Source organism: Herpailurus yagouaroundi, unplaced genomic scaffold (genome assembly GCF_014898765.1).
Source record: "Herpailurus yagouaroundi ecotype Mexico unplaced genomic scaffold, PumYag 140, whole genome shotgun sequence".
Lineage (NCBI taxonomy): Eukaryota > Metazoa > Chordata > Mammalia > Carnivora > Felidae > Herpailurus > Herpailurus yagouaroundi.
In genome coordinates, this window is record NW_024412395.1 from 73,117,884 (window position 1) to 73,177,114 (window position 59,231).

General features: G+C 37.3%; 1 protein-coding gene and 1 long non-coding RNA gene across 2 annotated transcripts; one reads left to right on the plus strand and one right to left on the minus strand.

Annotated features, from left to right (window-relative positions):
• Positions 1 to 17,830: 17,830 nt before the first annotated feature.
• On the minus strand, positions 17,831 to 26,581 carry LOC121030850 (uncharacterized). The gene is made up of 3 exons (XR_005790443.1): positions 26,475 to 26,581; positions 25,532 to 25,534; positions 17,831 to 17,842 (listed from the first exon to the last, which is right to left on the minus strand). It is a non-coding gene; the product is annotated as an uncharacterized LOC121030850 (long non-coding RNA).
• Positions 26,582 to 26,766: 185 nt separating this feature from the next.
• On the plus strand, positions 26,767 to 30,585 carry LOC121030849 (uncharacterized). The gene is given in 3 exon segments (XM_040475705.1): positions 26,767 to 26,943; positions 27,466 to 28,372; positions 28,375 to 30,585. Coding segments are annotated over 2 exon segments (2,103 nt in total). The 5' UTR covers positions 26,767 to 26,943; positions 27,466 to 27,540; the 3' UTR covers positions 29,646 to 30,585.
• The last annotated feature ends 28,646 nt before the right edge of the window (positions 30,586 to 59,231 follow it).

Below are 59,231 nucleotides of genomic sequence, written 5' to 3' on the forward strand. Positions count from 1 at the left end.
GGAAGGAAGGAAGGAAGGAAGGAAGGAAGGAAGGAAGGAAGGAAGGAGAAGGAAAGGAAAAAAAAAGAATAAAATGTTGGCAAGAATGTGGAGAAATGGGAACCCTTGTACAGTGCTATTGCTGTAGAAAATATTGGAGCTTCTCAAAAAATTAAAAATAGAATTACCATAGATCCTTCAACCCAACATCTTACCTTTGAACGATGCAACGGTTAGTGGTGCCAAGTCCCCGTGCAGTGAAAAATCTGAATATAACTTTGACTTACCCCAAACTTAACTACTAAAAGCCTACATTTGACCAGAAGCCTTGCCTATATTATAAACAGCTGAGTAACATATATTTTGTATATTTTATGTTTTATATGCTTTTTTCTTAAAACATAGCAAATTAGAGAAAAGAAAATGAGACTGAGAAAATCAAAAAAAGAAACAATACATTTACAATATTGAACTGTATTTATAAAAACAAACAGAAAAACAAACCCATGTATAAGTTGACCCATGCAGTTGATATTTATATTGTTCAGTGATCCACTGTATCTCCAAAAGAACTGAAAACATGATCTCAAAAAGATATTGCATATTCATTAGAATATTATTCACAATAGCCATTGGGTGGAAGTCAACTACATATCCATCAATAGGTTAATTGATAAAGAGAATATTATAATATGTACAATGAAATATTATTCACCCCTTGAAAAGATGGAAATGCTATTCTTCCCTACAACATGGATGAAATTTGAGGAGATTATGTTAAGTGAATTAATTCAGGTGCAAAAAGAGAAATACTGCATTATTCCATTCATAAGAGTAACCTAAAGTAGTAGAATTCTTAGAAACAAAAAGTGGAATGGTGGTTGCCAGGGGCTAGCAGGGTGAAAAGGGGAATTGTCCAGGAATATAGAGTTTTAGTTTTACAAATGAAAATGTTTGGCTATCTGTTGCACAAAGTGTGTATATAGTTAATAATACTATACTATACTGTTAAAATAGTTAAGATGGTAAATATTATTTTTTACCACAATAAAAAAATTACCTCAAAATTACCTTAAGATCAAAGAGCCAAGTGTAAGGGATAAAACTATAAAACTTTTAGAAGAAAACATAGGGGGAAATCTCCATGACCTTGGATTTGGTAGTGATTTCTTAGAAATGACACTAAAAGCACAGCCTACAAAAGGAAAAACTTGTATGTAAATTAGACTTAAAAATTAAAAGATCTATACATCAAAAGGCACTATCAACAGAGCAAAGGCAACTCACAGAATGGGAGAAAGTATTTGCAAATCATACATCTGATAAGGGATTCATATTCAGTGTGTATAAGTTACTCCTACAACTCAACATCAACATCAAAAACAACCTGGGGGTACCTGGGTGGCTCAGTCAGTTAAGCATCTGAATCTTGATTTGGGCTCAGGTCATGATCTCACATAGTTCCTGAGATCAAGCCCCACATCTGGCTCCACACTGCTCTGTCTCCCTCTCTCTGCCCCTCCCCAGGATGTGCAAGCACGCACTTGCACACACACTCTCTCACTCTCTCTTTCTCAAATAATAAATAAATAAACTGTAAAAAAAAATACAGTTTAAAACTGTAAAAATTCAGTTTTAAAGTGATTAAAAAGGGAGGGGGACCAAGAATACGGACACCTATTTCTTCGAAGATATGCAAATGGCCAATAAACATATGAAAACATGTCCAACATTGGTAATCATTAGGGAACTGCAAATCAAAAGCACCAAGAGATACCACTTCATGTCCATGAGACTGGCTATCATTAAAACACACGCAGACGCACACACTCACACACACACACACACACACACACACACACACACACACAGACACACACAGACACACACACACAAGAAACAAAAAACAGAAAAGTCAAAGAGTTGGCAGGAATGCATAGAAATTGGACCCCTTGTGTGTTATTGCTGGTGAATAAGTAGATAGTGTGGTGTGTGCTACTTCGAAAAACTGTATGGTAGAGTCTCAAAAAAAGTAAACATACAATACCGTACAATCCAGCATTTCTACTGTGGAGACAAAGCAAAATAACTGAAAGCAAGGTATTGATCACAGAAGACATTTGTCTACTTATACATTCATAACAACATTATGCATGATATTTGGAATATGCAAACAGCTACGTGTTCTTTTGTGGATGAATGTAAAAACAAAATGTGGTATATACAGAGAATGGAATCTTAGCCTTAAAAAAAAATATTCTGAGACCTGCTGCACCATGGATGAACCCTGAAGACATTATAGTCAGTGAAATAAACCAGTCACAAGAGACAAGTGTTCTGTATGTTTACTTTTATGAGCTATCCAGAATAGTCAAGTTCATACACCAAGTAGAATGGTGGTTTCCAGGAGTTAACGAAAGGAGAAAATGGGGAATTATTGTTCAATGGGTAAGGAATTTCAGTTGGGGAAGATGAAAAAAATTCTGGAGTGGACAGTGGTGATAGTTGTACAAAAGTATGAAAGTACTTAATGCCACCCAACTATGCACTTAAAAGTGATTGAAATCACAAATTTTATATTACAAATATCAGACCACAATTAAAAACAAAACTCAGTTGGGTGGCAAGAAGGTTTGTAACATATTCATATCAGAAACTAAGTTACCACGTGGGAGAGGCAGCATATGCAACCCAGACTTAACTTCAACTACCAAAAAAGTACAATCATCTGAAGGAAACTAAAGATAAAATACACTTTATTCCAGAGGATAAAATAATTAAGTGTATTAAAAAATAGTATAAACTACCATGGAAAAACAAAATGATGAGAAGAAAAGAAGAATCCGAAATGACAAAAGGAGAAAATCAATTTTTAAAGAAAAAATATGATAATTAAAATCAAACTTCAATGGATTAATTAGTATATGAGACATACAATTTCACAAGTAACAAGGAAATGGGAATATGTAAAAACACATAGTGAAAATGGATAATAGAAAAAAAGTTACAACTTAATTCAAACTTTGCAATAAAACTTAAAAAGAAAAAACATTTTTAAACTATACTTATAAACATTTCAAGAGAAATTTGCTAATGCATTTTCAGAATTTAAGCATGGTATGATTCCCCATATTAATAACTGTATGGATCCCTAGGGACCCAGTGATTTCTGAGAATTATTAATGGAAATCAATTCAAAACCATATGATGAAACATCAACAGTAAGGACAACCAAAATATGACAGTCAAAGTGAGAGGTGACTTTTCAGCAGCAAATTCATAGGTGGAGTAAAAAAGAAAAAAATTCAGCTTTATTTTATATACAGTGCATTCCTAAACATGACATAACATAGTTGAAAATAAAGAAATAGAAATATATGCCATGATAATAACAAAATATATGAGTATCAATCTAAAAATTAGAAAAAAAAAATGTCTCTAACAAACCAAAACAAAAATATTGGGATGAGCTGGTAAGACTGATGGAGAGAACCTAAAGCTGAAGCCCTATCTCTCAAAAATTATATCTTCAAAATACATGAATCCAAAATTTATCATACTTTTCAGGAGAAATTTGAACAGAACTCTCTCAGAAACAAATTGAACCAAACATAAAACCACACACACAAAAAAATGAAACAAAAAAACCTAGTTCAAGATTGGTGTTAAATTTTAGTCATTAAAAAAAATATCTTCACTATTCTCAGAATTTACCAAATAATTCAGGACAGTTATGTAATTGATGCATCCTTATAATCAAAAATCATTTTAACTTTCCTTCTATTAAAAAAATATTGAGTTTCTTAAAATATTAAGGTTGTCAAAGTATGCATCTAAAGCACAGAGAGAAAAGCAACACATCAAAACAAAAGAACGTTCATATTTTTTTTCCAGTAAGGAAAAATATGGCAAAGAGTTTTGGCAGATTAAAGATGATTTTAAATATAAAAATCATTTTATGCTTTACTCTTTGAAAACCCAATTTATTATGAAATCAACAACTTCATAAACACATTCTTTTCTGAGGTTGATCTGCCCTAGAATGAGACACTGATACTCAACTTTAACGCAAGTAATTTCTTTGAGAGGTGATACTGGGATCTGCCTTGGGAGGAGTGAGCGAGACCAAGATTTATTGGAAAGAAGTATTAGTGCTCTGGGCTATTGGAGTTCAATCCCAGTGGGGACCCCTGGGACAAAGTGGAAATCCTACCTCGGAGATGTCTTCTGAAAAGCATGACAACCCTTTCATTTTTGGTCAAGTGTTGTTACTGGACTGGCAAATTCTAGCATTTAGGACCAGCTTGGGGTAAAGATAAAGCATGTTTTGGCCAGAGAAAACATTAAGCAAAGAGTTTTAGGTGCTCATAATCAGAAGCTGTGGTGTATGAAAGACCTATGAGTGCTGGCAGAAGAAGCCAGGGAGCTGACAGTATCTTCAACAGTTGTATCTTTTCCCAAAACTCGCATTTTTTAAATATTTAGATGAATAATATTACATGCCACAAAGCATCCACAATTTGTTCAAAGAGTCAATACAATGACTTCAAAATAGTTAAACACTGGCATTTTCTAATTCACTTGGAATTGACTAGCTTGTTACTACCGTCATTTATGTGTATATGCATTATTATTCATTCTTGTGTAAGACAATAAATGTTAAAATATAGAAACAAAATTTTCCAGTATGGTATAACCTTGGATTGCGAGTAACTTGTTCCGTGAGTGTTCTGCAAGACTAGCAAGCATTTCTTGTAAATTTTAACTTCATAAACAAGTGATGTCTTGCAGTACGAATGGTACGTGACACTAAATGTCACATCATCACAACCCAGCTGATGGTTCTTGAAATTCACTTTGATATACAAGCGCTTTGGATTACAAGCTTCTCTCCAGAACGAATTATGCCCACAAGCCAAGGTTTTATTATAATTATTTACACTCGTGATTTTCGGCATAAATGGGCAAAGAAGTAATAAAAGTGCATTTGGTATTTGTTGCTTTAGATATATTATCTGGCATGAACAGTTTGTTTCCCTATATTCCAAGGCTTTGGTCATTATCCCCACCTCAACTACTTTCCTCTCCATGTAATTTTGAAAAGGCTTTATTTCTTCATTAAAAAAAAAAAAATTCTGTAGTTACAGATATGGAAGCATAAAAGGTAAAATAACATTTAAATATTATCTATAATATATTCTATCTCATGACAGTTATTGGGCTTTTGTAAATGTTTACTTGAACAAAATAAACAAGTTTCAGTGAACACGTTTATTTCAGGTTGATTTTATGCTCTAAAAAGATATGTGTATTGGTTCAATAAATTAAAATCAATATAATCACATTTTAGTTTTAAAAAGCTACTTATTGGTTATGAGTATGTATTGCTTTTATTTATTTGGGCATGTGTTGCTTTTATATGTGTAACTATAAAAGATATTATATAAATATTTAGGATAAGCAAAGAAAAAGCTTGAAGAAAGCAAATCCAATATATATTGCTTATATAGCAGTTTTAAACTGATATGCCATCATAAAACGTGCCAGAACCACACATTTCTAAATTTCATGAAACATCCTTGTGAATTCCTTATAATTATAAACGTTTATTTTGATGATTTCTTTCTGGATTAATGTTTCAACCTCCCGGCAGGGGGAAAAAATCTAAGTTTGTCTTTTGACTCTTTGTAATAGTCTGCTAAATGTAGTGAGGAAAAAATAATTTAAATTTCAAATTCATTTTAATTTCATTACTAAATACCCTTTGGGGAAAACATTTTTTCCTCTGTCAAGATAATTAATAATTTTAAAGGGTGTTTTCAATATGCATTTGCCTGTAAGAAAATATATAATACCAAGGCTTGGGAAAACAAAAATTATATATTTCTAGATATGCTATGCTCCACGTATCTACTGGGAGTGTGACTACATTAATATACAAAATTAAACATAAAAGAGGGGCGCCTGGGTGGCACAGTCGGTTAAGCGTCCGACTTCAGCCAGGTCACGATCTCGCGGTCCGTGGGTTCGAGCCCCGCGTCGGGCTCTGGGCTGATGGCCCGAGCCTGGAGCCTGTTTCCGATTCTGTGTCTCCCTCTCTCTCTGCCCCTCCCCCGTTCATGCTCTGTCTCTCTCTGTCCCAAAAATAAATAAACGTTCAAAATTAAACATAAAAGAAACATACTCTTTCTGCAAAGTCAGTCTCTGAGATAATAGCCTATTAATATCAAAACTAAATAAAATATTTTGCTTCTATTTGCTTACCCAGGTTCTCATTTGTTTCTCAGAACTGTAGCAAGATAATTTCTGACACAAATGTTTTGCTTTGTGAGCCCTTTCTCTCATATCTCTTCTCATATCAAAATTCCGAAAATATATATTAAGTGACTGTTTTCTGGCATGAATTACTTTTTACCTCTGTTGGAAAACATTAAGTTTTTGTGGGAAGAAGGGAATAAACCAGTGCTAAATAAAATGCATGTTGAGTAAACTCAAGCACTGAGCATGTTATTATTATTTTTTTTTACAACCAAGAGCACAAGGTGAGTGGCAATTTTTTTTATTGTTTGTTTTTACTTAATTGTGAAAGGTTTTTCTCGAGTGATTAAAAGATTCATAGTTGTTACAAGGTGGTTGAATATATGATGGATGATGGGTAGAATGTGGCCAGCAGAGGCTTTGGTCCCAAACCAGCCAACAGGACTAATCCATCTGATAAAACAGAATGATTTAATCATGAAATATGATTTAGTGTTAGGTAGAAAATAACCTTTTAATGAAAATATAAGGCCAATATCAGAATAAGACTGAGTTACCATGTGTAAAACTTTATAGATTATATTTAAAAAATGTGTTGAGAATCAATGTGGCATAATGAAGGGGGGGGAAGGTTATCATGTTAGATCTAACTGGATTTGAACCTTGATTTTGCCATTGAAGAGGTGATTGAATTTACCTGAAATATTTAAATACCCTGCAATTCCTCTTCCTATATAAAATGTGTATACTAAACAATCTTCAATTATGTTCTAACAATTAAGATAAAAAATGCAAAGTTCAAATAAGTGAGCTCATCCATAGAAAGTGTTCCTTACCATTATTGCCTTCCTAATGTATATTTTAATAATAGTATATTTTAAATATAGTATTTCCCTTTTGCCTGTAAGAATACTTTGCAGGACCCCCAGTGGATGCCTGAAGTCACAGATAGTACTGAACCCTGTATATACTATGTCTTTCTTATGCATATATACCTATGATAAAGTTTAATTTATAAGTCAGGCACAGTAAAAGATTAACAATAAGTCATAATAAAATAGGACAATTAAAAGAATATACTGTGATAAATGATATGAATGTGGTCTCTCCCCCTCTCAGGATAATCTTCTTGCACTGTACTCACTGTTCTTATGTAAAATGAAAGGAAAATGCCTATGTGATCAGATGAAATGAAGTGAATGTCGTAGGTGTTGAAGCTATTGTTGGACTTCTGATGATATGTCAGAAGGATCATATACTTCTAGACTGCAGCTGGCTGTGGCTAAAAGAAACCTGAGAAAGTGAAATCATGGAAAGGAGGGGGACCTCAGTTACCTTGTTATACTAGGAAACTCTCCTTCGATATGTAGATACCAATGTGTGTCTACTGATAACCTTTAGGCTTTAGGCATGTAGTCCGTGACTAAAAGGTAGATGTAAGAAAAAATAACATGAGCATTATGGATGTACTTATAAAATTAAAGTTCTCTGAAGCCAAACTTTATAGTCCATTTGTTTTGATGCCTGTCAAAAGCCAATTGCAAAATGTCTGCAAGTTCAAGGTCCAACTACATATTTAGGTTCGATGCCCTTTGTACGTAAATGTTATGCTTTAATAACTGATAAGTTTTCTAAGTTTCTATTAGTTACACTAATACTGGGCACTGTTATATTGGCTTGGTTAAAGTGGCTCAGAAATTCTTGCCACCAAGTGAAACCTCCTGTTGGTTTGTTTTTAGAAAACTATTTAGGAAAGTAGATTGCTACAATGACATAAAGCAGCAGAAATGGTTTTATGCTTTGTGGTAGTTTCATTGAATTCTATAACCTCGGGCAGGGCTTTAGTGGGAATACTACAGCAGATCCTGAAGTTGGAGCCTGTTGTCTGAGGCTCTCAGCTAACTGTACTTGTCACAGCTGAAAGTCAAATGAAATCTGAACAGTGTATCTCCACTGTTGGCACAGGATTATCCCAAGCAGTGAGTTATGAGAGTGGTGGATAATTGTCGGATAAAACACTTCAAATAATTAGTAATCTTCGTACCTTAAGATAGGAATAAACAAAGCCACCTCTTTGAGCATAATTATATTGCATTAACACACACTAATTAAATCTTATAATGATATTTGAATAGTCCCCAAATTTAAATGTATATCCCCCATAGCCCATTAGTTAATATGAACTCCCTTTTTGGAAAGTATTTTACCACATTCCCTCCTGACACTAACATCAAGGGTCATTAAGCAGTTGATAAAAATGTAAAGAATGAGTTCATGACAGAAAAATATGGCCAAAAGTCTTGTTTAAATCATATTCTAAATAGGCTGTACTATTTAAAAGACAAATACTGTTTATGAAAACATTTTCCCTTTCATATTTAGGTTTCCCAGTGCCAGGAGATTATTTGCTACTTTGGAGAAAATTAGTGAATGTTTGTTGAAATACTGATTTACTAATTTGTTTTTGTAAGTCAGTATCAAAAGTCATTAATTTATAGACTATTCCAGATGTAAAGGACATATATGAGTAAAACCAGTTTTCCCATAGAGCACAGGATCACTGGAATAAACGGCATTTGGGTTTGCCAGTGCATGGGTCAACATTTTATTAAAATATGTGACACATTATTTTGCAATTTATCTGTCCACCTCCTAGTTGTTCCATCTCCTCTTATGGTTACTGTTATTGGGAACATCTTTTAGTGTTTACACATGGCAATTAATACTTGTTGAACAGAGAAACGCTGATGGGTAGAGTAAAACACAAGAATGTGCAAAGGGAAGGCTTACTCTTCTTTGGGCAAAGAGCTCACATGGATTACTGCAACATTTCTTCATCTGAAAGGAACACGTACCAAATGGTTTTCACTCTGTATTTGTTGAATACTCAGAATTGAAACATAGCGTTGGAGAAAATATCAGAGTAAAAATTCAGAATGAAATGTTACGGATTCAATAATTTTCAAGAATAATTTTGAAGGCTTTTCTAATCAGGGCATTAAAGTTCTGAGTATTTCATGAGTACTAATTTTAATATCTGTTTTCTGCAACAGCGAGTTTTTTCAGGAAGACCTCTGCTATTTTATTTTCCTAGAAAAGAACTGGAAACAGTTAAGAGAAACATAAATCCCCAATACTTGATGCAGTGTTTTGAGACTCCTTATTTACTATCCTAGTGACCTCTGGCTAAACAGCATATTCCACCAGTGAGTTGAATAAATGGCATATTTCTTGCTTTCAGGATTTTATAATCTGTGTAATAATTTACATTATTGTACTCACTAATTATCTCAGGCATAAACTCAGGCAGTAAGCTTGTGCCTCAGGTATATTCTCTACCAGAAACTCTGTTGTACAGAAGAAGTATTTTCCTCCATCTATAAAGCCCCTTTAAGTAATCGCTACTGCAGAAGCAACCAGTCTGATTTGCACTGATTTTCAGTAATATTTCCGGCAGGCATGAAAGATCCTAAATGCAGTTTCTCGCATCTAAAAGTGTGAGTTTATAGACACTAGTTTATTGATAATTTCTGCTACTGGGGAGATATTATTGACTCATATTGGACATTCTTTTGTAACCCTGTCCCATTGAGGAAATCTGGACTAAGTAAAAATACACAATGGGACTTCCTTGATACACAATTTCCATTTTAAAGATGTTGAAACTGAAGCATACCTGGATGTTAAGTGTGGTAGATAAAATTAGATGTAGAATAAATATTACAAATTACAATTGAGCTCCACAAGAGTTTAAAAATCAAACAGCAATAAAACACGTATAGCTAGTTAAGTGAACTGCTTAAGTTCATACATGAGAAAAGAATTTATACAATGGGGAAAAGATGTCTTCAACAAATGGTTCTGGGAACACTGGACAGCTACATGCAAAAGAATGAACCCAGACCACTTTTTACACCATAACAAAAATAAACTCAAAATTAATTAAATACCTACATGTGAAACCTAAAACAGTAAAACTCCTGAAATAAAACATAGGCATTTCCTTGACATCGGCAATGAAAATATTTTTTAAATACATCTTCTCAGGCAAGAGAAATAAAAGAAAAATTAAAGTACTGGGACTACACCAAAGCAAAAAACTTTTGCACAGGAAAGAAGACCATCAAGAAAACAAAAAAGCAACTGATTGAATGGGAGAATATATTTGCAAATGATATAACTAATAATTTAATATCCAAAATATATAAAGAAGTTATGCAAGTCAACACCAAAACCAAATAATCTGATTAAAAAAGGGCAGAGGACCCAAATAGATTTTTTTTTCCTGAGAAGACATACAGATGGCCGACATAACACCTGAAAACATGCTCAATATCACTAGTCATCAGGGAAATACAAATCAAAACCACAATGAGATATCACCACACCTGTCAGAATGGCTAAAATCAAAAGTAAAAGAAATAACATATGTTGGTAAAGATGTGGAGAAGTAAATTTCATGTATTCTTGGTGGAGATTCCTCAAAAAATTAAAAATATAATTGCCATAGAATCCAGTAATCTCACTACTGGCTATTAACCAGTGTCATGCACGCACGCGCGCGCGCGCACACACACACACACACACACACACACACTAATTCAAAAAGATATATGCAGCCCTATGTTTATTGAAGCATTATGGAAAAAACCTAAGTGTCCATGGCTGGATTAATGGATAAAGATATATCCACACACGATGAAATAATACTCAGTCATACACAAGGGAAATCTCGCCATTTGTGGCAATGTGGTTAGATCATGAGAGTATCACCTAAGTGAAATAATTAGGACAGAGAAATATAAATATCTGTGATTTCACTTATGTGTGGAATATAAAAAAGACAAACAAACGAAACAAAACTTATAGATCTAGAGAACAGGTCAGTGGTTATCAGAAGGGAAGGGTTTTGAGGGCTGTGAAAAAGGTAAAGGGGTCAATTATATGGTGCCAAATGGTAATGACTTATTGTGGTGACACTTTGTATATAATGTATGCAAATATCAAGTTATTGTGTTGTGCCCTTGAAACTAATATAAAGTTATATGTTAATTTTGCCTTGAAAAGGAAATAAATAAAAGAGTTTAAAAGTTCTTTGTTTTCTTTTGCTGCTATTAGAAATTACCATGCAACTCAGGGGTGCCTGGGTGGCTCAGTCGGTTGAGCGACCGACTCCAGCTCAGGTCATGATCTCACAGTTCATGCGTTCAAGTCCCACGTCGGGCTCTGTGCTATCAGCACAGAGCCTGGAGCCTGCTTCAGTTTCTGTGTCTCCTTCCCTCTCTGCCCCTCCCCTGCTCATGCTCTGTCTCTCTTTGTCTCAAAAATAAATAAAAACATTAAAAAAATAAATTAGAAATTACCATGCAACGCAAATGTGCTCTCTTACACTTCTGGAGTTCAGAAATCTTAAAGCAGTTTCACGGGGCTAACGCAAAGCTGTACTTGGATGTGAAAAATTTATATGGTGTAGGTCTAAAAGTATATTCAATTATTTTCTGCCACCTTGATTCTGGCTCTTCCTGTTATACTTCAAACTGTACTATTACTGGCAAAAAGTGTCAATAATGCAATGTCTGTTGCTTTCTCTAAGGACTATTTCTGAGACAGTCCTCAATGGAAATATTTTATCTTCATCTTTTTCAGTTGCTTCTAATTAAATCTTAGTGCTCATCCTTTTTCAGTTGAACATTTAACAACGATCTGAAATATTTACAAAGTCTGCCCTTTGGGGGGCACATAGATTGGTGTGTTTTATAGATAATATTCTAATTATTGCATGTTTGTGAGAGTTCCTTTGGTGTTAAAAGCAAATAAATATATAAAGGGGCATGTATGGATTACTTTTTTTTTTAATTTTGTTAATGTTTATTTTTGAGAGAGAGAGAGACAGAGCACAAGTGGGGGAGGGGCAGAGATAGAAGGAGACACAGAATCCGAAGCAGGCTCCAGGTTCTGTGCTGATAGCACAGAGCCCGACATGGGACTTGAACGCATGAACTGTGAGATCATGACCTGAGCCAAAGTCAGACGCTTAACCCACTGAGCCACCCAGGCGCCCCTGGACTACTTCTATTAGCATGTTAAAAAACGAAGATTAAGATCAATTTAGATTTGTCTACCAAGGTCCATAAGACATGACAAGGCTTATACTTTCCTTTTTACCTATTTTCCATGATATTGAGAATAGTAGCTAGAGTTGCAGCTAAAATCATTAATATTGAAGCTGCAGGATCCTTGCTTAAGCTGCACTGTTTTATTTATGAAACAGATGATTGTTTCAAAAATCCTGTTTCAGAAGAGTAGTCTAACCGTGTTTACAGTGACTACCACTCTGACTAGATAATTATAATTTATATTATAATTAAAATGTTCGGATTGGTTTTATTCTCTGCTAGATTGTAATGAAGCTTTACGGGTAGCTATAATTAACCTCCACTGATATTAATTATGCACATTTAGGGATCCTGAATTTGCTGATCATGCAGTTCTCTTAAAGATGCCTGGGGCAGCATGGAGTAAAGAGTATACACAGCAGGTTTGCAGCCATGGTATATGCGGTGAGCGAACGTGGATGGTTGCTGGAAGTGGTATGCGGAGGTTATTCAGTTCATGTTCATTTTAAATTATTTCATTTTCCCCGTTAGGTACATGAAAGCCATATGTGGTGTCACACAATTTTCTCCAAACGCGCTCAGGCTGCCAGTGGTTCAGGCTATCCAGCCACCTGTAAAAGGTGGACGACACTGTTCAATTTTCTATCAGCGATACTTACATCTTCTCCAAGGTTAGCCAAAGGGATCCTGCAAAATTCTGTTCCAGAACATAATGGGGATTAAATCTTTATACAGTGTCGTTACGTTTAAAATATCAGGGCAAATGACATCCACTGCTCATATCTCGTCCATTGCTCCCTCTGTTACATCCACTCCTCAAGTGCTTTCTCTCTATGGTTCTAATAGAGTATCTAATTTTGTGTTTACTAACGTCAAGAACAGAACCACAATAGGAAGCATGGATGTACCATTCAGCAGAACTACCACTTAAAATACAGGAGTATTATGTTTTAGAATTGGCATAAGAACGTAGATTACCCACTTTCTTTGGAACAAGGACACTTAAAAGTCTTTGGCTTGCCCTCTGCCCTCCCTCTTCTAACATTTATTTCACTCCGCTCATTTAGTCACCATAAATGGGGTATAAACCACCACCTTCAGAAGTGGCACAGAGACCAGAAAACAGCTATGGGAGGTATGAGTATACAAACATAACTGTGAAAAATTCAATTTCTTTTAAAGCACTCTCAACCTTAATCCCAACCATCTCAGCACAATTTGAAATCTCATGGTTTTCAAAATTAGCAACTCCAATAGCCAGAGGGCATTAATTGGTGCCAGATAATGGGTATTTTCCTATTGTTATGGGTCAAAAACTCACATTTATTTCCCTGCTTCTTCCAGTTGGCAATATGGTATTCTTTCTACATTTCAGGGCCTGCGTTTGTTTTCTTTCCTCAGGCTTTCTCAGTAGCTTAAAATCATTAATACTGAAGCCACATCATCCTTACTTAAGCTGCATCGTTTTATTTATGAAATAGATCATTGCTTCAAAAATCCTATTTCAGAATCCTAGTCCAACCTTCTTTACAGTGACAACTAATCTGACTAGATTATTGGCTAGATTAGATTACTGACTAGATTACCTACTAACAGGCAGGTGTGAAACTATACAGGATTTTAGGTATTACACTGTTAATATGATAGCCCGCTGCAGTTTCACACACACACACACAATGCGCGCACACACACACACACACACACACACACACTCATGCAGGTATACCCCACTTTTCAAAAGTGCACATTAGAACACATGTTTTTATGAAAGACCTACATTCATATGTGTTTTTGCTAACTAAAAAAAAAAAAAAAAAGCAAAAAGGTTTTTTTTCACTTTTACAGGAAAGGGGTAAAAAGCAAAAATAGCATTCAGCATTTGTTTTGCCACAAACCATTATAGAGTCAGTACTCACCGCTAGCAGTGACAGTGCCCCTGCCCCCTCTCCCCCGCCTCCCCCCAGCCAAGCTCCTTTTGCAGGAATGACACGCAGCATCTCAGTATCCCAAGCCACCATAACGTTTCAACTGTGTGTGTGAACATCAACTTTATCTCATTTATTTTGTGCATCCTTAGCAAGATGTGCCCTACGTTTTCAGAAAAGCCTAAAAGAAGTTGTTTTGGGGGTCTGGAAATGTTTGAAAAAAACATTTATATGAATGAATGATAATTGTTTCTTCACTTAACCTATTTCAGCTTCCAGAAGTTTTCATAGGCAAGCTCTACTCTCAGAAAGGACAATCCTGTATATACATATGTATACACACATATATATGCATCTACGCAATATACATATATATGTATACATATATGTGCATATAAACATATATGTATTAATATATGATATGTATTTATATATGTACACAAATACAGAGTACATGTATGTCTATCTCTATAATAATCTGTGTATTATCATTCATACCAACATCTATCTATGTATATGAACAGAAACGCTGTATTTCTGGATCAGAAAACAGACTTTTTATTTATTCACAGAGCAATCTGAGCAGCTCTGATTCCCCGTACCCCAACCCCCCACAGGGCAATGCAATGAGAGCAGACTGTCACTACATGCAGTGGTTGCACCAGAGCAGATGGAATTATGAAACCTGGAGCTTGTGTAGGGCAGCTGGTACATCTGACCACTCTCCCTCTGCAGATAGAATAAAAAAGACCTTTGTTCTGGAATACAGACAAATCTTCTCTGCGGATTGATGGGGGCAGTAGAGAGAGGATCTCTAGATCTCTTTCTCTAGTCTGAAATGTAAAGAAATGATTCAGAATTTATTGTACTTAGAAGCTAAGCAAATGGATCCAGCAGAAAGGCTATTTTACATTCCCTTGGAGCAGTACAACGTCTAACTTCAAAGTCATGTTTACCATCTAATCCTCTTTAAATCCAATACCAGTGTTATTTGTTCTGAAAGCTCTGACCGGGTGGACATATAAAATTATTCATGGAGCATTGTTTCCAAACACCAACATAGAGTGCTTCCATAGATATTTAGTAATCATGGGATCTAAAGTCCAAGAGATCACTCCCTTCTTCCTAACTAGTGCTCCTAAATTTATAGCATTCTCTTTCCTCCTGTCATCCTGGATACCTAGGATAATTTTTTTTCAGTAATGTTAAATATTTTTAACCCATGGTTTTTATTACTAAAGAACAATATTTGTGCATTACACAGCCTGCACAAGTTCTGATATGGAGATCCTTAAATGCTGGTCAAGGTGTTTAAAACCTATTCTCTCATTAAGGGAGACCATCAATATTTTTCAGCAGGAGTCTGTCCATAGTGTTATGATGATTATTTCACTAGTATTTAATTTGAAATATAAATGTGGAGAAACGGGAGACTGGGAAAATACATTAGAAAATCTCTACAGCAATCCAGGTATAAGATGATGTATTCATGAACAAGAGCAGCAATGAAAGTAATGACAAGGAGGCATTTAAAGTAGGAGACATTCAAAGGAAAGAACTGATACCTGAATTTGGAAGTATGGGTAGAGTGAAAATTCAAAATCACCACATAAGTGGTCAGGAAAATGAAAATGTCTTTGGTTATAATTAGAGACAAAAAAGAATGTTAGATCTGGTGGGAATAGAGAGCTGTTATAAATTTTATGTTTGAAATGCTAGATTAGCCAAGTAGAAAGGCTTAATAGTCCAGAGTGTCACTACCAGAATACTGGGCTCTATTGATCATGGGTATGGCAAATACAATTATATTTATGTTATTTCCATTAGAACAGCTAGTTTACCCCTGGTCTTATCCACTTAATGAAGCTATTGTTTCTGGTGGAAACTTAGTCTCATGGACAAGCATGACGTGCTCTTTTTATGAAGTCTACACATTTCTAGCCGTGTCATTATTTTCAGGAACATTAACTGTCACAGGTGATATCAAAACCTTAGAACATTTTGTCCTCTGAAATCTTCGTAATATGTTGTGAGTGGATATCTCTTTCTGTTTAGAAACTAAGCTGCACAAAGTTCCATTTCACTTCATTAGGGATATTACATTATGGGTGTTTCCTACCTCTGTGACTTTGTTGTGTATTCAAGTGAAGGTGAATCAACAGAATTGTACTTCTAATGATTTCTCTTTTGCTGTGCAATATTAATGTATTTTATGAATGAATAGAAAATGTGCTTCTAATATTCATTAACATCCAATTGTTCTTTTTAAGTACTATTCCCAAAGATGTTTTCAGTAATCATTCTCTGTTTTGTTGTTTTCTGTAACACATGGGTCACAACATGATGACAACAAAGATCTTTCTAGATTTTACCTCCTTTTGATACTATTTCATGTGAATTATCAGCACTAGAACTTTTAAAAAGTTTTCAAATGATCTAATCTGATATGACTAATAAGTGGTTATAATTCAAGAACAAAAATACACAAAACTAATTATCTAATTAGATAGTATCTGATTTGTTTTGCAAAAATTAAAGCAATTTACTTAGGTCAATACATCAGCCTATCATTAGAACTCTCCTGGTACGTTAAGGTAAACTGTGGTGCATATCTGCGTGTTATGTCTATAGCTTTACGCAGGAACACAGCCCTTAATTTCTTGTCTAGCTGCTCTATTTTACTGAATAAACAAATGTAACAAAGGTGAACACATAAGTGATATGTAGTAAATTTAATTTTTCAAAGAGAGTAATGCAACGGCTAAGCAGATAAAATAAACAAATTACCATATTTTCAAACTACAGACCACTTATACAAGATAAAATGCATGTTACACATGACTTAACCTGGGCACGCACATATTCTGCCATAAGTTGAAGGGGGTGAACACAATAACTCCATGTATCCAGATAAAATCACTCATATACCTCTGTCTTAATGATCTACTTTTGTGGCTTTTTTTGGTAGATTTAAATACGCAGTTGGGAAAAAAAATTCTCTCAGGATAACACCCATTTAGTATGGCTTGTATTGAGATGAAAATATGCAACCATAAACTTCCATGGCTCAGGTTTTGATAGATGCTAGTTTAAAGGAAAGGCATTTTATTTATTTATTTTTTTAATTTTTTTTTCAACGTTTATTTTTTTTTCAACATTTTTTTTCTTATTTATCTTTGGGACAGAGAGAGACAGAGCATGAACGGGGGAGGGGCAGAGAGAGAGGGAGACACAGAATCGGAAACAAGCTCCAGGCTCCGAGCCATCAGCCCAAAGCCTGACGCGGGGCTCGAACTCACGGACCGCGAGATCGTGACCTGGCTGAAGTCGGACGCTTAACCGACTGCGCCACCCAGGCGCCCCATAAAAGAAAGGCATTTTAAAGGACATAGTCTTGATGTTGGAAATCGGCAAAGAGAACTGTGTCATAATGATGTATAAACTCATAGTAGAATTAGTGCACGATCAGACCAACCTATATCCTTGAGATACAAAAAGTGCTTGATTAAATCAAGGTATATTTTTAAGGAATCTTTTACCATATATTTCAATCGTGTGCTCTTTCTCTACAAATGATAAGCTGAATAAGCTAGGAGAGAATTAAATATCAATATACAAGTAGGAATACTTCCCACTTTTGAAGTGGTGTATTTGGGGAAATGACTTTAGGGGACTAATATGAAGAATGCCAGGGAAGCAACCTCATGATAAGTCATTTGTTTTTCTGTGATCTTCCTTATTGTTTATCTTGTTAAGAAACTTGTTGAGCGATTCTGCTGGATCTTCTGGCACCTGACAGAAGCATCATCAGTCAACTGCACAAGCTTCGGCCTACAAACTCTTTTACGGGATTCAGGAGGGACATGGATTTAAATTTTAAACTGGTTTCTGTCAGCGTGACAAATGAGCACCAGAAAATTGTAGGACAATGGTAGAATGTTGAAATGCATGCCAGAAGTAAGGGGCCAATCTTCAAGTGGAATCGACAAAAATAGCCTTAAAGCATCTCCAGGTTATATCATTACTATCATTCTATGTCTAAGGCATAAGGACAGCCTATTCCTGAAGCTTTCAACTCCGCATTATTTACAGAGGTAACGTAATTTACCACCCAGAGTAATTAAACCCTTTAGAACGAACAACTCTGTTCACAAAGCATTAAATCCTTAGCATCATTTTTTTTTTGAAGTGTCAAATAGACTTATCAAAGTCTGAAGATAATGACATCTAAAATTTTCTCCCAGTTTATTTTTCCCAAGTTCATTTGCGTTATTGCTTTCGTAGTCACATGTAATGATGACTCTCCGAAGTGTGTTATCTTAATCAGATTTTAAAAATATGTTTTTGCCAAAAAGAACTAGAAAAGTTTACTGTATTCGATGAAGTGCATTTTAATAGATGTAGGGACTCCTAACAAAAATAACGGAAGCAGTGACTAGGATGTTATCAGACAGAGCACAATGAGGCCTGCCTCACGATTTAGATTCTATACTTAGAAGTCAAAACTAGAAAAATGCTGGGCTTCTAAGTCTCCTGATTCCCCACAGCTTTCTTTGTATCCTTGTGAAGCAGCTTAGCTGTTCTCAAGAAAGGAAATCAACTCAAAAGTGGTTCAATGTTGATATGTTCATACAAGGAACTCCAGGATGCTGCTGGAAATATTTCATATGGAATCTTAATAAGATATTTATTTTATAAGATTTCTAAAGGAAATGCTTGTCAGAATTATTGTTACACAGTTGTGAAGAAGAAATATGAAAACGCCTATTCATAAATGTGGTTTAAACATTAATATAATTAAAGACTTATCAAATATTTGCCTCCACCTGAATGTTGAGAGTTTGGTAAAAACAGATTCTAATTTTTTTTAATGTTTATTTATTTTTGAGAGAGAGAGAGAGAGTATGAGCAGGGGAGAGGCAGAGAGAGAAAGAGACACAGAATCTGAGGCAGGTTCCGTGCTCCAAGCTATCAGCACAGAGCCCAAGGCAGGACTCGAACCCACAAACCATGAGATCATGACCTAAGCTGAAGTTGGACACTTAACCGACTGAGCCACCCAGGCATCCGTCTAATTGCTTTAAGTAAAGAAAAAATGTATGCCATTTCACTTTAAAACGTTGAGGTCATTTTTATGAATTGTTCATCATATGGTAAATTGCATTCATTTAAAATTATTAACATTAAGAGTTTAATTTTATAATGAAGTACCCTTTTCATTTTATAGATAATAAGGGATAAAATATAATGGAGACAAAAGTGTATTCGCTTTTATTAACGTTTTTAGCCATTAGAGTAATGAATACAGTAAATAAAAGTATGTATTTAAATTGTGATGGCACAATTTAATACTCTGCTGAAAATGCAAGGTTGTTTATATTCTTTTTCATTCTTTTTTAATATTTCTTTGTTTTTGAGAGAAAAAGAGACAGAGTGTGAGTGGAGGAGGGGCAGAGGAAGAGGGTGACCCAGACCAAAACAGGCTTCAGGCTCTGAGCTGTCAGCACAGAGCCCAATGCAGGGCCTGAACTCACGAAATGCGAGATCATGACCTGAGCTCAAGTCAGTTGCCCAACCAACTGAGCCACCCAGGCACCCCATGTTTTCTTGTTTATTATATAAAACTATATTTCTTATCTGAATGTTTCCTACCATAGAAAGGGTGCTTAATAAAACTATCAACTATTTGATATCACATGCTGCTTTCATATATATATATATATATATACACATATATATATGTATATATTCTATAAATATGACAACATAGTATAGTATCAAGTTGCTAAAGTATTTTATCATTATATTGATATCATTGATATTCCTGAACATGCCAAAATGAAAACTACTATAAGAAATAGTAAAGTAGATACTAATTTTAGCAATGTCACACATTTCTAGTTCGTTCAAATCTGTATGACCCACAGATCAACCTGATCCTCTGGGGGCTTGAGGGAACACCTCCCCTTTTTAATAATCATGGTAGCTTTAGAATATATTTATGTAGTAATGCTAAAATATCATAAGGGCTATAAATATATCACTAATCAATTTCATACAGAAATAATGATAATGGCAAATAGCCAAGGTGAACCTTATTCTAAGAATTGCACATGCTACAGAAGATTGTGTTAGCAGAGCTGTGAACTAAATACTGAACTAAATACATTTGAAATATGTTGTTTAAGTTTTCCTTAGAGGATGTGGACATACAAAAATGTGAAATATAAACACATGAAAGAATAAGGGAAAAGGTTTGGGCAATGAGCAAAGTCAAATATTATGGAAAGTGGAATATAAAAGAAAGGAAGGTAATATAGCATGACTGTAAAAATTTCACCAGATATATAGGCTCAAGTAAAACAAACAAATGAAGGTAATAAAGTGAAATGAAATGTGCTTTAATTTTCTTTCAACATCTCAGAGTTCTGAGCAGAATTATAGCACCTACCCTGTAAACTTGTTTAGCAAATATTCATTAAAATGAAATATAATGATGATGGTTGCCAAAAGTGAATAAAATTGCTCTTCTTTCTAACTGTTGTGGAGCTGATTATTTTGGAAGAGTCAGGACCTAAAGCCAAAATTTCTCTTGACAATCATACAGAAGCAAAATTGTCTTTGGCAATCCTAATCTAAAAACCAAGGTAGAAATCACTTAAACTCAAATTACCCTTCAAAGTTCTTTAGAAAGTTGCCATGTTGAAAACCTACACTCCTTTTTTTCTCATATGCTTGGCTATAACTCACCAAAGTTTTTCTCTAGCATTTGAAAGAAATAACTCTTTTGTTTTGTAACAGCTGAAGCAGTTGACTTACACTGGGGGGCTCTATATTAAATTTAAAAGCTCCCTTAAATATCTAGAATCACATTCAGCATTAGGAGAGATCTATCTAATTCTGGGCCAGGGGGTTCTGAACCTAAGGGAACAGGTAAATCTAATTATTTCAAGCTCACTGTTGGGTATAAGTTCAGTAAGCAGATTGATAATAAGAATTGCCCAGGCTATATAATCTGTTATTTTCTATCTTTGAAAAAATCCCACTTTGTTTTGTCTTTTTTTTTTTTGTAAGTCCCAATATGGATGATCAAGAATATTAAATATAGTCAAGTTGAATACATATATAATGTAATTCTACCATATAAGTCTTATTGTATTTTGTCATTAGAATGCCTTTCCTTTATTAAGCTTAGGAAAGTTATTTTATTGTTTTTATATTTACAGAAATATGGATATGTCTTTCCTCTCTAAATTGACCCTAATGATTGCTTTGAATAAGACTGAAAGTGAGTTGCTCATGTCTGTATCTGGTATTCTAATTAATCCCAACAAAATAAAGTGCTGGAAAAGATAAGGACTTTTTCAGGTGGATTATGGTTTTAGTTAGATGAGTAGAGATGTGTAAAAATAATTTCAGTCTCATTTGGGACAATGCAATTTACGTTATTTTCAAGATGCCAGGTGGATTTGTATGGACTGAGGCAAAATATTTCTTATACTAAAGCATTGATTATAATTCTTGCTCTTTTATGCAACAGAATTCTGTTGTCATTTACAACAGAATTTTCTACCTTCTTTGTACTACTAAGTATTAAAAATTCATCATTTACAAACCTAAGATATTTTATCTCATTTTATGCAAAATAAGATGTATAAGAGATATATATGTGAAATCTCACTACATTTAAGTTAAAGACTACAGAAAAAATGATGAATAGTAGAGAGACAAACGGCAGCTTTGAAACATTTTAAATGTTGGAACCAGTTTTCTCCAGCATTTCACAGATTACGATCTGATAATATTGAAGGGTTGGTTTAGGGACCATGACACAGGTCCTGCTTTGCTTTTTCTTCTAGTAAGACTCAAGCAATGTTGGTATGGAGGGGCTCTGGGGTCGTGTTGAGGAGCAAGGGCTTGGTACTGAAGAGATAAGTGGAGACTACTTGGAACAGAGGGTTCAGCATGAACTGAGCACTGGTGGGTGAGAAGAAGGAAAATATCAGAAGAGCTGGTGAGAAAGCATTCTGGTCGGAGGAACCAGGGCAGGAGAAGTTAGCCTCTGTGAAGAACACAAAGTTAGTTGATTAGAAAATCGCAACGAAGAGGGTAACGGAAAGAGAGGTTGAAAACATACGCAGAGGGGCGCCTGGGTGACGCCGTCGGTTAAGCGTCCGACTTCAGCCCGGTCACGATCTCTCGGTCCGTGAGTTCGAGCCCCGCGTCAGGCTCTGGGCTGATGGCTCAGAGCCTGGAGCCTGTTTCCGATTCTGTGTCTCCCTCTCTCTCTGCCCCTCCCCCGTTCATGCTCTGTCTCTCTCTGTCCCAAAAATAAATAAACGTTGAAAAAAAAAAAAAAAAGAAAAGAAAACATACGCAGAGTTTTGAAAGTTCTAGTCCTAGTAAGTAGTTTAGATTTCATTTTAAAGACTAATCTGGGTGCCTTGTGGCTCAGTAGGTTGAGGATCTGACTTCCCCTCAGGTCATGCGACCTTGAAGTTCTTAAGTTCAAGCCCTGCATAGGGCTCTGGGCTGAGAGCTCAGAGCCTGGAGCCTGCTTCAGATTTCTGTGTCTCCCTCTCCTTCTGCTCCTCCCACCCGCACACACTCTCTCTCTCTCTCTCTCAAAAATAAACAAACATAAAAAAATAAAAAAAAATAAAGACTAATTCACTGTGGAGTCTATTTATAAATTGAGGATAATGCTATTATATTGCATAAGGATGTTATGTTAATAGCTAATAATCACACGATAGATGCTTAAAAGTGCGTTTATGGACACCTGGGTGGCTCAGCCGGTTGAGCTTTGGACTCTTGGTTTCAGCTCAGGTCATGATCTCACAGTTACGAGATTGAGTCCTGGCTCCAGCTGGGCACTCACATCATGTGGAACCTGCTTGGAATTTTCTCTCTCTCTCTCTCTCTCTCTCTCTCTGCCCCTCCCAGCTTAAGTTCCCTTTCTTTCTGTATCTCTCAAATCAACTTTAAAAAAAAGTGTGTTTAGTATTAAAATTTCTTTTGATATAGATATTATTGTCATCCCCATTTTATGGATGAAGATATTGAGGCAGAGAAAATTAAATTATATAAGTCATACACTTTGGACATGCATGCACTTTTTAAAAAAAATTCTTTTTCCAGGTTTTTTATTTATTTTTGGGACAGAGCGAGACAGAGCATGAACGGGGGAGGGGCAGAGAGAGAGGGAGACACAGAATCGGAAACAGGCTCCAGGCTCCGGGCCATCAGCCCAGAGCCCGACGCGGGGCTCGAACCCACGGACCGCGAGATCGTGACCTGGCTAAGTCAGACGCTTAACCGACTGCGCCACCCAGGCTCCCCTGCATGCACTTCTTAAATGTCAGAATCAAAATGTGTAGTGAAGACGTCTACTTCTGGCAGTTGTGCTCTTAACTACAGATACACTAGACTCTGTTATCAAAACTAAATGAGATTATATATATGATGAAAGAATTTCACCATTCTCATTCTTTTTGTGTTCTCTGCTCTAAAATTAAGACTTTTCCTGTCAAGTCTTAAATATTTTGAACCCTTGACAATAATCTTTCAAAGTCCTGTTTCAAAAACTATAAACTCTTGTTTCATTTTCTCAGCCTCTATTACCGCTAATTCCTCATAGCTGTACCCATGGTTACCTTCCCCCAATTTTAACATCTTACCCCTTTTCTCTCATTTTAACATAAATAAAATAAAATAAAATAAAATAAAATAAAATAAAATAAAATAAAAAGTAACAAAAAATAAAATAAAATAGGAAATGTGAAATAACCTCAGCTTCCTAACTATTATGCTTAAAATTGTGTCTCTCACCTCCTATTGGGTGCCATTTCATAGTCTAAGGATGTTTAAATAATTCCTATGACTAGATTTTCTGACCAGTTTGACTAATGCCCTTAACATTCAACACATTTTCTTACAGAAAGGTAGATTACTAGAGTTTCCAGAAAGTTAGAAATCTATATATCAAAAATACATATATACCAAATGACTGTGACAATGGAGTAAAACATTGTGCATCATATGACAAATATTAAGAATGTACCTATATCCTTCAAATATTTGAAGGAATTATGTGTAAAGTTAAGCATTATTTAAAAAATAAAACAAAAATTAAGCCAAATTTTTTAAATCAAGTCAGAATGCAATTGTTTAAAAGTTTTTTCCTTTAGATCTAGTTCTAGGATGTAATCTTCTTGGCAATAGAGACTGGGATTTTTTTTTTCTTTCTTGTTTCAGTTGTCCCCTTTAAGCTCTTTATTTCATTATTAGCAGCTTTAGTGGTTCAGAAGTATTTTTTTTTTTTTTTTTTTTTTTTTTTTGTAATATGAAATGATTTTCCCCTCTGGTGACAATGTTAGAGAAAAGTGCTTTGGGATTATTCTCAATACAGACACTAGAGTTCTTTCAGTCAAACAGTTTGAATTTGGATGTAAAGAAAATGTAGATTGCAAGAGTAGATGAGCCATCCTATTCAAAACGGGCATGACTAGATAGTGGTTGACCAAATATACACCTGAAAATGATTTGAAGGTTACAGAAATCCAAGAAACTATAATGCAAAAATTCTCCCAAGCTCATCATTGTGGTCAACTCAATTGATGTACAGATCGTCAGGCCTTTGGTTTTTATTGAAACACGCCAGAAAATGAACAACATGGATAATTCTGTGGTGTTGAATTCCAATCTCGTTACTCATTCCATATTTGCTTCCAACTAGCATACATTACAGAAAGTTAGCTTTGATACTTTGTTTATATTGTCCTAATCCAAACAAGGATCCTGACTAAAACCAAACTACACTTTAGATCTATTCTACTGCTGAAGTCACAAATCCAAACACCCAACTTCCTACAACCATTCTGACTTATCTGTGGTTTGTTAAGCCTTTTACTCCATTGAGACCCCTAAATCATTCCACTTGCAGAAAGCCTGCAGGCCTCTTTGCTTCCTTTCTTCCCAAGAGTGTGAAATCTCTGGCTTCTTTGTTTTTGGCCTCACAAATAAAGGAATCACGGAGACTGCCATTTCCTATTTAAAAAAATTTTTTTTCAACGTTTTTTATTTATTTTTGGGACAGAGAGAGACAGAGCATGAATGGGCGAGGGGCAGAGAGAGAGGGAGACACAGAATCGGAAACAGGCTCCAGGCTCTGAGCCATCAGCCCAGAGCCCGACGCGGGGCTCGAACTCACGGACCGCGAGATCGTGACCTGGCTGAAGTCGGAGGCTTAACCGACTGCGCCACCCAGGCGCCCCATGCCATTTCCTATTTACAATGGTACAGAGGAGACTTAGTGGACTGTGAAGATCTATGTACTTCGCAACAGTTCTGAGAGCCTGAGCATTAGAGGGGGGCAGGAGACTAATTCTTGTAAATGAAAGATAGGCAGAAGTAATATGCAGTTTCCAGCTTGAAGCTGTTAAGAGAATAGCCTTTCCTTTGTCTTCCTCTTTCTCTTCTTCTCTTCCCTCTGCCCTGCCATCTCCTTGTCTCTGTGTGTATTTTCCTTTCTCACTGCACACACCCACCACTTTCCCCAACTGGCTATTGGAAGCAAAGGACCCTAAGATGTTGGATTTGCAAAAAGAAAGGAGCACCTGTGATTCCTGATTCACAATCAGGAGAAAATTACATGGGCCGGTAATATAAGATGATAAATACACTTTTTTTTCTTTCTTACATTGTACTCACTGAGTCCTATTGTATCTTTTTAAAGCTGATAAACCTTCTTTGGTCATATCACATAACTTTTAAAATATAATAGTTTCATTGTTCATAGTTTCATTCTAACTGTGGTATAATTTCCATTGTGATTTATTATTTAACGAGAGTTACTTGACATAGCGTATTTAGTTTTCAAACATATTAAAGCATATTTTATTATATATTTCTAGTTTAGTAGAATTGTGGCTTGATAAAATGGTCTATGATACTGTGATCTTAGGAAATTTTCTTTTTGTGCTTAAAATTAATATATATTGCTGCCTTGCTGGAAAAGCTCTGTATACCTATTTCTGTGTCAGCCTGTGATATAGTATGTGTGGGACCCAAGGAATTTAACAAAAATCCCCTACCCCTGGACAAGCAGAGCAAGACTAACTCCATTTTGTGCTACACCCACCATCTCATGTATAACCCCCATATGACCTACTTACTGCTTAAGACACTCCCCCACCCTAGTCAAGCTGCTGAGCACACCCTTACTGGAAACCAGCTCATATAGGAATGCAGAACCCCTAGCCGCCAAAGAATGTAAACCCTCCCTTTTGCCTGCCAAACTTGTGTGCCAATTCTGACCAGAGTGATAGGCTAGTTCAAACAGTTACTGTAGGGTAAATTGTAATTCAATTGGCTACCTGCGTGTGGCCTGACATGACTATGCAACTTTCTGTGTGTGTTACAATCTCATTGGCCACTGGTCCCTATAAAACTGCTACGCCTCTTAACCTAGGGGTCCAAGTCCCTGCTCCGCTTTGTCGGGTATCCTTGGGCCCAAGCTCGAGCTTGCAAATAAACCCTCGTGTGTTTGCCTCGGTATCGGCTCCTTGGTGGTCTCTCAGATTCGAAATCAGGGGCATTACATTTGGGGGCTCGTCCAGGATTCGAGAGACCCCCAGGACCCCACCCAGAGGGTCCTACATCTGGTGAGTGCACTCAACTTCTTCTACCTTTCACACACATATTTTCTGAGAGCTCTATACTGTATCTCTACCTGTAGGAATTCCAAACTGTCTTTGGGTTGGCATTGGCTTAAGTGGACGCTCTGGCGAGCTGTCGACCAGGGGTCTTGGGAGACGTCTCTTGCCCCCCCCCAGGAGGACGAAGTCCTCATCTGTGAGGAGAGCCGGCTGCCATTACGGACATCCAGCCCTTCGTTTTACTTTCTGTTTTGTCTCTGCGGCCGTGCTGGAACATTTGTCTGTGTTATTGTGTCCTTGTTAATCCTCATAACTGTTTGTGTCTTGGTGTGGAATGAAATGGGGCAGACCCAAACCACCCCCCTGTCTCTTATGCTCTCCCACTTCTCGGACGTTAAGGAAAGGGCTCATAATTTGAACAAAGACATAAGAAAAGGGAAATTTCAGACTTACTGCCTGTCAGAATGGCCAACCTTTGATGTGGGATGGCCCTGAGAAGGAACTTTCCACCTACCTATTATTTTGCAGGTCAAGGCCTTAATCTTCAAGGACAAACCAGATGGCCACCCTGACCAGGTGCCCTACATCCTGGTCTGGCAGGACATGATTGAAAACCCCCCTTCTTGGCTAAAACCATTCTTACCCCCCAAAGCAGGACCTACCAAGATTCTAGTCCTGTGGAAAGCCGAGAAGGAGACTGAAACAAAGGCCAAAACGCCCCTTTATCCGGTCTTGCAAGATTCTTCTCCGGAGGACCTGATTCATCTGCTGCCCTACCAGGCTCCCCCTCCCCCTTCCGCCTCTCCATTGGAAGCACCAGGGGCTGCAGGGGTGGCACCACCCCTCCCTGATGAAGGAATTCCTGTGCACGGGCCAGCAGCAGGGACACGTGGACAGACCCACCGGGCAGCCCCACCCTCAAATATGGGGCCGGCCAACTCCACTGCCCTTCCCCTCCACGCCATGGGGCCAGACTCTGATGAGTCTGGAGAACAACCAATGTTATATTGGCCGTTCTCCACCAGTGATTTATATAACTGGAGAACTCAAAATGCAAAATTCTCCGATAACCCTAAAGATTTAATTGGGCTTTTAGATACTGTTCTCTTTACCCACCAGCCTACTTGGGATGACTGTCAGCAGCTCTTGCAGGTTCTCTTCACCACCGAAGAGAGAGAACAAATACAGGTGGAAGCTCGGAAGTCTGTCCTGGGAGAGGACAGACAGCCGACTCAAAACCCAGACCTCATAAGCGCTGCCTTCCCCTTATCCCGCCCTACCTGGGACTACAACTCGGCTGAAGGTAAGGAGAGACTCCGGGTCTACCGCCAGACGCTAATGGCAGGTCTCAAGGCTGCCGCACGCAAGCCTACTAATCTGGCCAAGGTATATGATGTAAGACAAGGTAAGGATGAGAGTCCAGCAGCCTTCTTAGAATCACAGAGGCTTTTAGGCAGTACACCCCTATGAACCCAGAAGCCCCAGAAACAAAAGCCGCAATTATCATGGCTTTTGTTAATCAGGCTGCTCCAGACATCAAAAGGAAATTACAAAGAGTGGAGAGGCTAGGAGAGAAGAGCCTGCAGGACTTAATAATAGTAGCAGAAAGAGTTTACAATAATAGAGAAAGCCCGGAGGAGCAACAGACTAAACTAAGAGATGGGCAGACCCGAAATTTGGCTAAGATCCCACTGGCTACAACCATGGATGACCCACAGGAAAAACGGAGGCACCTCAAGAAGCTGACTTCAGGGACAGGTAAGGAGGATGGCCCTGGTCCCTGATGGGAGCACCCTAAACTAAACAAAAACCAATGTGCTTATTGCAAGAAAGAAGGCCACTGGGTGAAAGACTGCCCTAACAAAATATCTAAGGCCCCTGCCAAGATATTGGAGATGGAGGACCTGGATGACAAGGGGAGTTGGGGTTCAGTACCCCTCCCCAAGCCCAGGGTAACTCTCAGAGTGGAGGGGCAACCAGTTGAATTTCTAGTGGACACTGGGGCACAACATTCGGTCTTATTACAACCCCAGGGGAAATTGGCGAGCAAGACCTCATGGGTTCAAGGGGCCACGGGGACCAAACAGTACTCATGGACTACCCGAAGAACTGTGGACCTCAGCATGGGCCGGGTATCCCACTCCTTCATGGTCATCCCTGAATGTCCCTACCCGTTGTTAGGTCGGGATTTGTTCACCAAGATGGGGGCACAAATTTGCTTCTACCCCAGAGGGGCAAAAATCCTAGACAAAGAAGGGCAACTGATTCAAGTGCTTGTCCTGAGTTTGGAAGATGAATATCGTCTCCACCAGATGCCCCCAGTTCCAATGACTGACATTGACTGTTGGCTACAGGAATTTCCTCAGGCATGGGCAGAAACTAGGGGAATTGAGCTGGCCCAACACCGACTGGCTATATACATAGAACTAAAACTGGGGGCAGACCCTGTCAGGGTCTGCCAATACCCCATGCCTCTCGCGGAGCAAATGGGAATCACGCCCCACATACGGCGACTACTAGACTCAGGCATATTAAGGCTCTGCCAATCGTCATGGAACAGTCCCTTGCTGACAGTGCGAAAACCGCACTCTAACAATCACAGGCCAGTCCAGGACTTAAGGGAAGTCAACCGGCAAGTAATGGATGTGCACCCCACGGTCCCAAAGCCATACACCCTCCTCTCTACGTTTCCTCCAGACAAAAATTGATATACAGTATTAGATTTAAAAGGTGCTTTTTTCAGCCTGCCTTTAGCACCCAAGAGCCAAGACCCTTTTGCCTTTGAATGGACGGACCCTGAGAAAGGCGTCAATGGCCAACTCACCTGGACTCGACTACCACAAGGATTCAAAAACTCACCAACCATCTTCGACGAGGCCTTACACGAAGACTTGGGTGAGTTCGTTCTGAGCACCCTCATTTGACCTTATTGCAATATGTAGATAATATCCTGCTGGTGGAGGAGGACCAGGACACTTGCCTGCCAGGCACCAAGGACTTACTCCAGACCATAGCGGCTCTAGGATACCAGGCCTCAGCCAAAAAGGCCCAAATCTGCAGAGCAGAGGTGAGCTACCTGGGGTACAAATTAAAGGATGGACAAAGATGGTTGACGGATGCGCGGAAGGAAACCGCCCTAAGGATCCCACAGCCGCAAACTGTCTGTCAGGTACGTGAATTCCTGGGGTCGGCAGGGTTCTGTTGATTATGGATTCCGGGTTTTGCCGAGATGGCCAGACCCCTCTATGAGGCCACCAGGCACCAACAAAATTTTGAATGGACAGAGGCCATGAACAAGGCCTTTAATGACCTTAAACAGGCCTTGCTGTCTGCCTCAGCTCTCGGGTTGCCTGACCTAACCAAGCCCTTCTACCTGTATGTAGATGAGAAAGACAGGGTGGCAAAAGGGGTCCTTGTCCAGTACATAAGTCCCTGGAAAAGACCCATAGCTTATCTCTCTAAAAAGCTGGACATGGTGGCCGCTGGATGACCCCCATGCTTAAAAATTATTGCCGCGGTGGCCACTATGGTCAAGGATGCAGACAAGCTAGCCATGGGGCAAGAACTATATGTTACCACCCCACATGCTATTGAAGGGGTACTCAAACAGCCCCCAGACCGCTGGATCAGGAATGCTTGTCTTACCCATTATCAGAGCCTACTGCTAAACCCCACCAGAATTTTATTCAAGCCACCTACAACCCTGAATCCTGCAACGCTACTCCCTAACCCAGACTGGGACCCCCCTCTGCATAACTGTCATAAGATTTTGGCACAGGTGCACGGAATCAGGGCTGATCTCTGGGACCGGCCACTGCCGAACGCGGACGCCACCTGGTATACGGACAGTAGCGGTTTTTTCTGAGAAGGAATCAGATACGCAGGGGCAGCCGTAACCACAGAGACGGAGATCATCTGGGCAGAGCCATTGGCAGCCGGAACATTGGCTCAACGGGCAGAACTGATCACCCTGGACAAGGCACTAACCATGGGAAGAAGGTAAACGAATAAACATTTACACCGACAGCAGGTACACCTTTGCCACCGCTCATATCCATGGAGCCCTTTACAGAGAGAGAGGGCTTCTGACAACAGAGGGAAAGACTATTAAAAACAAAATAGAGATTCTTGAACTCCTAAGGGCCTCTGGCTGCCCAAGGCACTAGCTATCATCCATTGTCCAGGACACCAAAAAGCAAACACACCAGTAGCCAGGGGAAACCAGCTAGCTGACTCAAAAGCAAAGGAGGCGGCCCTTTCAGTGACCCAGGTTTTAACAACCACGCTACCTGATCCGGGGGCACCGACCCTGCCGGACACCCGCAACTATACTGGCACTGACTTACAACAGATTAAACGCTTGCCTATGACCCAATGCTTACATGGCTGGTGGAGGGCCACAGACTCCAGCATCATCCTGCCAGAGGAACTAGGACGACGAGTCTTATCCAAAATGCATCGGAGTACTCATATGGGAACAAAAAAGATGGAAGACCTCATACGACATGCTAAGATCATTATTAAAGACTCTTGAGCAAAGATCCAGCAGATTGTGGCAAGCTGCCATGCATGCCAGGTAACCAACACCACCACCCATGGGTCTAACCCAGGAACCCGACTCAGGGGAGACCGCCCAGGAGCATACTGGGAAGTAGATTTCACTGAGGTAAGGCCTGGAAAGTATGGGTACAAGTACCTGCTAGTTTTCATAGATACCTTTTCAGGGTGGATGGAGGCATTCCCCACCAAGCACGAAACCGCACAAATCGTGACCAAAAAGCTGCTGGAGGACATTCTGCCAAGGTATGGATTTCCTGCCAGGATCAGATCCGACAATGGACTGGGGTTCATTTCTAAGGTAACACAGGGAGTAGCACAAATACTGGGAGCAGATTGGAAATTATATTGTGCTTACAGACGCCAGAGCTCAGGTCAGGTAGAGAGGATGAATAGGACATTAAAAGAGACCTTAACTAAATTAAATTAGCCTTGGAGACTGTCAGGGACTGGGTCACTCTCCTCCCCTTTGCCCTATATAGGGGTGAGAAACTCACCATATAAGATGGGACTGACTCCCTACAAAATCATGTTTGGTATACCCCCACCTATCATTCCTGCCTTGAAACCCAAAGTGCTTGCTCACTTCAATGACCAACAACTTCTCTTCTCCCTCCGAATGTTACAAAGAGCCCATGAGCAGGTGTGGCCTAAGCTGAGGGCCCTCTACGAGACCTGACCCCCATCGATATCCACCAGGCAATTGCGTGTATGTGCGGAGGCACCAACAGCAGACATTCTAACCTCAATGGAAAGGACCCTACATTGTAATCCTGACCATGCCCACCACTCTCGAGGTCGACAGAATAATTCCCTGGGTCCACTACACCCACGTCCGGCCAGCTGATCCACATGCAGTCCTCAAGGACTTTGTTCCAGAATGGAAGAGTCAGCCCAACAAGGACAATCCCTTAAAGCTAAGGCTGCATCGCTCCCACTTACCCTGCTAATATTACTTGTGCTGTATCCCCAACTGCACCCCCCACTAACCATTTAATCTAACCTGGCAAATCATCACCCCAAGCCCTAACCCATGATTGGGTCCTGCATAGGATCCTCTGGAAAAGGGGGGAATGTGGGACCCAAGGAATTTAACAAAAATTCCCTGCCCCTGGACAAGCAGAGCAAGACTAACTCCATTTTGTGCTACACCCACCATCTCATGTATAACCCCCACATGACCTACTTATTGCTTAAGACACTCCCCCACCCTAGTCAAGCCGCTGAGCACACCCTTACTGGAAACCAGCTCATATAGGAATGCGGAACCCCTAACCGCCAAAGAATGTAAACCCCGCCTTTTGTCCGCCAAACTTGCACACCAATTCTTAAACCCCGCCTTTTGCCTGCCAAACTTGCACGCCAATTCTGACCAGAGTGATAGGCTAGTTAAAACAGTTACTATAGGGTAAATTGTAATTCAATTGGCCACCTGCGTGTGGACTGACATGACTATGAAATTTCCTGTGTGTGTTACAATCTCATTGGCCACTGGTCCCTATAAAACTGCTATGCCTCTTAACCTAGGGGTCCAAGTCCCTGCTCCACTGTGTCGGGCATACTTGGGCCCAAGCTCGAGCTTGCAAATAAACCCTCGTGCGTTTGCATCTGTATTGGCTCCTTGGTGGTCTCTCAGATTTGAAATCGGGGGCATTACAGTATGCAGTGGAAATAAATAAATAAAATATCTTAGTTGTTTACAAGAAAAGCTTATCCGTATCTTCATGTTATACAAGTCAAATACTTTTCTGCTCACATCTTCTTCATTTTAGTAACCAAGCTATAGAGACAACCTCTGAAATACACCATTGCCACTATTGTGATAGAAGATAGTAATGTTGGGCCCATGCAAAGGCTATCAAATTTCATGCTTAAATATTGCCTATTGCACGTAGACTTAAGATTCTTTGAACAAAGCAAATCACATGGTCAAGACTGATGTCACTTGTATGAATTCACCTATTACAAGGAAAGGTAGCAAATATTTGGGAAAAATAATTTTATATTAACACTAATAGACCATAGTCCTACAAGAAAAGCCTGTTGGTCATATTTTCTCTACCAAAATTTTTTCTTCCTTTGGTCTATAGATTTCTTATGGAGATATTGTACAACATACCTTATATTTGTGGTTTTGACAATACATTCTATTGATTCTGCCATTTTTAGTTACATTTTAAGGCTATATTTCTAGCCTTATTCCAGTTAATAATTGTTATATTCTCTAAGTAGAATTGTTCATTTCGTCAGCATAGAGACCTGTAATCTCTAGGGAAGATTTTGGCCATAGATTGTTTTGATATTAATTTGAAACTATATATTACTATCCAAGGTGGCATTTTTTTAAATTTTATTTTGATATTTACTTGATGTCTTAGTTCAGGCTACTATAACAAAAATAGCATAGACTGAGTAGCTTCACCAGCAACACTATATATCACATTTCTGAAGGTTAAAAAGTCCAAATCAAGGCACCTGCAGATTCCATGTCCAGTGAGGACCACTTCCTGGATTGAAGATGGTCTTCTCACTATATCCTCAGATGGCTGAGAAAAATCATCTTTCTGCTGTCTCTTTCTATAAGGAAACTATTAACCTCATGGCCTAATTATCTCCCAAAGGTCCCACTTCTAAAAACCATCATATCGGGGATTAGACTTCAACATGAATTTTGGGGGGAAGACATTCCATCCATAGCCCTTGGTATTTACTTTTACATGTTTTTAATTTTATTTAATTAATTTCACTGAATGACATTTAAAAACTAACGCCTTTTGTAAATAATATACAGCAGTATTATCTTAATCTGATACCTTTGGGGAGGCAATTATCCATGGTGTATCTATTCAATTCAGATTCTCTTCAAGGGTATTTGCACAGCAGCACAGTAGATAGTCTACAAAATTATAGTGTCTCCCTCTAAGTTAGAGGGTAGACTTATTTACATTCTAGAATAGTAGTCTCCCTCTTCACATAGGCAGTTTGCTTATATACAGGGCAATAGATATAATATCTACTTGGGAGAAAGAGGTGGGCAGATGTGACAACAGCCCTTTATAAAATTAGGATTTTCCAATGCCTGGGGTTCATCAGCTGTGATAGAGATCCACTTGGGCCCACTCTTAAATAATCCCCAGTCTTCCCATAGGAGATAAGAATAATTTATACCAATATGGATTTGTAGTGCCAGTGTACAAGACTCACAGCCACACTGTGGCTTAGAAATTACTTGATCATTTGAGATGGAAGGTTTTTTTTGCATCTCGCATCCATGAAATACAGCTAGATCAACACTAAACCATCCCGCACACCTGGAAAACTGATTTGAGGATTGATATAACAATCTGACAACCTAAACCACAGAACTCAGCAGGTACGTGGAGTAGAGAGGTGAACTGAAGGAATGAGAAGCCGCAGAGGGCAGGGAGCTGCTTTTGCTTGCAGAGAGAGGATGGAGATGGCGGGGGGTGGGGGGGTGGGGGGAGGGGAGAGTACGGGAAAAGCACCTCCCCAAAAGCACCTGGAGAGAAAGTAGAAAAGTGGAAACAGCTGCAGGGACTGAAATACAAAGGGAGAAAGGAGAGGGGTTAAATTCCATTAAGACTCTACTAACAGGGGTAGCACAGAGTCTGAAACTCTGCAGTTCAATACCTAGTGGTGCTCTGGTGAGAGGGGCAAATCCCAGGAGCAGATGGGGGTCCAGGGGTCCTCAAGCCACACAGGGAGAGATGATTCCCCTGCTGGGAGGACATTTGGTAGAGGCTGTGTGGCCACCCCACAGGCAAAGGTCCCAGGAGACCCCAAAGAACAACCACATTTGCTGGTGCTGGAACAAGGTCATTAAGGGTGAAGCCTGGCACCAGATATGTGCTGTGATTTTTCCATAATCCCTGAAACGCTGCTGCTACATGATCGCATGAACTTTTTCTAGAGTGGACTGGCACCCAGCCGCAGTCTCTGGGCATTGGCAGCAGTGTGGTCCCATGAGTGCTCTTGGGTGCAGCTAGCACCCACCCATTGATCGGTGAGACCCTGCCCCAGAAGGTCTGAGTGGGTCAAAGCCACAGTCCCTCAGAAGTGAGGGGTTGGGAAACAGCCACATCTGATATAAAACTCAGGAGGGAGGTGCCACCTGGCAACCTGACAGCTTGATCACAGACAGTGTTAAAACGGGGAGTGGATGCAAGCCAGAAACAAAGGACAGTTGTGCAACAGCTAATCAGGGAGAACAGAGTTCTGACACTAGAGAATGGATTGCTGGGTAACGCCATTTTCACCCTTCCCAAGCATGCACATACACATACACACCTATAAGCAGCACAACTATCCACACCAATAAGCTAAGGAGCACCATCTAGTGGGGAATGGAGCTGTTACACTAACCCCACCCAACTGGGCCAACCTTGCTCTTCAGAAACACCACAAGTCTCTCTACCTACTTAGTTTACAGACTATAAGTTGCTTCATAATTTGACTTCTAGGAGAAAACTATGTAAGTTGAATCGTATTTTGGTTTGTTCCCTGGTCCATCTATTCAATTTTCTTTTTTTTTCATTTATTTTCTTTTTCTTGATACAGAAAGAAAAAAATTTATTTTTATTTTCAATTTTTATTAAAAGTATTTTTATTTTTTTCTACTATATTTTTTACTTTTTTGTAAATTTCTCAAATTCTATTTTACTTCCATCATTTCATTTTATTCTATTTCATTATATTCATTTTTCAAATTTTCATTTTCCTTTTTTTCCTTTTTTTTATTTTTTCTTCCCCCTTTTTTCTCTAATCTGTCAAGCTCCTTTCAACAACCAGACCAAAACACACCTAGGATCCAGCATCATTTATTTCATTTGTGTGTGTGTGTGTGTGTGTGTGTGTGTGTGTATGTCTTGTTTTTAATTTTAATTTTTTTTACCTTATTAATTCCTTTTCTTCCTTCAAAATGACAAAATGAAGGAATCCATCCCAAAAGAAAGAACAGGAAGAAACGATAGCCAGGTACTTGATCAACACAGATACAAGCAAGATGTCAGAAATAGAATTTAGAATCACAATAATAAGAATATTAGCTGGGATCTAAATAGATTAGAATCCCTTTCTGTGGACATAAAAGAAGTAAAAGCTAGTCAGGATGAAATAAAAAATGTTGTAACTGAGCTGCAATCTCAAAATGATGCCACAGTGGCAAGGATGGATGAGTCTGAGCAGTGAATCAGAGATACAGAGGACAAACTTATGGAGAACAATGAAGCAGAAAAAAAGAGGGATACTAAGGCAAAAGAGAACGATTTAAGAATTAGAGAAATCAGTGACTCATTACAAAGGAATATCAAAATCATACGGATCCCAGGGATGAAGAGAGAGAAAAAGGGGTAGAAGGGTTAGGTGAGCAAATCATAGTGGAAAACTATCCTAACCTGGGGAAAGACACAGACATCAAAATCCAGGAAGCACAGAGGACTCCCATTAGATTCAACAAAAACCAACCATCAATGAGGCATATCATAGTCAAATTCACAAAATACTCAGGCAAGGAAAGAATGATGAAAGCAGTAAGGGGAAAAATGTCCTTAACCTACAAGGGAAGACAGATCAGGTTTGCAGCAGACCTATCCATAGAAACCTGGCAGGCCAGAAAGGAGTCACAGGATATATTCAATATGCTGAATCGGAAAAATATGCAGCCAAGAATTCTTTATCCAGCAAAGCCGTCATTCAAAATAGATAGAGAGATAAAAAGTTTCCCAGACAAAACTTAAAGGAGTTCATGACAACTAAACCAGCCCTGCAAGAAATTTTAAGGGGGACTCTCTAAGGGTAGAAAAGACAAAAAAAAAAAAAAAAAAGACCAAAAGCAACAAAGACTAGAAAGGACCATAGAACACCACCAGAAATTCCAAATCTACAAGAAACATAATGGCAATAATTCAAATCTTTCAGTACTCACTCTAAACGTCAATGGATTAAATGCTCCAATCAAAAGATATAGGGTAACAGAATGGATAAGAAAACAAGATCCATCTATATGCTATTTATAAGAGACCCATTTTAGACTTAAACACAACTTCATATTGAAAGTAAGGGGATGGAGAACCATCTATCATGCTAATGGTCGACAAAAGAAAGCTGGAGGAGCCATGCTTATATCAGACAATCTAGATTTTAAACTAAAGAATGTAGCAAGAGATGAAGAAGGGCATTATGTCATAATTAAGGGGTCTATCCACCAAGAAGACCTAGCAATTGTAAACATTTATGCTTCAAATATGAGAGCACCCAAATATATAAATCAGTTAATCACAAACATAAAGAAACTCATTGATAATAATACCATATTATTAGTGGACTTCAATACCCCACTTACAACAATGGACAGATCATCTAAATAGAAAATCAACAAGGAAACAATGGCTTTAAGTGACACACTGGACCAGATGGACTTAATAGATACAGTCAGAACATTTCATCCTAAAGCAGAAGAATATACATTCTTCTCCAGTGCACATGGAACATTCTCCAGAATAGATCACATACTGTAACACAAATCAGCCCTAAACAAGTACATACAGATCAAGATCATACCTGAATATTTTCAGACCACAAATCTATGAAACTTGAAATCAACCACAAGAAAAAAAATGTGGAAAGATAACAAATTCTTGGAGACTAAAGAATATCCTACTAAAGAATTAACGGGCTAACCAAGAAGTTAAAGAGGAAATTAAAAGTACATGAAAGCCAATGAAAATGATAACACCACACCCCAGAACCTCTGGGATGCAACAAAGGTGGTCATAAGAGGGAAGTATATAGCAATCCAGGCCTTCCTAAAGAAGGAAGAAAGGTCTCAGATATGCAACCTAACATTGCACATTAAAGATCTAGAATTAGAACAGCAAATAAAACCCAAAACCAGCAAAAGACAGGAAATAATAAAGATTAGAGAAAAAAATCAATGCTATCAAAACCAAAAAAAAAAAAAAAAAAACAACAACAGTAGAACAGATCAGTGAAACCAGAAGTTGTTTCTTTGAAAGAATTAACAAAATTGATAAACCACTAGCCATTTTGATCAAAAAGAAAAAGGAAATGACCCAAATAAATAAAATCAAGAATGAAAGAGGGGAGATCACAACCAATGCAGCAGAAATACAAACAACAATAAAAGAATATTATGAGCAATTATACATCAATAAAATGGGCAATTTAGAAGAAATGGACAAATTCCTAGAAACATATAAAATACCAAAACTGAAACAGGAAGAAAGAGATAATTTGAACAGACCCATAACCAGTAAGGAAATCGAATTAGTAATCAAAAATCTCCCAAAAAACTAGAGCCCAGGGCCAGATGGCTTTGCAGGGGAATTCTACCAAACATTTAAGGAAGAGTTAACACCTATTTTCTTGAAGCTGTTCCAAACAATAGAAATGGAACGAAAACTTCCAAACTCTTTCTATGAAGCTAGCATTACCTTGATTCCAAAACTAGACAAAGACCCCACTAAAAAAGGAGAATTATAGACCAATTTCCCTGATGAACATGGATGCAAAAATCTTCATTAAGATATTAACCAACTGGATCCAACAATACATTAAAAAAAATTATTCACCACAACCAAGGGGGATTTATACCTGGGATGCAGTCCTGGTTCAATATCTACAAAACAATTAACGTGATTCACCACATCAATAAAAGGACAAGAACCACATAATCCTCTCAATAAATGCAGAGAAAGCATTTGATAAAATATAACATCCTTTCTTGGTAAAAACTCTCAAGAAAGTAGGGATAGAAGGAGCATACCTCAAGATCATAAAAGCCATATATGAACCCAACACTAATATCATCCTCAATGGGGAAACACTGAGAGCTTTCCTCCTACGGTCAGGAACAAGACAGGGATGTCCACTCTCACCACTGTTATTCAACATAGTATTAGAAGTCTTAGCCTCAGCAATCAGACAACACAAAGAAATAAAAGGCATGCAAGTCGGCTAGGAGGAGATCAAACTTTCACTCTTCGCAGATGACATGATACTCTATATGGAAAACCCAAAAGATTCCACAAAAAACTGCTAGAACTGATCCATGAATTCAGCAATGTTCCAGGACATAAAATCAATGCACAGAAATTGGTTTCATTTCCATACACAATTAATGAAGTAACAGAAAGAGAAATCAAGCAATCAATCCCATTTACAATTACACAAAAAACTATAAAATACCTAGGAATAAATCTAACCAAAGAGGTGAAAATACATATACTGAAAACTATGGACAGCTAATGAACGAAATTGAGGAAGAAAAAATATGGAAAACTATCCCATGCTCCTGGATAGGAAGAACAAATATTGTTAAGATGTCTATACTATCCAAGGCAATCTACATATTCAATGCAATACCTATTAAAATAACACCAGAATTCTTCACAGAGCTAGAACAAACAATCCTAGAATTTGTAAGGAACCAGAAAAGACCCCAAATAGCCAAAGCAATCTTGAAAAAGAAAACCAAAGCAGGAGACATCACAATCCTGGACTTCAAGCTGTATTACAAAGCTGTAATCACCAAGACAGTATGGTACTGGCACAAAAATAGACACTCAGATCAATGGAACAGAATAGAGAACCCAGAAAAGGACCCACAAACATATAGCCAGCTAATATTTGACAAAGCAGGAAAGAATATCCAATGGAATAAAGACAGTGTCAGCAAGTTTTGCTGGGAAAACTGGACAGCAACAGGAAGAAAAATGAACCGGACCACTTTCTTACATCATACACAAAAATAAACTCAAAATTCTGAAAGACCTAAATGTAAGACAAGAAGACATCAAAATCCTCAAGGAGAAAGCAGGCAAAAACCTTTTTGACCTTGGCCGCAGTTACTTTTTACTCAACACGTCTCCGGAGGCAAGACAAACAAAAGCACAAATGAACTATTGGGACCTCATCAACATTAAAACCTTCTGCACAGCAAAGGAAACAATCAGCAAAAGTAAAAGGCAACTGATGGAATGGGAGAAGATATTTGCAAGTGACATATCAGATAAAGTGTTAGTATCCAAGATCTATAAAGAACTTATCAAACTCAACACCCAAAATAATAATCCAGTGAAGAAATGGGTAAAAGACATGAATAGACACTTATCCAAAAAGACATGCAGTTGGCCAACTGACACATAAAAAAAATGCTCAACATCACTCATCACCAGGGAAATACAAATCAAAACCACAATGAGATACGATCTCACACCTATCAAAATGGCTAACATTAACAACTCAGGCAAAAACAAGTGTTGACAAGGATGCGGAGAAAGAGGATTTCCTTTGCACTGCTGGTGGGAATGCAAACTGGTGCAGCCACTCTGGAAAACAGTATGGAGGTTTCTCAAAAAATTAAAATTAGAACTCCCCTACAACCCAACAATTGCACTACCAGTTATTTATCCAAGGGATACAGATATGCTGGTTCGAAGGGACACATGTACCCCAATGTTTATAGCAGCACTATCAACAATAGCCAACGTATGGAAAGAGCCCAAATGTCCATAGATGGATGAATGGATAAAGAAGATGTGGTATATATACACACGGGAGTATTATTCAGCAATCAAACAGAATGATCTCGCCATTTGCAACTATGTGGATGGAACTTGAGGGCATTATGCTGTGTGAAGTTAGTCAGAGAAAGACAAATATCATATGACTTCACTCATATGAGGACTTTAAGATACAAAACAGATGAACATAAGGGAAGGGAAGCAAAAATAATATAAAAACAGGGAGGGGGACAAAACATAAGAGATTCTTATAGAGAACAAACAGAAGGTTACTGGAAGGGTTGTGGGAGGGGGGATGGGCTAAATGGGTAAGGGTCATTATGGAATCTACTCCTGAAATCATTGTTGCACTACATGCTAACTTGGATGTAGATTTAAAAAAAAAAGAAAAGAAAAGAAAAGAGAAAAAAAGGAATTACTTGATCATTTTACAATACATTGTCTTTTAATAGATTATTATAATGTGTTTAAAAGTACTATGATTATGGACATATTTCAATTCTTTCTTTTACTTCTATTTTCTTTTTTAATTTCATTTTTTTCTGTGTGTTTATTTGTTGAATTTAATTTTGTCTTTTCCCAATATCTACTGATTAAAATTTCCCTTTTAAAGTCTTTTCATTCCTCTGATGGTTTGGATCATCTAAAATCTTCTTTTTTTTTTTTTTTTTTTTTTTTAGGCAGAAAGAGAGAGTGCTTGCATGCCTGTGCAAGTGCATGATCAGGGGAAAGATTAAGAATCTTAAGCAGGCTCTACGCCTAGCATGGAGCCCATTGGAGGGCTGATCTCACAACCCTGGGATCATGACCTGAGCCAAAATCAATAGTCTGGCACTTAACTGACTGAGCTACCCAGCACCCCATTTCTGAATCTTTGTAATGAATATTAAACATTAAGCAAATACAAACAGAATTTGTTTTTCATAATAAAGTATAAATTGTTCAGTAACTCTGTTATGTAGCTAATTTAGATAAAAAATATTAGCATGGTAAGATTAAAGATTTGTCAAATTTGTTGATCTTAAGAACCAACTATGGCTTCATTGATTTTCTCTATTTCTACTTTTTTAAATTTCACTTATTCACATTCTAATTTTTATTATATATATATAGATATATATATGTACACACATATATATGTATCTGCTTCTTTTGAGTTTATTTTGCTCTTCTTTTTCCAGCTTCTTCAGATGTTCAACAAGGTAATTCATTTGAGATCTTTCTTCTTTTTTAGTATCAGCAATGGAAACTGTAAATTTCTTTTTTTTCTTTTCATTGGATTAATAAGTTTCTGTTTGTATTTTTTCTTTAAAATAAATCATTTAAATTTGTGCTTAAACTATTAGAATTATTGCTTACCTTCATTTTTTCTAAATCTCTGCTCTCACTATATCAATATCCTTTGATATCTTCAACGGTTCTTACTTTCATTGCAAAATGAATATAAGTGAAATTTCATCTTGAGATTGATTTTTTATGTTTTTTCAAAGTTTATTTATTTGGGCAGAGAGAGACAGGGAGAAAGAGAACAACCCAAGCAAGCTCCATTCTGCCAGCACAGAGCACAGCAGGAAGTGAGGCTTGAACTCACAAAACTGCAAGATCATGACCGGAGCCAAAACCAAGAATTAGACACTTAACTGACTGAGCCACGCAGGTACCCCAAGACTGAACACTTACTACTTATTTAGAAAATAGTATTTTTACTTATTTTATTACACTGTAGTTTTTCTTTACATACAACTAAGATTTTTTCTTCTAAATATCCTTCCAATTTCTTCCTAGGGTATCTATAAACAATCGTGAAAATATCTGTTTCACCACACAATGAAATTTCAATTTTCCTGTATATCAAGTGAAAATTTATTTTATTTCATCCATTTTAGATGTTGCATTTTTATTTGTATTTTTATTTTGTTTTTATTTTTTGGTATTCTTTATTTCTTTTTTATTTTAGATGTTGGGTTTTTACTTTTTGATGTCTAATATCCAACATCAATTTATTCTGTCTCTTTACCTTTCCTTGAAACGTGATAAATATAAATGTCAATTTGTCATAGAACAGAGTGATACATGATACATATTTTCTACTAAATACATTTAGAATTATTATTGAATGTATCTAACTTTCTCTTGGTTGAGAAATATTGTTTGTTTTTGTAATATTTAAAATCTTACCTACAAGTTTCCCTATTCTGAAAAAAAAAAAAAACATTTCCTTTAATGTATGGAAGGTCTTTGATTTAAACCTACATAGTCTTTACTTGAGAGTAATAACAGAGGAGTGAGTTTGAGATTGTGAAGGTGGATGTGTTAGTATTTTTTTAAGCATCTGGCAAATATCACATTTAATCTTTGATGTAAGAAATCCTAGAATCAATTTTCTTCACATTTTTTTTTAATTTATTATTTTTTTTATTTTTTTTTCAATGTTTATTTATTTTTGGGACAGAGAGAGACAGAGCATGAACGGGCGAGGGGCAGAGAGAGAGGGAGACACAGAATCGGAAACAGGCTCCGAGCCATCAGCCCAGAGCCCGACGCGGGGCTCGAACTCACGGACCGCGAGATCATGACCTGGCTGAAGCCGGACACTTAACCGACTGCGCCACCCAGGCGCCCCTCTTTAAATTTTTTTAAATGTTTATTTCTGAGGGAGGGAGGGAGGAAGAGAGAGAGAGAGAAATAGTGTGTGAATGGGGAGGATCAGAGAGAAAGACAAACACAGAGTCTGAAGCAGGCTCCAGGCTCTGAGCTTGTCAGGACAGAGCCCAACATGGGGCTCAAACCCATGGACTGTGACATCATGACCTGAGCCAAAGTCGGACGCTCAACCGTCTGAAGCACCCAGGTGCCCCCATTTTTCTTATTAGATGGCAAATGGAAAAAAAAATCTTCCCTGGGATATATAGAACCAATGTTCTGTTATAATAAGAAAATGTTGTTTAGTCATTAACTTTCCTCTTGAATTATATTTCAATATCTTTTTTACTTGACTTATACATTACTTGTATTTCAACTATCATTTATGTGTGAAAGTATTTCCCCATACTAAATAAAAACAGCTTACAGATTTTAGGTGTCGATTCTATTTCTTCCATATTTCTACATTTTGGTCCTAATACTGTGCAACGGTTGGACAATACCATGTCATAAGTTTTATGTATACATAATTTATTAGGTGGATAAATTCTGTATCTAATCATAGAAAATAACAAATATTTTAGAATTAGTGTTAAAACATGTAAATTCCCCCTTAAACCCTCTTTTTAATATCCCTAAAATTATGCTAATTTTAGAAATAGCTAACTTCTCCATAATATTTATAATATTTCCATATGTATTTAAAAAAATATTTCAGAGTTTTGAAATTACTTATTATCTTAGGGTTACATAATCAAGAAGTCCTCTCTTTTCATTTAAATAATCTTAGTCTTTGGACTGAATAGAGTTCCATGGTTGGCAAAGTTCTTTTTGTCAATCTCAGGCAACTGCTTCTAGCATGCAATTTGTCATTTGAGAAGGAAGTGGAGCATGGCCCAGCTGTGAAGTGAACTGATGGAAAATTATGAATCAAGTTAGCAAGAAGGAGAATTCCAAGGTTGACTTGAAATATCAGGAAGACCTATGCTTCAGGAATCCTGAGCAGAATTATGGAAACAGTTCATGTAAGGCATTAATAAAAACAGTCCCAAAAATGACACAAAGTTATTATGCCAGTTTAAGGCTTGTAAAATAGGGCAGATATTGAGAAAACCTTCAAAGAGTAGAATTGATAGCAAAAAAGGAATGGTTTAGTCAGACTTATTCAAAACATATTGTCTTTTTTCTAACTGCAAACCAATATGTTCTATCCTGAGGATAAAAGTAATAAATGGAAAAAAAAAATAAGGTCCATATGCTTATAAACTTAGAATCAGTTAATGCCAAGATCAAGTCTATATTCTTTTATCTTGAGTATATACACTGGTCCCACTCCAACCGATACTCAACTCTACAGTCAGAGCAGAGAAACTTGAGATGGTCTAATTAGGTCTCAGGGAAGTCATAAATACATGCACTATAGCCGGAATTCACCAATCAAAAACATTAGGTATGGGATATGGTGCGGTTTGGGTTGCCTGCTTTAACTACATTGATTATTTTGATCAGAAAAGTCTTAAGTGTTATTTGAAAAATGTGATATAATAAGTAACAGTATAAAGAGTAAAACCCAAGTCATCTTCCATTATATCTACCACTGATAGCTCTGTTTTATGTATATCTGTTCAAAATTATTCCATTCATATAATACAAATTTAGATATGCTGCTGCTTTTACTACTGTGAATTACTTTTTAAAACTTTTTATTGTTATGACCTTTTACTTTTGATCAAATCTAAAATCCTCAGCAGGCTCCAAGTCCTTCTCTAGCCTCTGAAACTTGATTTTCCCTTTCCTAACCTGGACAACAGTCCAGACAAACTCCTCACAGTGATCCAGCATTGAGGTCGGTAGTGGATGTGCTTGATATGTTCTTGCAACATCCCAACTTTTACTAATCTAACACCTTCTTATTATGTGTATTTCATGTTAATTTTAATTTTCCTTGACTTCCTTAATCTCACAGACAAGTTGCACTCTGTAATTCTAATAATTAATACACTTGATATAACTTATTTTATGGTCTTCATTCTCACTAATTTCTTAAATACATTGTCGTATATTGTATGTTTATTGTTTACTGATATACTTTCACAAGGTAAATGCTGACTGAAGCAATACCCTTTTTGTAAACTGTTAATTACAAATTTTAGACATATTTCTATATTAAGATATGCCCACATATTTTTAATAATAATATATTTAACTAAATGAATTAGCTGTATTCTATTTAGTTTCTCCTCGAACATTGGTAATTACCACCTTGATAGAATTTTAAACAAAGTTTTAAAATATATATATGAGCAATTTATACAAATTCCCTATTTATTAATTTATTTACTAAAACATATGTATTAGAGGTAGAATTTTTGGGTAAAGTTCACGCACTTTTTCTTATTTTGATATGCATACACATAAAAATATATTGCCAAATGAGCTCAAGACTAGCAAAAAATACACCAAGTTACTTTTATATTAGTATATAAAGGACAATGGCCATGAGAAATAGCATCTGAAGGCTATTTTGTGAGTCTTACATCATGCTGCTCTTTTACTTTATTATGAGGGGCGCCTGGGTGGCGTAGTCGGTTAAGCGTCCGACTTCAGCCAGGTCACGATCTCGCGGTCCGTGAGTTCGAGCCCCGCGTCAGGCTCTGGGCTGATGGCTCAGAGCCTGGAGCCTGTTTCTGATTCTGTGTCTCCCTCTCTCTCTGCCCCTCCCCCGTTCATGCTGTCTCTCTCTGTCCCAAAAATAAATAAACGTTGAAAAAAAAAAAAACTTTATTATGAAACAGCAGTTTTATATATTATTAACTTCATTTTGAGTTAAAATTTAACCCTTTGTTCACAAACATTCAAGGATACCTGTTTATAGTAATGACAATAATGTTGTCAATAATGACAGTAATAGTAAGTAGCAACAATAGTATTAGAAGCAGAAGGAGCAGGAGTGACAGAAGTATCACCAGTAACATAAAACTCCTTCTGAATGTAAATAAGTATATCATTAGTTATTGCAAGCTCTTGGCAATCAGTGCTATTCTAGTGCAGCAGGAACCTTAAGGATTATTAAAGACTAAAATGGGTTGCTGAACATCTACTGAAATACAAGCAAAGAGTAATTAAATTATTTTATCAGAAAAGTATATGCAAAAGAAAATAGAAAGTCTCTATTAACTTCTCAATAATATTTGTGCTTAAATCTTCGACCATATTCTACTGCACTCCAAACACATGTATTACTTACTCATTATAGCAATTACAATGACCAAAGTTTTCTCTTTACGATTATGATCTTCCTTTACTCTTCTTCAGTGTGCCTAAAATATGACAATCACCAAACAAATAGCAGTTACAGTGCTTTACAAATGGGAACTTCTTTTCAAGTTAAAAATGTATTACTAGATTATTTCAATTTTATTTTTCTTGTATGGTCAATATTTCTCTTTGCAATATTTGTAAGACATTTTTAAAATGTAAATAATTGCAATGAAGTAAAATGACAATTATGTTTTAATGTATGATTTTGTAGAGAAATCAAATAATTCAGTGATGCAAATAAAATGAGGGATATGGGGGAAAATTAATATATATGCAAAGTCATATATACACACATATATTGTAAAACACATAAATTTGCTCAATATCTACTAAACAGAATTCAGAGTAGGTTATGAAATTAAAAAAAAGTAAGTAGGACCTACTAGTGGAGCATGGAATCCTTAATAATTCAGATTGATCTAGTAGAATTTCTGTTTGGTCATGCTTATACATCTTATACTATAACAAAACTTTTAATACTGCAATCAATTATTCAGTATTTCCCTCTTCCATAAATGTTTAGCATTTATATTTTCTGTTAAATACATATTAAAAATAATAAACACATGGTCTTATTATATTGTTGTATACATTTTTAAAACTTTGAAGTTCTCTGAAGAAGCAAAGTGTTGAGGCTTATTTCATTTTGATTCTTGTTATAGATGCTTTATACCATGATATTGACTTTGGTTGTGAGCTGTTCTTCTGGTAGAATTGATTTATGATACACTCCGTTGCTATCCAGACAGTTTCCAGTGAAGTGACAAAGAAGTTCTGCTTCCATACCCATCTAATCAATGGAAAGTAAAGCAAGACCAGACAAAACAAAACCCTTTATACAAGGTGACTGGATACTAAATGTCATGTAGTGTGTGTGCTAGGTGTGAAAATAAATAGTGGACATATATACCTTGTTAATTGGAATTGTTATGTGCTTCCTAAAAGACCAACTGGTACAGAGACTATAAGAACTGTTGCTGCATCAAATGGTTTATTAAAAAACAAATGTCCATAAATGTTATGTGAAATTTAACTCTTCTGCTTATAATCTTTCCTTTTTTTTCTTTGTGAGGACATATATATTCAAACATTTAAAGTATAAATAGCAATTGACTAATTGAGAAAGTATATATTCAGGTAGGAAAATGACTGAGATAACACTACTTTGTCAAATTGAAGATCGTGACACTTATTCTACATTATCTTTACCGTCGAACATACTAAATATTGCTGTGCATTGGTTAGAGCATAAAACCTTTGCAGAGAGGGAAAACAGATGACAAGTAGTGAAGGGAAGATACAGTGAGAGCAGATTTTAGTGAGTCTTGTATGCCATGATGGCCCCTAAGGACGATTTAATTAAGTAAAAAGAAAATTAAATGCTCTACTTTTACTTTGTTTTATAAATATGTTTGTGTGCAGTGTATACAATGAAAGGGACTGGAAACAGGAAGTACTGAGGAAGACTATTGCTGTGGTACAAAGAATATTAGGAAAGTCTCTGGGAGAGACATATAATAAAGAATGAAGGAGAGGGAACAGATTTTGTGGTGTTTTGAATATAATTTTTGCAACCTGGTTACTGATAGAACATGGAGATGGGAGGGTGGGTGAGGGGTATTGAGGAGGGCACCTTTTGGGATGAGCACTGGGTGTTGTATGGAAACCGACTTGACAATAAATTTCATATATTGAAAAAAAATTGTTTTAAAAGAACATGGAGAGTAAAATACAGAAATGAGAGGAGAACGTTTCTAAGATTTCTAGTCCAAGTAAATAAGTAGATTGAAACACCATTGATTAATCTATGGAATGAAAACAGAAAAACATTCGGAAAAAGGATGCAAGACTTAAGATGCATTCAATCACAGGTTTCTTGATTTCTAAATGAGTGCAGGTTCTCTCTGTAAAAATTGCAAATAAATTCTCAGAATGGCACTATGCCCCATAGGGTATAATTTGGTGTCATAGCAGCAGATTGATGATCTTAGACCTTGTCTATTATGGCAGCAATTACCCTGACAGTGATAGACTTATATTTGGGGAGTAGATTTGCCTTCTCTGTCTATAACACTTCTGCCAGTACTGTCACTCACAGGTTTATAGACTATTGTGATGCTCACCAAGGTATTCCATAAAACATTTCCTACCAGGAAAGTTATGGCAAGGTAAATGTGGCAGTATATTCATCTGTGTGGAATTTTCTGGTCTTCTCACACATTCCATCAACCAGAACTGTCCGACTTGGGAGAGCTCCATAGTGACTTTCAGAGGGCTCAGTTAAGGGAATAGATGGCCAATATGAACATGTTGCATTGGGAAGTTGGCTTATAAGATGAGGCATTTTTCTAAAATCAGCAACCAACATGTGAGGCAGTCTCCCCCATAGCCAGAAATATAAATACTGAAACCAAGAGTAGAGATAGGAGTGGTTTCTCTTTTTACTACACCTAATAATCTGAAGGATGTTTGTTTCTGTTTCCATAGCTTGTGCCCATAGTATCCAAGGGAAGTCTGCTTCGTTCAGAGAACCTACCAATGATTCCAATGAATTGGAAATTAAAATTGCCCCCCATCATTTGGCATTTCTCATTCAGATTAAATAACAAATCAATACGGAACCTGCAATGTTAATTTTTCTCCTGATTACTCATGAAAATTATGTTGTTGATACCTAGCACAGAACAGGAGGACTGACTGGAAATCAGAATGAATTCAGCATAATTCTTCTTAGAACTATCTTTCCTTAAAATTTTGGTCAGTGGAAAGCTGATTTCTAACAAAAAAAAAAAAATAGGCAGCGGTAGATTATATTGTACAGAAATAACACTTTGAGTTATTTCCCCAGGTCAAGAACTCAATTTATCTGTGATGTAGAAGAGGGTAAAATATATATGGAATGATTAGTGCCTATCATTATTTAGACACATAAAGGTGTCTATTTTTACTAACTTATACTTCATGGGCTAGCTAGCAAGTCCAGGACAATAGCAGCTATATATTTTATATTATGTATTTTTTCCTCCACATTCCCACCACTTTATATGAAGAATGTCAGTGGCTACAAATTGATAGCACCCATGATGATACATTTACTAGCAGATGATTATGCTTTGTGTATGCCTGAGACAGAGACACAAACTTTTACCCAAATGAAGGATAAGAGTGAAAAACTTAGGGGGCAAAGCGATGGACTTTGCCAGATCTTCCATTTGTGGTTCTAAATCCGCTCTTTCTCCTCCTTCTCCTGCCCTCTGCCCTGGGAAGCTCAGCTCATTGGCTTCTAGTTCCATACATCCAATGCAGAGTCCTTGCCAGAAATCATAGGGAGGAATTATATTGATATAAATCTATTTACTCCAGTATGTTTGTCCCTGGGGGCTATTCGGTCTGTCTGTATCTCTTGGATGAAAGTCACTACTTCATTTAGGGCAACTTTCTTTACTTACTTCTCACTTTCCAGGTTCTGTGGGCCACTTGATCCCCAGGTCTCTTCATTCCTGAGATACTGAGAGTTGCTCTGTTTTCAGGTGAATAAAAGCACCTCCGCTGCTACTTATTGTGGATTCCTGCATTATTCTTTGTGGTTTTAGCCATCCTTACACCTTGTACATATTCTTATTGTAAAAAATACACAATGAGATTTCTTAATTTGAGTGTGCCATACATTTCCTTTTACGACCATGAAGTTGATGTGAGAACTTTCTAAGACAAGCCACATAGGAAGCCATGAAAGTGCTACAGGGAAAATTAGAAATTTTGAGGTGACCATTGCAGGCCACCTCATAAATCTTCCATGTTATTTGTTGAGAGGCAACTGCTGTAAGCAAGAATAATTGACCAAAGCAGAATTGCTGGTAGAGGCAGGGAAAGTTGCTTTGAAATAATTTGGGATATCAAAGGCTGCAGATCTCATAGATCACCAATGAGATACAAGTCATAAAAATGAATAGAAGTCAGGACCGGCAAAAGCTAAAGAAAACACGAAGGTCTTATTTTTAAGTCCTTTGTTAAAGCAACAATAAAACACAAAGAAATTTTTACAAGACCTTTATATATTTTAAAAATTACCTGATATTTCTAGCTAAACTAATAAAAAGCTAATGAAGCAAACTGTAGCCTTGAAAGAACAACATAAAGAATGAACACACCTTTGGATGCTATGTCTCCCTCCCTCCCTCCCTCTCTCTCTCTCTCTCTCTCTCTCTCTCTCTCTCTCTGCCTCTCCCCCTTTTGCACACTGTCTCTCTCTCTCTCTCTCTCAAAAATAAACATTAATTTTTTTTAAATACACACACACATACACACACCATTAGAAAAAGACAAACAATAAAAGATGGCAGAAAACCAAATAATTTGCAAAGGAAATGATAAAAATTATGAAATAAATTTTAAGTGTAAATAACTCCAGTAAAGATAAATGATAGTCTGGGTATCTATTAAAAATACTACTACATCATGGGGCATCAGGGTGGCTCAGTCAGTTGAGCATCCAACTCTTGATCGTGACTCAGGTGATGATCCCAGGATCATGGGATCAAACCCCACATTGGGCTCAACACTGAACAGAGAGCCTGCTTGTTATTCTCTCTCTCGTTCTCCCTCTTCCTCTGCCCCTCTCCCCTGCTTGCGTGTGCTCTCTTTCTCTCTACATTAGATAGATAGATAGATAGATAGATAGATAGATAGATAGAAGATAGGTATACTAAATCAGGTTGAAATCATACTTCTGGAAGGCAGTATTTCTTATTAGCAGTTGCTACATTGACAAGATACTTAAGGAAAGGTCATGGGAAGCAAGAATATTTTATATAGCCAAGTTTTCCTTTGAGTAAAAGAACAAAGACAAATCTTTGAGTTTAGAACATTAGAACTTGAGTTGAGAAGTCTAGATAGATTACTCACAAACACTCTAGGGAACAAATTTCATTCAAACAATTGATGACTGGGAAAATGTGTAAAATGTCTGAGGTGAACACTGAGAACATTTAACTGTAACATTAAGAGTAAAACAAAGGAAGGGTAAGTGGTTTGTAATCATAGAATGTGATTGGTAAAAATAAGGAAAAAAAATCACAAAAATGGGGAAAGGATAAGAAAAAGTAGAAGTGGATTGATCTCCCTAATGTTCTCATGTGTAATAGCTGGGAATTAAGAGCTGACAAATCAATTAGTTGAAATTATTTTAAAAACACAGAGGTAAAGATTAGAAATGATAAAATGATGGCAATGATAGAAGGGTTAGGATAAAGGTATTACAAAATGACATACATATAAAGATGGCTATTAGAAGAAATAGAAGAATGTTTCCTTAAACATAAAAACTAGTATAAAAAAAGAAAAAGTATTTAAGATATATACACACAAATGGTTAATATGCCATAAAATATCAAGCATATCTAGCACAGGATTAAGGCAAATAGGCTTAACTCTCTAACAGAAAGAAAAAAAAACAAAACTTACAAGCATAATTTTCTCTAGAAATTATCTTTTTCATATTATATCATAAAATGGACATTTTCTCACATTGTTACATATTACTCTACAAAACTACTTCCTAAGGCTGTAATAATATGCCTGCCTTATTTAAATAAGTCCAATTTCTTGCTATTTTATATTGTTTCCAACTTACTATCCTATATGATGCTTAAAATTACTCAGTTACCTATATGAAACTAAACATGGATTTGTGAAAATTCAGCATAAAGTCTATTCTGTGAGATTTATGTGCCAAAATTATACATATTTAAGGAGTTTCAGGTATTTAATCAAATTGAAAAATATGTATAATAAAAATTTTCAACCTCAATGACAACATATAAGAATTATCAATTCCTTATAGCTTTGAAAATGTGAACACTGAAGTTGTTTAATCTTTGACAATATAAATAAAATGCATGTTATTCATGCTTTAATTTTTTAATTTAATAGCAATGTTGAATATGTTTCAATGTTTGCCCGTTTGTCAAAATCTGACTTAAGACCAAAGTTCACTTAAAAATATTTCTTTTTAAAATTTTTATATCCAAGGAATCAACAAATCTTAAAAGATTTGCTCTAAACATTTGTATTATTTGTCTTTTTTGAAATTACATGAAATTCACACAAATAGGAATTTAATTAAAATGCTAACTCATTGCTTAAAATAATTCATCTCTTAAAACTCTCACTCAGACTACAATTTTTTAAACGCATTTGATCACTCTTTGAGTAGACAACGTTATTTATGGTTAAAAAACTTCTTCACTAGAAAAAAAAATCAATTCTGCATTTGACAACCTTTTTTTCTCTCTCTGCTGTTGGGAGAAGTATTATTTATTGTGGAAATAAAACAGTAAGAATAGTAAAATTCCATTTTTGTTTATTTCAAAATCAAGCAGACAATACTTCTAAGCATTACTTGGATATTTTGATGTTTCCTGTATTCCTCCTACTTCTTCCAGCTGCCAAAGACATCATGTCAGATATATGCCCTCAGAGCAGCAGCGTTACTTTGGAGAAAAAGGAAGGGTTGCATTTTGTAACACAAGGTGCTGGTTAATCAATCCTTTTTTTGTTTGTTTCTCTAAATGAGCCACACACATAAATGGCTTTTTATAATTTGTATAACTGTTTTCATAAAAATATTTACAAGTATTAAGTTCTATTTCTTGAAGTACTTTACTACATTAAAATTTATTTTTAATATTTGTTTTCGAGAGAGAGACAGAGACAGAGACAGTGCGAGTGGGGGAGGGACAAAGAGAGAGGGGGACACAGGCTCTCTCTTCAAAACAGGCTCCAGGCTCTGAGCTGCCAGCACAGAGCCCAACGCTGGGCCTGAACTCACAAACCATGAGATCACGACCTGAGCTGAAGTTGGATGCTTAACAGACTGAGACACCCAGGCACCCCTACTGCATTTTTAACTCCTTTTATTTTTATTTATTTTGACAGAGAGATAGAGCAAGTGGGGGAGGGACAGAGAGAGAGGGAGAATCCCAAGCAGGCTCTGGGCCATCAACACAGAGTGGATGCGGGGCTCCAACTCACAAACGGGAGATCATGAGCTAAGCTGAAGTTAAGAGTTGGACGCTTAACCTGCTGAGCCATCCAGGCACTCCTTAAATACTTTACTACATTTTAATTTATGCTTATAGGCATAGTATCCAATATTGTCTGGCTCTTATGTAAAAGAAAAACATATTATGTACATCTTTGTAATATCCGATTGTTCAACAACCTAGCACTATATTCATGGAATGAGAAATAAAAAAAATAATAATATTGATGTAAAATAACTACCTGATTTTCAAATATATCAGTTTTGCTATTAAGTTAAACATTAAAAAAGAGAACATATAAATTGAACTATTACCTCAAAAATGTATTAAAGTGCAACATATTTGACTAGTGGAAATGCCAACAGGAACTTGAATTAGTTCCCTATTTTTACATCTTGTTTTAGAAAAAGTTTATCAATATTATGAGGTTTATTCTATCTCATCTTATTTTTTTTTCCTGCCAGTTTTGGTATTGTTCAATATTTTGGGTGATTCTATTTTGTCTCATTTTATTGACTTAGTAGCTCACTCTATCTATCTATCTATCTATCTATCTATCTATCTATCTATCTATCTGGAGGTTGCTCTAGTATTCAAATATTCACGTTATTAACCTAAACTGGTCACATTACTTCACGTATTATTCCCATATCCATGCATTATGAGAAGCTGATAGCAGTATTCTTACATCTCCCCTTTTCCAGGCTTGTGCCACTGTTCTCATACATTTTACTTCTATGTATATTATAAACCGTAAAATGCATTATTGCTATTTGTCCACTGGTCCTAGTTTGAAGTGTCAACCAAAAAGAAAACACATTTATTTAATCAAATTTATTTAATTCTATTTAATCAAGCATTTACCATTTCCAGTGTTGACTATTCACTTTTATAGACCCAAATATCTCATTAGCATCATTTCATTCTCCCTGATGGACTTCAACATTTTTGTAGTGCTAATCTGCTAATAATAGACTCTCTCCACTTTTATGACAAAAAAACTAGGTCTATATTTTGTCTTATGTAAAATATATTTTCTCTTGGTATAGAATCCTAATTTACTGTCTGATGCTTTCTACAAATTAATACATTTTTTTTCCTTTTCAGTACTTTGAAGATATAAGCTTATTCAATGAATAACTATGTTAAAAAAACTATGTGATATGTTTATACTGTGGAATAACTAAACATTCAACTGGAGTATTTTGCCCTAGGTTTTATAATACCCATGGTTTTGTATTGGAGGAAAGAGACAAAAACATAGAAACATAAAAGGAAAGGCTATAAAGGCAGGTAGGGATATATGTAAAAAAGGAAAGGTGGAGAAGGTGATGTAATGATGAGGGATCCATTCAGATAGAATGTTCAGAAAATATTTCTCTAAGTAGGTGAGTGTAAGGGAGTCAGCTGGAACATACCAGACAGCAAAAAAATGTAAACCTAAACCTTGGAGTGAATGAATGCTTGAATTATTCCAGTTAATTTTCACAAGTCTGTTATACCTATAAATAGTAAGTTAAACTAAAAAATAAAGTTTGATTCATATGGCAAAAAGGTGAAGGAAGTGTATCAAGCATGCTAGTGTTCACTTGTGTTTTTATATGTTAACAAAAGTCCAATTTTAAAAGGTGAAATATTATATTTTTCTGTTCTATCTTAAGTTTTAACTGTACAGATTGTGAAGTCACAAATTCAACAGATATTTCTTATTACAAAGTATTTGATTAATCATATCCTCTTATTACAAATGATTATAAATCACTCTTCTTTAAAATTTGTAATTTAGAAACTTCTGGGAAGATGGCGGCATAGGAGGACATTGGGCTCACTGCGCATCCTGCTGATCACTTAGATTCCACCTACACCTGCCTAAATAACCCAGAAAACCGCCAGAAACTAGCAGAACGGAGTCTCCGGAGCCAAGCACAGAGGAGAGGCCCACGGAAGAGGGTAGGAAGGGCAGAGAGGCGGTGCGCGTTCCACGGAATGGCGGCAGGGAGCTGGGGTAGAGGGGCAGCCCTCCAGCAAAGCAGAGCCCCGAGTCTGGCTTGCAAAAGCGGAGGGGCCAGACAGAGTGTGTTCTGACAAGAAGCGGGACTTAACATCTGGAAGGTTATAACTTAACAGCTCTGCTCGGAGAGCGGGAAGGCTGGAGGACAAGAGGAGGGAGAGTTGTTGAGCCCCAGACAACAGAACTCAGCTTGGCAGGGACAAAAGCACTCACCAGCACCATCTTCCTCGCCCATCCCCCAGCTAAAATCCCAAAGGGAACCAGTTCCTGCCAGGGAACTTGCTTGCACCACGCAAACACCCAAAGCTGTGTTTCTGCAGATCCATCCCTCCTGCTGGTCTGACTCCCTCCTGCTGCCACAGGGCACCTCCCGAAGCGGATCTCCGAAGGAAAAGAAAGCTGAGCCTGCCCCTCCCGCCCCTGTGCACCTTGCCTACCCACCCCAGCTAATACGCCAGGTCCCCAGCACCACAAGCCTGGCAGTGTGCAAGTAGCCCAGACGGGCCACGCCACCCCACAGTGAATCCCGCCCCTAGGAGAGGGGAAGAGAAGGTACACACCAGTCTGACTCTGGCCCCAGCGGTAGGCTGGGGGCAGACATCAGGTCTGACTGAGACCCTGCCCGCCAACACAAGTTATTCAAGACAGCACAGGGGAAGTGCCCTGCAGTTCCTCACCACTCCAGGCACTATCCAAAATGACAAAATGGAAGAATTCCCCTCAAAAAAACCTCCAGGAAATAACGAGAGCTAACAAACTGATCAAAAAGGATTTAAATAATATAACAGAAAGTGAATTTAGAATAATAGTCATAAAATTAATTGCTGGGCTTGAAAACAGTATAAAGGACAGCAGAGAATCTCTTGCTACAGAGATCAAGGGACTAAGGAACAGCGAGGAGGAGCTAAAAAATGCTATTAATGAGCTGCAAAATAAAATAGAGATGACCACAGCTCGGATTGAAGAGGCAGAGGAGAGAATAGGTGAACTAGAAGATAAAATTATGGAACAAGAAGAAGCTGAGAAAAAGAGAGATAAAAAAATCCAGGAGTATGAGGGGAAAATTAGAGAACTAAGTGATGCACTAAAGAGAAATAATCTATGTATAATTGGTATCCCAGAGGAGGAAGAGAGAGGGAAAGGTGCTGAAGGTGTACTTGAAAAATAATAGCTGAGAACTTCCCTAATCTGGGGAAGGAAAAAGGCATTGAAATCCAAGAAGCACAGAGAACTCCCTTCAGACGTAACTTGAATTGATCTTCTGCACGACATATCATAGTGAAAGTGGAAAATACAAGGATAAAGAGAAAATTCTGAAAGCAGCTAGAGATAAATGTACTCTAACATATAAAGGGAGACCTATAAGACTCGAGACTGATCTCTCTACTGAAACTTGGCAGGCCAGAAAGTAATGGCAGGAGATCTTCAATGTGATGAACAGAAAAAATATGCAGCCGAGAATCCTTTATCCAGCAAGTCTGTCATTTAGAATAGAAGGACAGAAAAAGGTCTTCCCAAACAAACAAAAACTGAAGGAATTCGTCACCACTAAACCAGCCCTAGGAGAGATCTAAGGGGGATCCTGTGAGACAAAGTACCAGAGACATCTCTACAAGCATGAATCCTACAGATATCACAATGACTCTAAACCCATATATTTCTATAATAACACTGAATGTAAATGGACGAAATGTGCCAACCAAAAGACATAGGGTATCAGAATGGATAAAAAAACAAGACCCATCTATTTTCTGTCTACAAGAGACTCATTTTAGACCTGAGGACACCTGCAGATTGAGAGTGAGGGGATGTAGGGGTGCCTAGGTGGCGCAGTTGGTTAAGCATCCGACTTCAGCCAGGTCACGATCTCGCGGTCCGGGAGTTCGAGCCCCGCGTCAGGCTCTGGGCTGATGGCTCAGAGCCTGGAGCCTGTTTCCGATTCTGTGTCTCCCTCTCTCTCTGCCCCTCCCCCATTCATGCTCTGTCTCTCTCTATCCCAAAAATAAATAAACGTTGAAAAAAAATTTTTTTTAATAAAAAAAAAAAAAAGAAAGTGAGGGGATGGAGAACTATTTATCATGTTACTGGTAGTCAAAAGAGAGCTGAAGTAGCCACACTTATATCAGACAAACTAGACTTTAAAGTAAAGACTGTAACAAGAGATAAAGAAGGGCATTATATAATATTTACAGGGTCTATGCATCAAGAAGAACTAACAATTATAAATGTCTACGCACCGAATACGGGAGCCCCCAAATATATAAAGCAATTACTCACGAACATAAGTAACCTTATTGACAATGATGTGGTAATTGCAGGGGACTTTAATACCCCACTTACAGAAATGGATAGATCATCTAGACACACGGTCAATAAAGAAGCAAGGGCACTGAATGATACATTGGATCAGATGGACTTGACAGATATATTTAGAAATCTGCATCCCAAAGCAACAGAATATACTTTCTTCTCGAGTGCACATGGAACATTCTCCATGATAGATCACATACTGGGTCACAAACAGCCCTTCATAAGTATACAAGAATTGAGATCATACCATGCATACTTTCGGACCACAATGCAATGAAGCTTGAATTCAACCACAGTAAAAAGTCTGGAAACCTCCAAAAGCATGGAGGTTAAAGAACACCATCCATTAGGAATCAAAGTAATACTGGCTTCATAGAATGAGTCTGGAAGTTTTCCTTCCCTTTCTATTTCTTGGAATAGCTTGAGAAGGATAGGTATTATCTCTGCTTTAAATGTCTGGTAGAACTCCCCTGGGAAGCCATCTGGTCCTGGACTCTTATTTGTTGGGAGATTTTTGATAACTGATTCAATTTCTTCGCTGGTTATCAGTCTGTTCAAGCTTTCTATTTCCTCCTGATTGAGTTTTGGAAGGGTGTGAGTGTTAAGGAATTTGTCCATTTCTTCCAGATTGTCCAATTTGTTAGCATATAATTTTTCACAGTATTCCCTGATAATTGCATGTCTGAGGGATTGGTTGTAATAATTCCATTTGCATTCATGATTTTATCTATTTGGGTCATCTCCCATAACCCTAAACCAGACAGAGACCCAGCAAAAAAAGAGAACTACAGGCCAATATCCCTGATGAATATGGATGCAAAAATTCTCAATAAGATACTAGCAAAT